This window comes from Panthera onca, chromosome B3 (genome assembly GCF_046562875.1).
Source record: "Panthera onca isolate mPanOnc1 chromosome B3, mPanOnc1 haplotype 2, whole genome shotgun sequence".
NCBI lineage: Eukaryota > Metazoa > Chordata > Mammalia > Carnivora > Felidae > Panthera > Panthera onca.
In genome coordinates this window covers 292,272-361,458 of record NC_138344.1, presented here as the reverse complement: position 1 = coordinate 361,458, position 69,187 = coordinate 292,272, and the positions used below count along the sequence as shown (strand labels likewise).

Genomic DNA, 69,187 nt, shown 5'->3' with positions numbered 1-69,187 from the left:
AGAAGTGCCCCCTCCGGATGGAGGAAGGTGCGAAAGCGATGTGTGTCTGGGGGCGGCCCCTGAAAGCCCAGCCCTGAGACAGATGCAGTCTCTCCTGATTAAAACTGGGGTTGTAACCAAAAAAGATTCTAGTAGGTGATGATAGTGAAGTGCGGTCACAGTGAGTGCATGCCCCTGAAGTCTCCCTGGAAGTTAGAGCTTCACGGGATCTAGGTTATCAGGACTGCAATTCTATGATTGATTTCAGAAAACTGTTAGACTGCACAATTGTTTATTCTTACAATGGCATGAAGTTCATCTTTGGGGACTTTTGGAGGAGGCTGTGTTGCCCTGAAATTGCTTAATAGACACACAAGCCTCCCAGGGCCCATTGTCTGATCCTCAGTAATTCCTTCAGTGACACCTCCGCCATGGAAACCATCCAGCCCCAGTGGATCCCCTGCATGTCACTGGTTTGGAAAGCTTGGGTCAAAGCCAGCAGGCTTCCAGACATCCCGGATTGTTAAAATTCTTATTCGGTGCCTCTTAAAAACCAAGCTATTCCTGTAACCATTCTGGATATGTTTGATCACAGGACATTTGCCCCTAAGGCTAAGAGAGAATGTACAAATTACATCTTCAGGCCAGCGGAGTGTGTCTTTGAATTGGAGGCAATTCCCATGACCTCGACCAAATGCTGAGTGGACCCTGTTCAGACACATCCCACGAAGCCAAATACACAGAAACTGGCCCTGCAATGGCTGGGACCCAGGCTCTGAAAGTGCAGAGAGGACTTAACATCAGTCCCCCAAAGCACTGGTGGTTAGCCGTGAAATGAATAATCCTCTGGCCTTCTGGACAACCAGTTGCCTTAGTTTTGGCCAATCTGCGTGTTTGTTTTTGTCGGCAAAATTTGTGGGTTTCTCTGGTTTTTGAAAATAGACTGATTATTATGTGACCACTCCCAAACCAGGATAATGGGATCACCTTTACTTTGACTTTTAGCTTTTAAATATAAAGAAGTATCTTTGAAGACTTCCACTTTAAGAATGGTAAAATTGTGGCTATCAAAAGTGCCTCTAACTATATAAGTAAGTGAACTTTAATCTGTATGATTTGGGCTTAGGTGGATATTTCTTCTTTTTCTGTGCATTGACTATAAATCCCCCACTTCAAGATTATCCTAAAAGTACACTGATCACTTTTGCGCGTCTTAATTTTATCTGTTGTCGGATTCCTAAGGCTTTCACTTATCTATTTGCTTGCTTCCAAATCTGCCAGTCTTCAGTTCCAATGGAAGTAAATTGGGTATCAACTCAAATTTTGTCAGGCATTATAGTTGTTCTAAATAAAAATTCAATTCATCATCTTCTAAAAATGAAATAGAATAGATTAAAAAGAAATAACATAGAAGATATAAGAGTGCATCATGCATAGTAAAGTTACGTCATGTAAAAAAGAACCAAAACGTGTTTCATATATTCAGATAATGGAAAGGAAATATGCAAAGGAAATGCAAAGGAAAATGTTTCTTGCTATGAGTTGTGCTAAGAAGTTTGAAAACGATTGCAGTAAAGGCTTTCTAAAGACCTTCCAGCTCTATAATTCTATAATTGTGTTGGAATTCCAAATCATTCATTTAAAAAAGATATATTGTGTACCAGCTTTCACCCCTGTGACCCCAGAGCACCTCCATGGGTCATTGGCATGGCCTTAGCATTGGGATGGTCAGACAGGGATAACTGGCTTTTATGGCACCAGGGATACCTTTGGCATCTCATGAAGTCCAAGAATCCTGTCTTACTACGATGTATTTAAGTGCATAAGGGACTCCTGAGTGGCTCGGTCGGTTGAGCATCCGACTTCGGCTCAGGTCATGATCTCATGGTTCGTGGGTTCGAGCCCCATGTCAGGCTCTGTGCTGACAGCTCAGAGCCTGGAGCCTGCTTCAGATTTTGTGTCTCCCTCTCTGTCTCTGTCCCTCCCCTACTTGCGCTCTGTCTCTCTCTCAAAAATAAACATTAATAAAAAAAAATTTTAAGTGAAATGCATTGGTTTACAAAAGAAACCAATTATATAAAAAAAAGTTATCAAAAATTTGTAGGGGCGCCTGGGTGGCTCAGTCGGTTGAGCGTCCAACTTTGGCTCAGGTCACGATCTCGCAGTCCATGGGTTCGGGCCCCGCATCGGGTTCTGTGCTGACAGCTCGGAGCCTGGAGCCTGCTTTGGATTCTGTGTCTCCCTCTCTCTCTCTGCCCCTCCCCTACTCGCACTGTCTCTCTCTATCTCCCTCAAAAATAAATAAAAATTTAAAAAATTTAGAAAAATTGTGAAATAGTAATGTAGGTGCTGCTTTATTAATGCAGCAGGTCTGAGAACTTCTGTAATTTCAAAGTAGCAATGAACATAAGTAATATTTCAAATTATCTACAACAGCTACAACGTGATAGGAAAACATCTGTGATTTATATTGGTGACAAAGTCACTGGTACTGCTAATACTGCTGGGGTTTATTGCTTTTACATTCATAATTAAAGGAAGTATTAAATTCTAGTTAGAGGTTAAGGAAAATAAAGATGTAATTATTTTCCACCAATTTTCACAGATCCCCTGATGCCCGTTGCAGAGCAAATCTGGAGAGAATTGCCAGTGTGACTGCATACCATTTAAATACCTATTACAAGGGGCGCCTGGGTGGCGCAGTCGGTTAAGCGTCCGACTTCAGCCAGGTCACGATCTCGCGGTCTGTGAGTTCGAGCCCCACATCAGGCTCTGGGCTGATGGCTCGGAGCCTGGAGCCTGTTTCCGATTCTGTGTCTCCCTCTCTCTCTGCCCCTCCCCCGTTCATGTTCTGTCTCTCTCTGTCCCAAAAATAAAAAAAAAAAAATAAATAAATAAATAAATAAATAAATACCTATTACAAGTTGTGGTCTTGCAGTCTGGAGGGGATGAAGGGATTTCAGCATAAAATCAAGCGAAAACTCCAAGCTACTTGGGAAATAACTCAGGTGTATGGCCTACCTGGAAAAGCTCTGCAGATCATACGGAGGCCAAGGTTGGGAGGCCAGTCCCGTAGGGCTGCGGCTGGAATACAGCCGTCCCCAGAGAGTGGCTGCCTGCCTCCCTACCCAGCCCTGGACCCAGAGAGAGGCTGAGGCAGGAAGAATGATACAAGGCCACAGTGTCCCAGGACTTAGGCTCTATACCTCTCCTCTCCACTCAGAGCCACACGTCTGAGCATTTCGGAAGGAGAAGGAAGAGACTTATAGATCTATCCCACGTCTATCTCCCTCTGCACAACACCATCACAGGATCATCCAGCTTTTGCTTGCATACCTCCAAAGACAGGAAGCCCACCACCTCATTAGGAGGAAGAGCTGTCTCTGTTCCAGTTCCAAAAAGCCTTAGTTGACTTCCTAGAAAACAAGTCCATCAGTGGGTGTAGAGTGCGGCACAGGTGAAGGTCCTACTTTCTGCTTCGAACAGGCAGAGGGAGAGGGGCTCCATGGGCTGTGTGTCTGCCCTTCCTGGGGCTCTCAGGGACTCCAGATGGGCTCTCTGTGGTCCTCCCCAGAGCCCTATCTGGCAAAGTCTGATGTCAGGAACCCCACCTCCCTTTCTAATGTTCGTCCCAGGCTCCCCCTGGCCCACAGCTGATCTCCTGCCCTCCCTTCCCCGGGCTGCAGGATCTCTCTGGGGCTCCTCCTTCCTCACTCTGCCCAAGGACTCCCACTCTTGGATGGGCCTGTGCTTCCTTCTGTCCTCCTTGCCCCCACGGACAGGCACCAGGCCCTTCTGGTTTTCAGGGTGGGTGCATAGGGGTTAAACAACCTGGGCTCCAGTGCCAGGGCTCCTGGGTTCGGTCCTGGCTGCTGCACTCTGCAGCCTAACCTCTCTGGGCCTCATTTCCTCATCCCTGAAATGGGGATAATGTCACATAGTACCTTCCTTGTAGGGCCGATGTGGGGAAATAAATGTCTGTTCTTGTTTTTCTTACTAAACACACAGCCTACCTTTGGGGAAGGCCCTGAAAGCCCAGGGTTCCCCTCTTTCACTGGCTCCCTGAACACCTACAGGTATTTGCATCGGAAGCTAATAACCAGGGAGACTCCGGGGCATTACCTGGAAATGACCTACTCTGGGCATTTCCTCACAAGGAAACTTCTAGAAAGTTATGGAGACTCTCTCTCCTTTAAAGTACTTAGCCCCATGTACCTATCATTAAAAATTCTTTACCATGCGCCCTGATATGTGTATATCATTTATGAATGATGTGTAGGTACTATTCTGTTAATATACTCATGTGTGCTATAAAACAAATACAAAAATAGGATTTTAAAAGGATGAGATAAAAGTAAAAGTTATCTGAAGGTCTAGTATTTTCTTCCCGACCACGGTGGACGGTCTTGCTGACCATTGGGGTATACGAATCCTACTTTGGAGACCCCAGCACCTCCAAAATTTTGTTTTGGTTTTAAACATTCGGAGAGCTATAGTGGCAGTGATATGGACTGAGTGAGCCCAGTGCTGAGAAGCAATACTGTGCAGAGTACTTGTGATGATTAACCCTAAGCCTGAAACCACAGGGATTAATCCCTACAGGGATGGGCAGAGGAGGAGATGGACCTCGGCCCAGGGTCATGCGGCCAGCACAGTGAGGCTGAAACCCAGGCCACTGGGGATGGCTCCTTCCTGGTTCACTCCCAACCCCACAGTGTTTGCAGAGGTGAAAGGGGAACAGGAGGTCACAGGAAGGGGGGGCATGACCGGGGAGGAGCAGGACTATTATGGCGCCAATGGCAGGAGTCTGGGTTCATATCCAAACTCACAGGGGCCCCGGTCGCTCCTTCTCCAGCTGGTCCCTGGAGGCTGAGCCAGGAGACCCCCTGGGACTGGCTTCCTACCTGCAGCCAAGTTCTTGGGCAGGCCCCAGTCTGGGGGATGCGGGCCCAGGTGGCTGAGCCAGCAGCCCGAGGCTTTCCTGCTGCTGCTGCTGCTGCTGACCAGAGGGTGGCAGTCGCTGTCCACCCACGGCCACTTGGCGTCCCTGCCCTCCTCTGTTCCTCCAGACCCCGGAGGCAGCAGTTGCTCCTCTGAGTCATTATGGGACCCCAAGCAGGGGCCTCTCAGGGCTAACATTCCTCAGAACACAAACACGGCCTCACGTTTGTACGCCCCCTAACAAACGGGGTGGGGGTGGGGGTCAAAATACCATGACTTCTGGTTCCCAGCATCACCTGGAAACTTGTTCAGACAGAAAACTTCTCGGGCTCCACCCCAGACCTGGGGTGTTTCAACCAGCCCTGCAGGGTGACTGTGATGCAGGCCAGCGTGCGAGAGCCACTGCTCTCCACCGAGTGAGAGGACAGAGAAGGAAAGCCACGGCAGTTCCCACAAAGCCCGGGGTGCGGAGCGTGCGGACCCCACATCTGTTGGGCCCCCGGAGACCCAGCTGTGGGACTGCCAACTGTGAGCCCTGCAAGTGCGGGCAGGGAGATCCCCCAAGAGTTGGGTCGGGGTGGGGGGCGGCTGAGGCCCTCCCATCCCCTCCGCACACCTGGCCAAAGGTCGGTGGCCTGCGGCACGGCCTGGGCGTCTGGCTTTCCTGCACTTAACTATTCACGGTGGTTCCCCGGTGGCTCCTTGACTTGATTCCTCCGCTGCTGGCCACGGTTTGGCTGTCACCTCCTGCCTCAGCGTCCGCCACTCGTTCCGTGTGGAGCCGGGCTGGGGCTCACAAAGGGTCCCGTGGAATCCCTGCCCCCAAGGAGCCAGGGCTCCAGACCCTCCTCAGCAGGGCTCAGCCTTCTAGTCAGAAGTCTAGAAATTTTGTCCCCATTTTGTGGAAGAGAGACGTTGGCCCCGAGAAAGCGCAGGGTGAATCCAGAGCACCCAATAAAGCCGTGGCCGAGTGGGGACCAGAACCCAGGCCCCTGAGGACACATGCAGCCTGCCTCCCTGACCCGAGGACAAGGACGAGGACAGAGCCCTGCCTCCAGCAGCCTCCAAGAGCAGAGGGAGGAGGAGCAGAGCACTTGCTTCGTGCTGGTAAGTGTTTAATAACAGGGTCTGGGGTGGAGAGGGGGGAGAGTCAAAGCCGGTTTACAGCAGATGTGGATTCCTGTGGTGGGTGGTTTCCAGTTCCTGCCCTGGTGTCACTGAGCACACGTCCACATGTTGGAGTGAGGACACGAGGACTGGCTGCGTGCCGGTCCAGAGCCCCCAGCTCTGAAGCACTCCAGGGCTGTCGCCCTTCCCCGCCCCCCCGCCCCAGTGTTTGGGGTGAATGCGCCCTGTGGTGTCCCCCTTGGAGGCTCTGCCGGGAGGGGTGTCCTCTAGGGACAGCTGGGAGGGTGTCACGGACTGTGAAGGAGCTGGGGGATACAGGCTCTTCATCAGGTTGGGGGAGTCAGGGGGCTGACAGCGGGCTGGGCTGTGGGGAAAACCCGGGGCTCCAAGAGGAGCACTCACTGCCTTGCGCTTTCCAGGGGATGCCGCACACCCTTCCCTGCGGGTCTGGGAGGTCCTTGCAGCCCAAGCAGGTGCTAGCTCCAAGCCAGAGGCGCCGGGAGTCCTGTACCGGATGCACTCATGAAGGACCATGGGGACAGCCTGGCTGCCTGAAACCCAGCCCTCCCACACCCCGAAATCAGTGGGGTCGCCGAGGTCCAGGCCACGTGCTGGACGAGAGCCTGAACTGCATGCTGGTGACTGAGCTAGGGTCTGCTTTCCTCCTCACTTGCCCCTGAACCAGGAGAGACAGAGACAGAGACAGAGACAGAGACAGAGACAAGAGAGGGAAGAGAGCAGAAGAGTTAAAGCACATGGCGAACTTCCTGCGTGGTTACAGGTGACAGGTGACAGGTGACAGGTCGGTCTGTTGGCAGCTTCCCCACTGAGTGGAGCCCCGCCCCAGGGTCCCATTCAGCCAGGGCTTCAACCAGCTTGGCCCAGTGACAGCCCCCCCCACCCCAAATCTCTGCCTCTGTCTTCCCTCCTGGGGAGCCACTGCACACTCACCCCCAAGGGTGGCAGATTAGGGCCTGTTGGGGGGGGGGAGGGGCTGGACAAGGGAGGATGGGAGCCATGGGAAGTGGCTTTTGTCCCTGAGGGACAGTCCTGAGACACCCATCATCAGGCTCTACAGAAGGTCCCACAGTGCTAGGCCCTGCTCAGCCCTGGGGACCAGGTGCTGGAAGGTCTGGGGCCAGGGTGCCTGCCGGGAGTTGGGGGGTCTGTGGGGAGGCAGTGCTCGGTGAGCGGGGGTGCCCGTGAACACTCATCGTGTGGGTGTTAGGGGCTGGTTGCTACTGGGGGTGTCCTGTGCCAGCAGAACTGCGTTCTTCTCCAGACACAGGTGTAGGTGGAAAGAAACTCACCCAGGCCCTCCAACTGGAGAATCAGGGAGGGCAGGTCAAGGGGGAGCTATGTACCCCGAGCACTCAGTCATGAGGCGGGACCTGCCCAACGAAGACCTCCAGAGGACAAGGGTGAGGAGGCTGTGTCCACGGAGCAGCTCAAGGGTGACAGCATCTTTGAGCCAGGGTGTGGGGGGGAGTCAGGGCTGGGGTCGGGGAGGTGCTGAGCAGTGCTGGCCCGAGGGCTGGATGTGGGCTCTGACTTGGGGATGGGTCACAGGTGTCTGGACATATGGGGGGGGGTCTGTCTCACAGTCAGGACTGTTCTGCAGGACAGGGGCTGCTTCAGTGGGGTGAGCCCCCTCCCAGGGGACGCACAAGCCAAGGCCGAGCAGCGGGATGCAGGGGCAGAGTGCACCCCCTACCACAGTGCTGCCTCCCAGGCCCTCCCCCACCCTCCCTCCCCCACCCTTCCCTTCCAGTCCCGATGCCCCCGTTGCCGAGCCCCCAGCAAACAGATCCTGGGGACTTTGCTGGCAGAATCCTAAGACCCAGGCAAAGTCACCCCCTTCCCAGCATGCATTCAGGGCCCGGCATCTGGGTGCGGCCCTGCATCTCTGGCCTGCAGGCAGTCCCTACAACCAGGCACATCTCCCTTCAGCACTGTCTGCTAATCCCTGTGCAGCACGGGGCCCTCTGGGGCCCAGAAGGTTCCTTTGCACCTTTCCTGCAGGTCCTGGAGTAGAGAGACAAAGCCGTTCCACAGGGAAGGAGGAAGGGGGTGCAGCGCTAGGGTTAGACGTGTCCAGTGATGAGCCAGTGCGGCTCCTGGGCTGTAGGGATCGTGCCCAACAAGGGACCGGAGCTCCATAACCTAGGCCTAGGGCCTGTTGCCAGAAGGGACAGAGTGGGGGCAGGGCCAGTGCTTTGAAATGTCCATGACAGCCAGGCTGACAGTGGGGTGGAGGGTGAGGATTGCAGGAGGGGCAATCGAGGGGAGCCGATTGCTAGGAGGGGCTACAGGCAGAGACGTAGCAGCCACATGCAGGGGCGTTCAGTGAGGCCTGCTGGCAGGTGGCCTGGGCAGCTGAGGACAGGAAGCCACACTGTTCCTTTGCACAGTGCCTCTCTCAGGGGCCTGGGGCTGGCGGCCGCTGGGTCTGCCCATTCTGGAGCCCACCCTGACCTGCCCTCCTGCCCCTCCTGGTTCCCCAGCCCCCTCCACCCGCGTGCCTGAGCCAGAGCAGGGCCCAGAGGCAGCGCAGGGTAGGGACACACACTCAGTGTAGGGCTGGGTCCTAACCCGGGCTTGGCCACTTCTCAGAGACTTCCGTGGTCTCATGGGTCCCAGGTTGTTACGAAGGTTAATAAGGTGGCTGTGTCACACCCGGCACCGTCGTGGCCTCCGAGAGTCCCTATAAACAGGAGCTGCTGGTGGCTGACTCTTCAGTTCTTGTCTCAATCTTCCATGTTGCTGAAAGGCAAACCGAGGTCTACAGAGAGGGCGTGGCTGACGGAGGACCCCGCAGGGGCGGCAGAGGCGGGCGTGAGCTGGGCCCCGATGCCCCTTGTGCAGCCCTCTGCCCCCTCCAGTGCAGGTCGCGGGGCCAGCTCTGGCCGCCCCCCCCCCCCCCACTCCGTATTTGCTGCCCCAAGAGGGGATTCCGGGCCCTGGCTGGCTGGTGGGGGGTGGGGGGGTGGGGGAGGGGGGTGGTGGGGGAGGGGGGTGGTGGGGGAGGGGGATGGTGGAGGAGGGAGGGCTGCCACCTTGCTGTGTGCGTGTCACAGCTGTCCCTGGGACCCCGTGTCCTTGGCCACACGTCCGCAGACTCTCTGCTCTGACCCAGAGGGCACTGAGCCCTGGCTGGCGAGAGATCATTCTGCCCTCACGTGGCTCCCTGGGCCTCTGGGGACCGCGTTGCCACTCAGCAGCGGACGCCTCAGTAGACCCCTTGTCAGTTAATTTGGCAGCTCGGTGTCCGGGGCAAGTGGTCTTTGAGAGGCATAATATGTCCACGTCAGAAATGAGTTATGGGATTCTCCACGGGGCTGCGGCCATGCCTCCCTCTCCAGTCCCTCCCCGAGAGGTTTGCTTTGTCATTAGCCCCTGTGTTTGCGTGTGTCATTGCCCCCCCCCCCCCCAGTCAGCGGGTGCCCACAGGGGACTCATTGGAGGCCCATTATCGGTGTGGGTTGGGAGGGATGATGCGGGGGTGATGGGGGTCGGCCCATCTGCACACACATGAGGCCCTTTGTCTCGGGCATGGTGGGGAAGATGAATGAGGCCTGTCTAGGCCTCTGCCGCCTGGGGGACATCAGGGGCCGGGGACAGACCTCGGGCTGGGTGTCGAGTAGAAAGTGGCCTGCGCTCACTTCTGTGGACAGAACCAGATCAAACAGGTTTGAGCAGAGATAGCTGAAGGGGGCGGGAATGAAGAGGAAGCCAGCAAAGCTGGACGAGTCAGGAGGGGCTTCTGCCCACCTGTGCCGGGATTCCCCCCGAAGCTGATGGAACCTGTGGAGCCGGGGGTCCCCTCTGTCTTGTGCTCAGTCCAGGCCGACGTAGATGCCTCACGGTGGGGTGGGGAAACCGAGGCCTGAGAAGGCCAGGGGCAGGCCCGAGATCTTTTCAGGAATCAGCAGCAGGGCCAGGACATGCAGACACCTCCCCCACCGGGTGACGGCTCGAAGAGAAGCTTCTGGGAGCAAGAATGGGGCTCCTGCCCATCGCTGAGGTGTTAGGGGCTGAGCCTGAAGGTGGGCTGGCCTGTGGATGCAGGGAGCTGTCTTGTTTCACAGATTTGGGCGGAGCTGGCCGCACGACAGTGAGGGGACGTGGAGGCCCAAAACCGGGGAGCTGCTACAACATGGGTGGAGACCTACTCGGTGGTCACCAACCTTCCATGCCTCCCCATGGTCGCAGGGCACAGTCCCGACCCCTTGGCCTGGCTCCTGAGGCCCACTGTGACCGTCCTCTGCCCCCCTCCCATACCCACCTTGCGAGGGCAGCTGGTCCAGCCGCTGGAGACCATTCCTCTGGACTCACGCACACTGTTCCCAACGCTGACCCCTGGTGACTTCACTCCCCGGGTTCTGAGAGCCCCCCTTCCATGTCTCTCCTCCCACTGGATCACACACCCACACCTCACCGGCTCCCCGGTCCCCACGCCAGTGGAGGTGCCCAGTGAACAAAGGGAGGGAGGAATCGAACCGCCAAGGGCCCAACGCTTTGGGGACGCACTTCTGGCGTGCTTGCAGAGGACCTTCACGGGGTGCTTCCCTCCGTCCTAGCGATCTCCGTCCTGGGACAGTTTCTTAAGGAAACAACCCAAATCGCAGAAGGAAAAACCCTCTGAGACACGGATGTGCCACCCAGCGCCCCTCATGCCGTTAGCAGTGGGCGAGCGCTAAGTGTCCAATGGAAGGTCTCACTGTAAGTAAACAGATATGCGTCCTGCTGGCGTTCACGCGGGGGACCCCAAGCCGGCGGGGACAGCGGCAGGGACGTGTTGGCTCTAGAGTGGTCGGTGTTACGGCTGCACTGGGCCTGAAGCGCCAGGTTGCTCGTGCTGTGGTTGCACAGCTGCAGGGGCGAGGCCGACCTGCTGGCTCCTCCCCCGTCAGGTTCCGTGGTCTCAGGAGGCCGCCTTACGCTCACCTTTTGCACCTGGCGGGACAGCCCCTCCTCTCTGCCCTTCCTTTTCGAAGCCGTCTCGCTCATCCTGGTATTTCATTCTTCCATATGAGTTGTAGAGCCAACCTGCCAAAGATCCTGTTAGTATTTGGGTTGGGCTCCAGTTGAATTTACAGCGTATTGTTGCGAGAGAACCAATCTATGGTATTGAGTCATCGTAGTATTAGTTCTGAAAATCAACAACAAAGTGACGAGGACACCATATGGCATAACTGCTTACGCTATAACGAAGGGGAAAATAGAATATTTTAGTGTTTAAAATATGTAGACATATTTGTTAAAAGGGGGACACTGACAAACCTTGGCATATCCCCCAAAGGGAGAGCAGGCTGAGGAAGGATGCTGGCAGCCGGCGCGCCTGGTGGGTCCGGTCCAGCCTGGAACCCTGTGGCTCTGAGGTTCCAGCACGGAGCTGAGAAGCCCCTCTGTTCCTGTGTGACGCGGAGCCCGTGGGACTTGCCCCCGAGGGCTGCCTTGGGGGATGGGGCCAGGCCGAGTGGACTCAGAGAGCGGCCACAGCTCCCTGAGAGCAGAGCCCCGTCCAGGGAGGGGGACGACAGACCACAGGGGATATGAAGTCGCTTGTGGACTCCTGACCTCCTCCCACCCCTTCACAAATCGCACACAAGACCTCGTGGCCTGCGATGTGAACCTCCAGGTCAGGCTGGCCCCTTGCGTGGCTGTTTCCAGGTTAACAGTGCTGGTGACCATCCTGGTCTCACAGACTGCAAACACCTGATCGGGGGAGGGGCTGGTCGCCAAGCTGCACAGAGGGGACCCTGGGGCAGCTCGAGGCGGGGTGGTGACCTGCTCAAAGCCACGTGGCAGGAGAGCCACGCAACCTGCGTCCAACCAGGCCTCCCCCAGGCTTCATCCCCGACCCCACGGCGTTCTGCAGTTTTGAAGTGCTTGGAACAATAAAGACGTTTCCCAGGCGGACACGGTTCTCCCACCACAACCCCCACCCCACACACAAGGTAAAGCCTCCAGGACCGCTGTGTCAGCCCTCAGGGGCGATGGATGTGTCAGGGCAGAGACAAGATGGATGGGTCGTCCTTAATGAGCCGGTCAGAGTCCCCATCATGGGCTGGGGGGCGGGTGGCTCTAATGACCGCTGGGCCCGGCCTCCCTGAAGATGGACAGTCCAACCACACCATCCTTCATCTGTGCCCCCAAAATGACTGTGGCAGGGACACCCACCCCATCTCCTAAGGTCCACTCTCCCCGTCTCTGAGGCATGCATGCTGGGGGAGAACAGAAATATCAGAGCCTCATTAGGAACAAGCCAAAGGCAGAATCAATCACTTCAAGAGGGGAAGGAGGCAGGCAAGGGCCCCTCTTTGGGTGGAGGCAGGAACCCCACCCTGAGTGCCTCCCTCACCTTGCAAAGCCAGGCACTTCCCCGCAGAACTTCCTGGGACTATGAGTTTGCTTCTTTCCACCACGGAAAGGCAGGACGCACAGACTGATCCAAAGCCTCAGACAAAGGCCCCCTGACCATCATTACCACCTGCCCATCCCAGGAAGGGGACAGATGAGGCCTCTGCTAGGCTGTTCAGACCCCAAGGCCTCCCACGGGGCCCGGGCTCCCGAGAAGCTGCGTGGATTGGGACCAGGCTGCAGACGCACAGCATCCAGGCCTCCACTTCCCCTTCTCCCTCCTCTACCCACCCCCCGCCCCCACCCCGGTGAGGAACAGGGCAGACAAAGGCCTGGGGAGGGAGGGAAGTACGCAGCCCCCAGAACAGCTGCTATAGAGGCGAGCGAGCGTGTGCAGCCAGCCTGAGAACCGCATCGCTGGCCGTCACTGAGGTCCCTTCTGTAGCAGGCCCGGCTGGGCTCTGGGCCCAGAGACTGCTCGCAGACTGCGGGCAAGGTGGACGTATAAATAAATAGGGCGAGCGCTCGGGTCTGCCAGGGGCTGTGGGGAGGGCCAGAGGCAAGTGTCGGGAAGCTTCCGGAGTTGGGGGCCTGTGAGCCGGGTCTGAACCATGAGGGGTTTGCCAGGCAGACAGAAGGGAGATCAGCACAAAGCATGGAAGGGGCACGTGGTTTCAGGGGGCGGCCGTGGGGGACCTGAGGCCAGGCGGGATGCAGGGTCACGAAGGCCCTTGGGGCCAGGGCCAGGGCAGACTCTGAGGCTGGGGCACTGAGGAGCGGTTTCAGGGTGCGGAGGCTGCTTGCTGAGAATGAGGATGAGGCCACCGGGGCAGCAGCTGAGGGGACACGGGTGCCAGTCCCGTGAGGGCAGGGAAGGCCCGTCCTCTCCCCGGAGCCCGTGTCTGTGTGTCGGGTGGTGCCCCACAAGGTCAGCCTGGGCCCTGGTGAGGGTGCAGGGGCAGCTTCTGACGGTGCTCCAGGTAGACCCCCGGACTGAGGATGTGCTGGAGAGCTGTCCCCGCTCCCCACCACGTGGCCAGCAGCCATGGCTGCAGCATCCCGGCAGCCAGTGGTGGGGGCGGGGCGGGGGGGGGAGGGGGGCTACGGAGAAGTGCCCTCCCTTCGTTCCCACACTAATAATCCCCTCAAGCAAACCAGGGAACGGAGCTGAACGAGTCAAGTGGTTCGTTTCCAAACCCTGCGGCAGAAAAAGGCCGTAGCTCAGGGTCGGCAGGTGCACCGTACCTGCCAGCCTCCACTGCTGCTGGGCAAGTCCCTTTCCCTCGGGGTGTTGGTTCCCCACCTGCGCAGGGACAGAGTTCCCAGCTCTGACCGCGTCCCACCTCCCCCTGCGCATACAACCACATTCAAGCTGTGAGCAATTACCGTGTGCACAAGACGGACGCTAAAACTGACCAATGACCCGGCCAAGGTCAGCGAGCACACGTCAGAGCCTGGAAAAGGACCCCGGTCTCCTGTTCCCACATCTGCCCCTGTCAGAGCGATGGTATCCGCCTCGTTCACCCTGGTGGGAAGGTGCCCAGCAGTTGTCCGGTTTTCGTGTGCGTATTTGTTTCCAAGTGGGGGGTGGGGCGGAGTCATGCCTTCCCTTGGGGTCCTTCCCTGCTCCCTGGAACAGCCAGCCTGGTCAGGCCTCTGCCCCTGGGGGGGCCAATCCTCAGAGGCCCCTCAACTAACTGCGGGTCCAAACAACGTGGCCTGTGATTTCTGGCCTGGGCTCCGGGGAAGGGGAGGTGGGCTGTGCCCAGGGCCCCCTGGGATGATGCCCCGTCCTGCGTGGGCACCGGGGCATGGGCGGCGCTGGGAGGGGTCGAGCTGCCAGGCGGCTGGCTCTGCCCGGGAGATGCTGGCAGGCCGAGGGGGGCTGGGAATGCTCAGCTGAGGTAACAATACAGCCCATGAATCATATTTACAAACACTCCAGTGAGCAGGGGAGGGACGTTAATTAAATATTCACATCCTGCAGGGCCTCAGGGAGCCCTGAGGATGAGGACATGATTGTGCCCGGCAGGAAGTGTGGTGCTGCCGGAATGCAGGCTGTCCTGGGGCTCCTTCAGCAGCCTGGCGGGTCTTATTACAGTGATTAATTTCGAGTTATCAGCAGTAATGCAATCACCATCACAGGCCAGGAAAGCCCTCTTCATCACTCACAGCCCAGGCTGGGGCGGCCTCGGAGGAAGAGGGGCCTTGTCGCTGGGGGGGAGGGGAGAAGGAAGCCAGCGCCCCAGCGCCCGCCTTCCCCAGAGGGGCCATCGGGCCTGCAGACCTAGGCTGGCAGAGGCCGGAGGCCGCGGCCCCTCAGGTGGGGCTCGCGGAGCGCACCCAGCTGCCTCATTGATTGGACAGAAGCCCCCGGACATGTGGGGAGGCTGAGGCAGCTGCAGGAGCCCGGGGGCTTCTGAGGACCCACACGCCCCACATCCGTCAGTCTCGATTAAGGAGGGCCGCGGGAATGGGGGAGGCTCTCCAGCCACGGCAGCATTGTCCCGGAGACCCGGGGGAGGAGGAGGTGGGCGTCGCTCTCGTCTGAAAAACCATTAATCCCGAGCCGGTGATTGAGCCCCCGTGAGGAGCAGGCATTGTGCTGTGCTTGCACGTGCCGCACGAGGGGCAGCGAGAGGTGATTGATCAGGGACGAATGGGTGTCTCTTTCTTTATGGACTTTCAAAGGCACCATTTGGCATCCTGAGCGGGCGATCGATGAGAGGCAGCTGACCGCCCTGTGGCCACCTCCAGGCAGCAGGTGGATGGGCCCACGTGGCGGACGATCGGAGGGCCTCTCTGTCGCCTGCTCTACCCTGTTAGCAAGGCCGGGGCCCTCGCCGGTGCGGGGCTGCTGGCCATCAATTTACCCTCTCCTTTTGCACTGAACGGGAGGCTGGGACCGTTGCCGTGTTTCCTGATAAATTATAGCCACCGGCCCCCGGCCCTGCAGCCCGGAGGATCCCAGCACTCGTATAAATCAGACTGGTGAAAGCTGAGGCTGTCATTTTCAAGAGCAGGGCATTCATTCATTCAGCAAACCTTCACGGAGTGCCCGCTAGGTGCCCGGGCCTGTGCTGACTGTAAGACCGGCGTGGTCTCGGCCTGCAAGCGGGCTGGACAGACACACCAGCACGCATGACAGGTGCCAAGGGGGCCTGCTGGAAGGAGCCTGGACTCTGGACCCAGCTCCGTCACCTCCTGTGTGATTTGGGCCGGGGGCTCAGCCCCTCTGAGTCTTGGTTCCTTTACCTGAAAAGGAGCCACGAGGACACCTAGCTCCCAGGACGGTGGTAGGAATTACGTGTCCACGTAGCACAGGGCCAAGCCCGGTGCCTGGCACCTGGGGGCCCAGTAGATGGTGAGTTCCCTCTTTCTCCTCTGCCCCCGCTGCCTGTGGCGAGCCCACCCTGGACCGTGGGAGGCAGAGGAGGGATGCTGGACTCCACCTGGGGTGGACAGGGAAGGAAGTACCAGCGGGAGACGAGGGGTACGACTTCAAGAATAGGGGCTGAGGGGGGCGCTTGGGTGGCTCAGCCAGTTGAACGTCTGACTCTGGCTCAGGTCAGGATCTCGCTGTTTGTGGGTTCAGGCCCACATCGTGGGTTCTGTGCTGACAGCTCAGAGCCTGGAGCCTGCTTCAGATTCTGTGTCTCCCTGTCTCTCTGCCCCTTGGCTCCTCGCACTCTGTCTCTCAAAAATAAATAAAAACATTTAAAAATTTTTAAAAAGAATACGGTCTGGGGAAGAGCGGGGGTTGTAAGGGCATGGGGTGTAGGGGAGAAACAGGGGCACCTGGAAGGCAAGGAGACAGAGGAAGGGCTCATGGAGGGTGCAGGGTGCTGAGAGAAGAGCTGGGAACTGTACCAGCCACGAGGAGCTCAGAGGGCTGGTCCCAGCACCGCCTGCAGGACCAGGGGCTGGGACGCTAAACTGTCTGTTGCGGTGGCTCAGGCCTGGGGCCTAGCCTGGGAAGAAGCATCAGTGGGCTTTGGGGCTGGAGAGAAGGCAGCTGAGCCACAGGAGGGGCCGGCTGGGCAGCAGGCCCACAGCAGAGACACACACGGCCGGGTGGGTCACCTGGAAAGGGCCCAGTGTCCACCCCGGAGCGCAGCATCCCCCTCAGACACAGGCTCACAGGTGGAGGGAGGATTCGGGGACCCGAGCAGACATGGCCCACGCAGAGAGAACTCCCCAGAGCACACAGGTGCCAAGAGTACAGATCGGAACACGCCGTGGACACACACAGTCTGCAGCTGGGGAAACACAGCATACGAAGCGCAGAAAACACAGTCACGGAGCCGGTGCATCCGGACAGACCACAGCAGGGTGACCCGTTCATCCCGGTCTGTCCACGACTTTCTCACTTCACCTCCGAAGCTCCCGGGTCCCGGGAACCCCTCGGTCCCAGGCAAACCAGGACCGCTGGTGACCCCAAATCGGAGACACGCAGACACACGTGGCCTGACACACTGAGTCGCACACAGAACAGAGACCAAGCTCACACCCGCACACACCCAGGGACGGGCACGTAAAGGCTGGGACGCACACACGTGCACATACACACGTGCACACACCTACACCTACACCACTGAAACAAAAGCCAAGCACATCTTAGAAAGGGGGAAATCAGCCGTCGCATCAGTGGCCAGTGGGACGTGGTCCCTGCTCTGATGTCACGGACACGCTTCGGGGCTGGAGGAACAGGAGCGAGCAACCGCGGCGGGCCCCACACCACGCTGTAGACACCCGACACCTGCATGTAGTGCTTGTCCTTCAGTGGTGTCCCCGACAGGCAGTCAGTGTCCCTCTCAGGCGGTGTCCCCGACAGGCGGTGTCCCCGACAGGCAGTCAGTGTCCCTCTCAGGCGGTGTCCCCGACAGGCGGTGTCCCCGACAGGCAGTGTCCCTCTCAGGCGGTGTCCCCGACAGGCAGTCAGTGTTCCTCTCAGGCGGTGTCCCCGACAGGCAGTCAGTGTTCCTCTCAGGCGGTGTCCCCGACAGGCGGTGTCCCTGACAGCTGTGTCCCCGACAGGGTGTCCTCCAGCAGGAGAGGCAGCCTTCCCAGCTCCTCCGTGACACCCTCAGGCTGGCTCCCAGCTCTCAGACCCCTGCTCTCCTGCTGCAGCCTACGGGACATCCCCTTACCTTTCCCTGCCTTTCGAGCCATCAGGCTGTGCTCTTGCTGCTGCCTCGGTCCGAGATGTTCACCCGGCAAACTCAGAGCCCTCCAGCTTCCCTAGGTGTCTCCTTCCCTGAAGGCTCCCGGCCTGACCCTGGCACAGTCCTTCCTTCCTGCTCCTGCATCACGTGGATGCTCCCGTGTCCCTCTGTCCCTGGGCCTGTCCCTCTTACTAGGGGCTGGCTTGCTACTCGACTTCCCTCTTCCCCTCCACCTCATGGAATTTGGGGACCAACCTCACCCCTCAGCTTTTAGGAGCCTCAGACCCTGGATGGCACACCCTGACTTCTTTGACCTTGAGCGAGTCACTTAACCTCTAACCCCCAGTTTCCACATCTATAAAGTGGGTGTAATAACAACCCCCTTGGGTTAGTTTGAGAATTGCAGGCCCTTGGACAAAGTAGGTGTTTCATAAATATTTGATGGATGAGTGAAACCATCGCTCCAAGGACAAGCCAGAGCTCCAATGGGGGCTGGTGGACGAGCCAGGACTGAGAGGGGTGCACCGCCCTTGGTTTTCATGAGTTCCTTTTACCTCTTAGGGCAGACATGGCTGGGATTTTCATTTCCACGTCACAGAGGAGGACACTGAGGCTCACCGTGCTTTGACTTGCTCCACAGGGAATGGGCTCTCGATGGCAGTCTGGGACTAATGCCCAGGTTGACAGAGTTGGACCTGCCACACCCCTTCCTCCGGCTCCGGGTTTTAAGCAGAGTTGTTCTCTGTAGGTTCAAAGGTCAGAAATCCCATGTCCTGGAGATCGCCACAAGCCTGATGCCTGGGGCCGGCAGCCAGGGATGAGGGCCCCACTCCACTTCATCGCTTGGCCCGGGCCCAGAAGCCCCCTCCATGTGCATGATGAGCCAGCAGAGTGGGGTGGTAAGAGCTCACATCTGGGGCCAGCCCTCCTGGGCTCACTGCCCAGATCTGTCCCAACCAGCTGATGACCTCCTGTGCTGCAGTCTCCTCACCAATGACTGAGTGCCACTCACGGGACAGCGGGATAGGATGAATGAATGCACATGTACGCGTGTGAGTACTCACGGGACAGCGGTGTAGGAGGGATGAACCCATAGCTGCGTGTGTGAGTATTCATGGAGCACTTGCTCCCATGCCTGATACTTAGTAAAAGCCAAGAACTGTTAAGGACTTGTGCTTGTTCCTCTGTGGGACTCCGTGGTCGCCAGGACCAGCGCCGGCCTGGTGACGCCCGCCATCCAGTGCTCCTTGCACTCCATTAACCTGGAAGAAGCTCGCCCAGAAGGGCAGGTGGGCGCCTACCCCGGCCTTGCCCCACAATCCAGGTCTTCTTTGTCCTGTTCTGCTGACTCCCAGATTGTCCCAGCAGTGTCCCCAGCCCTCCCCCCCCCCCCCCCACACACACAGAGAGCTGTCCTGAAGACCCCCACTGGGACCCTCTCCAGAGCCCCCAGCTTTCAGGGACTGAACTCTGACCCCCATTCTTCCGGCATGAATTCGTTCTGCCTGAGGGCATGGGGCCAGGCCAACGGGCCCCTGGGAGGCTGGGGCTCTGGCCTGCCTCCAGGCAAAAGTAGCAAAGCTCAGCAAAAAGGCCAGGATGGAGGCAGGTCAGTGGCCTGGGGGGAGCTGGAAACAAGGGGTCTGCAAAGGCAGAGAACAAAGGGGTCTTGGAGAGAGGGCCCAGGCCCCAGCTCCTGCGTCTGAGAAATCTGCCTCAGGGGAGGAAACTCCAGGAATTGGCCTTACCCCAGAGGCAACAGCGGCCAGCTGAAGACAGCCGCCTTGGCCTGGACTCTGGGGTCCCTGGATCCCAAGGTGCCTGACCCTGAGGTGTCCGCAGAGAGCTCACGGACTTGCCCCCGTGGGAGCCATGAGGGGCCCTGCCAATTTCCCGATCTCCCGATTTCCCGACTAGGCACTGCTCGAGCCGGCCCTCCCCGAGCTCAGCCCATTTATCTTCGGCCTGGACCTGCATCCAGCTCCTCACAGGCCAGCGCCTGGGCTCTCCGCCAGCCTCTGTCCGTCCTCCTTACAGGCCGCCAGAGGGACGGGTGCAAGACGCAATCTGACCAAGTCGCTTCTTACAATACCTCCTGTGGAATCGACCAAAGCGGCTTCTGCAGGAGGCTCCACGGATGCGGGCTTCAAGCACCCGAGGCAGATGCGCACCCCGAGGGCCCCTCGGAGATTCCTGATGTGTATCAGCACCTGCAGGGCTCCCTCATTCTCCTCAATGGCAGTCTTCATCTCTGCCTGCCTCCCTGCCGCCCCAGCAGCCCCAGGGCACACGCTCTCCAACCTCACAGGATGCGCAGGCCCCAGACCCTGGCCCCCACTGTCTGTTGTCCTCTCTGTCTCCCTGCGTCCGTCTGTTGGCTCGCACATCTGCCACCGTGCCCTCCCACCTCCCCTCTGCGTGCTGGGGTCCGGGAGCTGTGGCGTGGGCTTCCTCCCGGCGCCCTGGCAGTGTTACCCTCCCATGCGTTCCTGACACTGAGGCTGGGGCAGCTTCGCAAACGGACAACAGGACCACAGCTCACCTCTGCTCAAAACCCTTCCACGGGCCTCCACTCCGGGAACACTGCTTCGTGGCCCCGTGTGCTTCTGCTCACCTCCCGTCACCCCCTGTGAACCCCCTTCAGGCTGTGCACTCCAGCCACGCAGGAAGACATGTGGTCCCCCAAACACAGGCACTGTTTCACAGCTCCCATCTCAACACACGTGGTTCTTTCTGATCACGCCCCTCTGGATGGGCTCTGCATCCTGACCCAAGTCAGGCCAACCGCCTGCCTCTTGGGCGCCAGCAGCCCGATCAGCAGTGATCACAGATGGCTTAGGATCCCCCTCCCTGGTTAAACATTTGGACCCTCGAGACGGGACCTGGACCTTCAGTGGTCACTGCTCCCGGATCTGAGCCCAGTTCCCAGCTCAGAAAGGTGGTTGGCAGGAGTTGGTGAACAGAAGAGTCAAACTGGAGAAGGAATGAGGGATGGCAGGAAGGCTCAGAGGGGTAGGGCGATTCTGCCAACCTGTTTGAGGCCCAGGCCTGAGCTGGATCCCTACCCAGCAGGGACCGTGCAATGGATCCTGAGGCTAGGTCCACAGAGGCACCACGGTGGCAGCGTTTTCTCTGCCCTCTTCACTCTGGGCCCCCCAGGCCCAGTGACAGGAGCCTGCCCTCCCCTCCCTTTGCCCCCTGATGAGATTTGGGGCTCCTAAGAAGCCCTAGCCCCTTTTGTGTGGCCGGGCCACCTTCAAACGTCATGACTAAGCACCATAGGCTCACAAGGACCCAGGCCCACTTCTCCCAGAAATGCCGAACTGGCTGTGCCCTCCCCATTCCTGGACCCTGATCCCACCCTTGGTGCTTGGACAATGCACCAACCACTGTCTTCCCGTCACGGCAGCCCCAGCTGGAGGGTGGACGACTTCACGGGGTCCCTCTCGCCCCATCCCTCCATTCTATTACCACGACCTCCTCCCTCCTCTTCTCCTCTCCCCCTCTGCCTACCCACTGCCTCTGCTTCAAGACCTGCCAGTCACGTGCACGCTTCACCCACAGCCTTGACTGTCCTCAGGGGCTTTCCCTATGGTCCTGACTCCCAACTCTGCTGCCCTCCAGCCCCTCCAGCTCCTCCCCAGCCCCTCCCCAGCCCTGGTCTTAAGATGGCAAAAGCCTAGGGGCGCCTGGGTGGCTCAGTCGGTTGAGCGTCCAACTGTTGATCTTGGCTCAGGTCACGATCTCACAGCCTGTGCGTTTGAGCCCCACATCAGGCTCTGTGTTGACAGCACAGAGCCTGCTTGGGATTCTCTCTCTCTCTTTTCTCTCTCTGCCCCTCCACTGCTCACGTTCTCTCTCAAAACAAATAAACTTTAAAAACATATTTGAAAAAACTTGCTGGGGAGCAGTGTCGGGTGGGGGTGGAGGTTTGCATTAGCTGGATGGCACCCCCGTTTTTCTCCCTCACTGTAGAGACAGCAGAGACTCTGTGAAGTGAGTTTGAGTGTGTAGCAAGCCTATCCTCTGCCTCCCACACTCAGGATCAGCTACATAATTTGTGGATCCCATTGCAAAATAAAAATGCAGGACACATTGTTCAAAAATGATTAAGGATTTCAAGATGGCAATTGCAGAGCATTGAACCAACCACCAAGCCCCCCTGAGGACAGGGGCCTGTGTGACTGCACATGCCTCACACTGGTAAGGCCAGCCCTGCCCACATCTCTTGCCAGCGGGGATGGTCTCTTTCCCCTGTCCTACCCTCAGTGGGTTTCTAGGACAGCTCCTCAAGGCCTCAGGGCCTCAGGGGCTCAGGGCCTCAGGGCCTCAGGGCCTCAGGGCAGGAGCCCAACCCTAGCCACCTCCAGAGGTCCAGAGCCTGTTCAAGCAGGGAGTGGGCACAGATTCCTGCAGCCCTCTGGGGGCCCCCTCCCCACTTCCTCAGGGCTATACAACACTTACACCCTCTTCCAACCAATGCTTATTTATGGAGCCCCACCTGGCTGAGCTTGAGCGAGAGAGGACAGGTTGATGAACGAACACTCGGTCACTGCACCGCACGAGCTCAGTTTATGGCGGGATGAACCTGAACAAGAGCAAAGCCAAACGAGGATCCTGTGGGTTGAGAGAAAAATCATCACATCTGATTGGGAACGTGAATATCACAAAAGAGACGGCACGAGGATGGATTTTAGTGACCTGGAGAGGAGAGGAGAGGAGAAGGGCATTTCCGGGACAGGGTTCAGGAGCAGAGGCATGGCGGCTTCTAGAACCCCGAGTCGTGCAGGCTGGCTGAGGCACAGGCACCAAGGAACAGCGGACAGAGACCGGAAGGAAACCTCGGCGTCTGGCGTGGAGGCTCACAGGGCTGGTGGAGTGTCTGTGCCCCTTGCTGGAGACACTACGGGGACTTAGACGTGGTTGGTGTGTATTTGGGAGCAAAGGGAGAAGGGGGACTTCCTTTGTACTGTGCAGAGCCACACTTCTGGGCAGAACAGCCTGCTCCTGCCTAGGGCTCCGGGGTCATTGTGTCCAGCCCTGGCGACCGCAGTCCGGTGGCGCTGCGGCCTGAGCCGCCTCCTGCCCTGGGCACGCTGACGGTGAGGGCCAGCAACCCCGCGGGACCCCGGATTCCGCGCAGGGCCTGGGCCGCGCGGGGCCGGGCCTTTCCCGCCACTCGCTCCCATTGGTCCTGCGCCAGTGTTGTGTGGGGGTGGGGTGGGGGTGGGAGGGGTGCGGAATAGGACCCCGCACTGGAGCGGTGGGAAACCGGCTGCGCACACCCCGAAGGCACGACCGGGAGTGGGGAGGGCGCGGCTCCCAACCCAGACAGCCCTACCACGCACTTTATTTCAACTTTATATCATAGTTACTCTCAAGCATGCACACAAGTACAGAGGCTGATGCAATGCTTCCCCCACGTCCCCACCGCCCCGCTGCGGCAACTGTCCGCTCCGGGGCCAGTGCTGTAGCGTCCGACGCGCCCCCAGGGCCCACCCCCGGCTGCAGGAGAGCGGGCTCCGGGGGCGCAGCACCGAGACCGGGGTGCCGACCGCGGCGCGAGGCCCCGCGGGCTGGGAGCGGGGTAGCGGGTAGGGCGGCGGGGGGCGGGGGCGGGGCGGGGGGCGGGGCGGGGGCGGGGCGGGGGGGCGCCCTCCCCGGGACTTCGGGCGCGCGGGCTGGGCGCAGAGCGTCAGTCTCCGCCCTGCAGCCGGAGCGAGCCCGCCGCGCCGTCGCCGCCCGCCGCCGCCCGCAGCCGTCCGCAGCCGCCCGCAGCCCGCGCCATGCCCAACTTCGCCGGCACCTGGAAGATGCGCAGCAGCGAGAATTTCGACGAGCTCCTCAAGGCGCTGGGTAAGCCGCCGCGGTCGGTGCGCGCCTGCGAGGGCGAGCGGCCCCGAGGCGCCCCGGACCCGCGGGGGTGGGCTCCGGGACCGGCCCGGGCAGCGGGGAGTCCCCGGGGCGAGGGCGAGGGCGAGGGGAGCGTCCCAGGGCCACCCCGTGGGAGCTCTGGCGAGGGCAGCCCGGGAGCCGCGCGCCCCGCGGACGAGCGCTGGAGGCTGGGCGCCTTCCCCGACGGTTCGGCCTCGTCTCGTGCTGGAGCCGCGCAAGGGGGGGATCCTCGCCGGAGTCCGGGACGGGTCAGGGCCTTTACACTGGGAGACTCGAGTTCACCGTGCTGCTCGGGAAAAGCCGCTTACCCCACCCCAACCCCCACCCCGAGCCTCAGAGTCTCATCTCGGAAATCCGGGCGAGGGTCGGGAGAGGAGTGGGTCCGTCCTGAGGTCCCTGTCTGCGGTCGGAGGGTTTGGAGAGTGCCGGGCCGGCCCTGGGACCTGAGCCCGCGGCGCGGCCCTCCGGTCCCGCGCAGGTGTGAACGCCATGCTGCGGAAAGTGGCGGTGGCGGCCGCGTCCAAGCCGCACGTGGAGATCCGCCAGGACGGGGATCAGTTCTACATCAAGACTTCCACCACGGTGCGCACCACCGAGATCAACTTCAAGGTCGGAGAAGGCTTCGAGGAGGAGACTGTGGACGGACGCAAGTGCAGGGTGAGGCCCCGCAGCCGGGCGGCGTTCCGGATCCCCCCATCCCCACCCCCACCCCTACCCCCACCCCCGGGCCGCCGCAGCCTGTGGCGCGCTTTCCTTGCAGCGCGCGCACAGGCTGTTTGCAGGGAGGATTTGTGTGAGTGGGTTGCCCTGGGCTGGGGAGAGGGTCTGCCCTCACCCCGCCACGCCACGCCACGCCACGCCACCCCACCCCACCCCCGATCCGCCCCGCCCCGCCGCGCTCGCAGCCGCGCGGGAGCTGCCGGAGACCCCGGGCGGCGGCGCCCGCAGCGGGTGCGTGTGCGGGTGCGTGCCCAGGCGCTGGCGCTGCGGTGCGGAGGTAGCTGCAGGGGCCGCAGGGCCGGGTTGCGCCGCCGCCACGTCTCCTGTCGCAGGTGGAGCTGCAGCGCTCGCCTCCCGCCCCCCCCCCCCCCCCCCGGGTCCCCGGGCCCCCCGGGGACGCTCCGGATCCAGCTTAGGCAGCCTTTTGGGCAGGCACCTCTCCCTCCGGCCCTCAGCTTGCTGTCTTAAAGGAAAGGCGGAATCCTTCCAAAAGCAAGGCAGATTCTGGCGGGGAGAAGGGCTTTCTTAATCCTCAAGAGCAAGACTTTTGTATTTCTACGTATATCGGCCCCAGGGATGAACCAGCGGACTGAAGCTAGCGGTTGTACATTCCTTTTTTAGATGGGCAAAAATTGCGTATCATTAATCTCTGGAATAGAGTGGGGGGACAGATGGAAAAAAAAAATCGCTGCTGCTACCTTTTCTTTAAAAAGTCTCCCTCCTATTACAGTGTTAACAACAAAAAAAAAGTTGGGAGAAAGTGAGAAATTGATTTTCACCTTTCCTGAGTGTTGCCTATTTCATCTGCAGAGTGGGACTCTCTGGGCACTGGGTTTGAGAGAAGGACACAGAGACGCAGCCCCCAGGAGGTGACCCACGTGACAATATTTGGCCCACAGAATTGGCGCGGCCAGAAAACGATGTCCGGGGTTGGAGCTGCCAGGATCTGAGCCTCTAGTCACTGTACCGTTTGTAAAAAACAAAAGAGTGGGTAGAGGTAGTAACAGTGAAGGTCTGGGAGTCACTGGGAGACAGCCTGGCAGTCAGCAGGGCTCAGCTGGGGACATCGGTGGTGGCTACTGCCAGCGACAGTGATTCCTATAAAAACTCAAAGGCTCACGCAACAGCCTGGGAAGTTGGGGCTTTTTGTTCCCCAGATGCTAGTTAGAAAGTGAGTATGTGAAAGTGTATAGAAAGTATGTGAAAGAGTATAGAAAGTGAGCACGTTCCATATCCCCCTCCCCCTACCCCCCCCCCCCCCACCCCTGCCCTACCCGGCTGTAGAGCATTTTGCTTTGTGCAGATACTGGGGAAACTGCAGGGCATGCCCCTTTCACCTCCCACCTCCAACATGATTCCATGTTCCTAGAGGGATGTAACCTGGAAAGTGGCAGCGTTTTACCCTCAGAGCCGGAGATCCCCGGGTTTATCAGAGCGATCTGAGGGCAAACAGAAAAGAAGATGTTATCCCAGAACCGTGCAGGGAGGAGCACCTGGCCTGTTCGTTCTGGGTGTGGTTATAAATATGGTGTCTCGGCAGTTCTAAAATTGTATAGTTCGGATGTGAAGGTTCTTGTCCTTAATATCCCAATTGCTTGAAGGGCTAGTCCATTTTGACACAAATGAAACCCTGCATCCTCTAATTTTATTCCTGGAGATGTAAAGCATGGGTCAGTGGCGTGTGAGTGTGAGTGCAGGGGTGGGATACAAGGTATATTTATACCCCATAAAATCCGTGACCAGCCCTCTGGATCTGGACTCCACAGGGTGCAGCACAGGGCTGTGTGCCCCGCTGACAGGGACCATGTGTTGCTTTTCTCCACAGCAGTGACTCTGGTGTTCATTGTTGTCTCTGCTCCCGCTGCCAAGACCGTAATTAATGTCACTAATGGTTTTCCCACCCGCAGAGTTTGGCCACTTGGGAGAATGAAAACAAGATCCACTGCACGCAAACTCTCCTCGAGGGCGACGGCCCGAAAACCTACTGGACCCGCGAGCTGGCCAACGACGAGCTCATCCTGGTGAGGCGCTTGGGCCCTAGATCGAGCCCGCAGTCCCCAGATGACGCCCACAGCGGGCCGTGAGAACGCGGTCCTCCCTCACCCAGAGGGACTCCGTTTGCCCTGGGTTAACATTGGAGCGGAAGGCTTGAGGTGACAGTTTAAGTCAGAGGAAATCATTGTTACGTGTGGGAGGCGCACGGTGCAGAGGCAGAGCAGGGCCAGAGGCGGGCTGCAGTGGCCGCACTGTGCATCCCCATGGCGACGCGGTGGCTCGCTCTGAGCCAGAGTGCTTGGGCTCTGGGAGGTCGCAGGGTGTTTCACTCTGCAGAAGAGTTGTTTTTTTTTTCTTTCCTTCCCCCTCCTCATCCCCCATTTTGCTGCCGGAGAAAGATTTCAGGAATTTTAATACGTCAGCACTGGGAGCCTTTGAGAGCATTTTTACCCCTAGACTTACTCACAAACTGCATTGGCCTTAGGGAGCCCCCGCACGTAATGCTAATTCGGGGAGTGTCCGAGTGTAAGTGTGACACAGTGTGGCGGTGGGTCTTTAGAACTGGAAAAGGTGGGCTCAACTTAAAGATATTCAGATTAAAACAATTTAAACACTCCTGGCCACACAAAATGTACCTGGTGAGGCCAAGTTAGAAACCCCTGTAGTTTAATCACATACCTCCTTCTCCTTAACTTTCGGTGTTGGGGGCAAAGGAAGACAGGGAGGACAGGGCAATGCTCATGTCACTGTCTCTTTATGTTTCAGAAGAGACCAAGCTTTCCCTGAAATAACTCCACCCCCCACTACCTCACACCCCCCCTCCTTTGTTCTCTATCATGCATATTGTTACCATCTCCCCTCTAAGACGGCTCGGCTCCTCGGCCCGTCTTAGCAAATGTCACCCTGTAGTCTTGGGTAGGGAGCCAGCAGAGTGGGACAGCCACCCTGTGTGACCTGGGCGTGGTCCTTCCCTTCCCAAGCTGTAGAATGAGGCCTTACACTAACACGTGACCCCGGTGTCGCCCTCAGCCCTGAAATTGCATGTTGATCTTGTCTCTGCTACTTTCATTGAGGCTGCTTGAGCTGGCTTCTCCTGTCCTTCCCCCGCAATGATCCAAGTACTTTCTGCTTTTATGGAGAAGGCACTGGCTTCCTTTGCAACCTGGTTAATGCTGTTTCCAGGGAAGGAATACTTGATGGGGTTGGGGGAGCAATCTGAGGCTGACACATGGGAGTTTAGGAGAAGAAACAAAAGCGTCACCGGTACCAGAGCCAGCAAAGACCTCCAGAGTTCTGGAGCATGGCTGAGGGCCGGCCGGTTTGCTGTACAAGAAAGTGTGATTTTATTAACCTTGTAACATCCCAGCGGCCAGAGCACGGTCTGCTGGAAGGACTCCAGCACTCCCACCCCCACCCCGTTCCGCTGTGCGTCCTTCTCTGGCTCAGCTGACGACCATGAGCCTCAGAGGGAGCATGAATTCTTGGCATCTGAGACCTGAAATACGGGCTTTTGTTTCAAGGCTTGTTATCATTAATAAACCAAAATGCAGGGAGATGCTGTCTCTTTAACAAGAGGCAAATTATCCTAGTTAAGTTGAAATAAGCTTTTCCAGTGCCAACAGCAAATTGTCCCCTGGGGCTGTAAGCCGCCTTCTGTGAAACAGTATCTTCCCTCAGACCACTCCGGAACATTCTAGAGTTTCTTTCAGGAACCTTTCAGCATGGCTGCAGGCTGAGAAAGACATCCCAGATGTGATTGGAAATGTAATTTGCTTCTTGAATCATGAAGCCACTTGTTGGCCTGGGTGAGGAGTCAGATGCTAGGGTGGTCACAGCACGCGGAAAGAGTCAAACCCCCAACCACTCCGTGGCCGTAGAGCTGAAAGGTCGGCACATGTAGAGGTGAATTTCGGTGGGCCCCCTGCCCTCCTTCCCCGGACAGAGAATTGTCTGCAGACAGAGGAGGTGTCCAGAGCAGGGAGCACAGGACAGCTGTGCCCGTGTGACCCGGAGCCCCTACTTGGAAAAGAAGTTGGTGATGGGCATTTGCTTCCTTAGTGTCACTCATAACTGGTATTTCCCTGAAACGGACATCAAGATAATGTCCTAGCACATGTTCCCTGAGAGCCATCTCACGGTCAGCTGATGGGCCCAGACCTGAAGGCCCAGGTTTATCCAGGCTCTCAGCCTCTCTGGGGCCTCAGGCCCCTCTGAGAATCTGAGAGATAGGAGCCCCCCCCCCCCCCAAAAGAGTATGTCTGCAGACATGCCCACATCAGGTCTTCAGACTGGAGAATTTTGTTTTTTGGTTTTCTTTGTTAAAACATACTGCTTTCCCTGTTCTGACCGCTTGTGAGAGCCCAGGAGGCAGGCCTGTGAGTAACTGCTACTTTGGGGGAGAGTTAAGATAAACTTAACTTATGGGTGATACCATCTCGGGGCCCAGAAGGAAATCTCTGTCTGTGGAGCGATTTGTGCCCTCCCCATAGCAAACAGATAAACAAAGAGCCATAGAATTTTAGCTGGAAAGAGCCTCTGGGGTCGTCTTGTTCTATTCCACCCCTCCCACTCCAAACCAGCAAGGGAGGCAGGGACGTGCGTGCCCGGCTTTCCCAGCCATGTGCTGCAGAGCGGGGTCTGGAATCCGCTGCTGCTCAGACCAGTTCTCTAGCTTGCAGGTGACTGAGTGTGGGCAGCCACTTCCTGGAAGCTTCTTTATACCCTCCAATGCTGTCCTGCCCGGCTGTCCCCCGTCTCCCCCCGCCCCCCCACTGGCTACAGCTGTCCTGGCCCCTTGCTCTCCTGAGAAGACGGAACCACCCCTGAAACGTCCAATATGACTTCTCCCCGCTTTCAGTTTAATTTTTAAAACCAAAACATTTCTTAAGTCAGCATTCACAGGCTTCAGAAACAAAGGAAAACTGCGCACAATTCTGCTCCCCAGCTGCCTCTCTGCCAGCATGGAGCTTAAGAGAGAAAAACAGAAGAAAAAAAAGACCTTGGCCGTTAGCATGAGCACATGGCACAGGAAATTGAATGTCTGTTACCAAGAGTTTTTAACAGGGCAGTAAGTGGCCTTATTAGCGATATGCTTTAAACAGTTTTTCACAGGCATCTGTTCTGATGGTTTTTCCTTTTCTGCAGACTTTTGGCGCCGATGACGTGGTCTGCACGAGGATTTACGTTCGGGAGTGAAGGTGGCCGGCTTCCTGCGGCTTTGGGGGTGGGGTGCATGTTCCCTGAGAAATGTCATAGGTCTGAGCTGCCAGTGGACCTTCCCTTACCCCATATCAACGTTAGGTGACCCCATGTTCCCTGCGACAGTGTGGTAGTGTTCCCCCCCCCCCCCCCGAGGCCTCTGTACCTCTGAGTCCCTGGCGCTCCGTAGTCTGGCATCGCATGGTTTGTCAGTCATTAAACTGGTTGGCCACATTTCAAGGCTTTTCCTGTCTCTGAACTGCCTCTTCAGTTTCAGCACGGGGTTACCGTGTACCTGCTGTCTTAGCACTACGTGTTCTGTGTCGTGGTTGCAGCCTCGGCCTGCCACCTAGTCCCGTGCCGGGTGCATACGGCAGGGGTGGAAGCTGGGCCCCCTCCACCTGGGTCCGGACTACAGGTCCAGGTGTGCTGGGACCTCATGGCATTGTTTTCTAATTGGATTAGTCTGTATACTGGTGGTTCCCAGCAGGAAAGGGGGAGCACATTCAAAAGGTTAATTGAGGGGAGCTCAGAATAAAGGGACTGTTTACACAGGCATCTACAAGGACAGGATGAAGGGAATCGACAAAGGACAGGGCAGCACTGAGATTGGAACTGGGGGAGCCATTACTCCCTTGCGCCTGGGACAGAGGGGTCCCAGACCAGAAGAGCTATAGCCTGGAAGGGAGACCACCATGTGGGAGCTGTGGCAGTGCACAGAAGAATGTAGTCACTGCCCAACCATGGCCCCCATGTATGGGGGTGGGGGATGGAGGGTGGAGGGTTCAGCTTGGCTTGGAGCTAGGGGGTTAAGTATCCTGACCTCCCAGCTTTCAGTCTCTGATCTGCCTATGCTACCCACTGGCCAAACACAAGTGGAGCCTAGGGGTGCTGAGGGGCTGTTCCCCCCTCCCAGGACAGAGTCAGGATATGTAGGTGGACAGCACTCCACAGTTGCCAACTCTTACATTGTAAAATCAGATTTCACATAACACTCTGGATTTCTATTTCCTGAAGAGAAATTTGGGAAAGCCTGACATTCCGGAACCAACATTCCCGCAGGGTCACAGCTGACAACTTCCCCCCCCCTTTTAAGTGGAACTTGTACAGTCCACCACTCCGCGGACCCTGCCATCGTCGTCCCTGCCCTCAGTTACTTTGTTTTCCTGGCTTCTTGGGCATCTCTCCTTGCTGTCCTAGGTATGTGGGTCTTGGTGGAGCCAGGCTAGAGTTAGCTGACCAACAGGGCACAGGTACGGACGAGGCCAGAAGGTGACCCCCAAAGAGCTCACGTTCTCATGAGGCAGACCCTGAGGCCCAGGGGCCACTACCTGAGTGTAAATGAGGACAAATTTACCTAAAACCTCACACCTCCGAAGTCCAGGGCCCCACTTTGCAACAGGGGAGCTTAGCCCCTCCCTAATACTCTGCTGCTGACACGGAACTGTGTCGGGAGGGCTCGATGGAGCTCACATCCACAGCCTGCCTGTTGGCCCTCTGTGGACTTCCTCTGTCGTGCTGCCCTCCACGAAAGCACCAGTGGCTCCATTAACAGCCCTGCTTCCCAGGCCCTGAAGTATCAGAGCAAGGGCTGGGCTGGGGTCAGAGGAGAAAGACTGACACTGGGCCGTACACACTCCTGGGACCCGAAGCCACCTCTGCATGTCCCCAGAACTTCTCAAAGCCCTTCATGAAAACAGCCCCAGTGCCCCCTCGACAGTGGATACAGACGTCAGGACACTCCTTCCATTTTGCTCTTTGGGGCTTAAGCACTTGCTAGAGACAGCCAAGCGCACACTCAGTACCCTGCACAACACAGTGTCCTGTGGCAGAGAGCAAGCACTAGAGACGTTGCTCGATGGCTTCTTGTGGAAAGAGGTCTGGGGTGGGGCCTGTGAGGGTGGGGAGGGTGCCGGAATTGGTAAGCAGTGGAGAGGAAGGCCACGTGGAGGGCCAACCCGCCTGCGAGGGTGCTAGACTCCAGGGAAGTGAGGGGACCAAGCTGGCGGCGCGGACAAGGGCTGGCCCGTCTGGACTCCACCGGCGGGTACTGAGTGCTCCTCCCTACGGGCGGACTGAGCAAGGCCTGACATCCTGGTACACACACTTCCTGGCTCCTGCTGCAGCACCGGCTTCTCCAGACCTGGATTTGCTGCATGAGGGACACTGCCCCCGCCGTTCGGTGCCCGTCCCGCGTCCTGGTTGACGGGAGCATCCATTTCCATCCTGTTCTTTAGGACACGTCCCATAGGGCACGTGTGTTTCCTTCTGATTTGTCTTTTCGGGAGATGAAGCACAGGTACAGTGACGGAGGCTACCAGCTGTAACCCCCCACGTCAGCCCACAGGCACGAGGGCACGTCCGTCCGGGTGACGACGTGCGGTCACAGCACCAGTGGTTCACTCAGAACATCGCTGTAGCCTCTTTCTCCTAAGTCCTGTTCCTTTCTCATTTTCCAGGAAAAAAAGGCACAGCGTTTCTCATTCCCTCTTGGCACACCCTGAGGGGACACTGGTGTTCCAGGGAACGCAATCCGGGAATTGTTGCTGCAGTCTTAAGCGTGTGCACACCTTGCGTAGGATACAGAGTTTACACACGTGTAGGATGAAAACCCACACAAAGATCACTGTCAGCGGACTCATCTCACTAAAAAAAAAACACTGCACGTGACACTCCGCTGCTCGGCAATCCCCAGGTCAAATAGCTGCCCGGCATTCAAGGCCTTCCCCGATTTGGCCTCACCCGGTAAAATAGAAAACACAAGGGCCGCCTCCTGGGCACACCTTCAGTTCGCAAGTGCCAGAAACCCCCCTGCAGCCAGGCTCAGCAGAAAGGAACGTGCTCTGCCCAGACGTCGAAGACGCCGAGCAGGCGGGGCACACCGCGAAGCCAGCTCCCTTTTGGCTTTCTGCTAGCGGTTCCGGTCACATGACCGCGTGGACCAATCACCGCTGGAGGCGGGGCGGGGCGATTGGCCAGGCCGCGTCATGTGACCGCGCCAGGCGGGGCCGAGTCTGTCGGGGAGGCCGGAAGGCAGCGGCAAGTGGGCCGAAGTTGGCCCGACCTTGGGTAGGTTCTCCCCTGGGGCGGACGGGAAACCTGCCTGGGCTGGTTGGGGTGAAGGTTAGGTCAGTGGAGGTTCGCGGGGGGCCGAGGGCTTTACCTACACCAGTGAGCCTAGCCCTGCAGCCGCCAGGGTCCCAACCCCCTCCCGCGCCTGGGCCTCTCGCACCGTTCCGGTTTTAGTGTCCGCGATGGCCGCCCTCGGGGCCTCACCTCGCTGTCCCGGCCCCGCGCCGGCCTCGCCGTTATGGCCCGCCTGGTGCTCACAGGGCTCCTGCGGTGGTCCTGTGCCGTCACTGCACATTGCCGGGGTCTCTGTCCTGTTCTGCCCGCCTGTGTGGTCCCCGAGGCCAGGACGGCTGCTGAACCATCTCTCCGTTCCTGCAGCGCTTGGCGATGGGGGTGCTCTGTAAACACGTGCTGATTATCTGACTGATGGGAAGTCGGAATTTTCTGCAACATCCAGGCCTCCCTGAACGGATGTCCTCAAGGCAAGGCAGACGTGGGGGAGCACGTCTTTGACAACAAGGCTAGCCCTTCAGGTGGGCACGGCGCGCCGTTAGTATTTGGTCTCCAAGGCAGTCGGGCAGGGATTCCAAGCCCCATTTAAAAGAAAAGTGAAAATGTTGCCTGCCGGGTCTCTTCCTAGCCCCTCTCCCTTGCCCGCCTCCCCCAGGAGAGGCCCCAGAAAGTCCAGGCTTGTTTTTCCAAGCTGCTCTGTAACTAGAGTTGACCATGCCACAGTATTTCGGCCAGTGAGATTTTCTGGGAAAACTGTTTTCTTCCTGATAAGAGAGGAGAGCCCGAGAAGCTACCTGCTGCTTACTGCCTCTGAGCCTGGTGTGAGATCTCAATGCCTGGAGCTGATGCAGCCGTCTTGTACCCGTGAGGAAACGGCCAAGAGAATCTCGGAGATGCCAACCCAAAGTCGTTGGGATGATACAGTCCCTACCTCTCTGTGGAGGTATTGCTGTGATTAAAAAGAAAGAAAGGGGCGCCTGGGTGGCTCAGTCGGTTGAGCGTCCGACTTCAGCTCAGGTCATGATCTCACAGTTCCTGAGTTCGAGCCCCGCATCAGGCTCTGTGCTGACAGCTCAGAGCCTGGAGCCTGCTTCACATTCTGTGTCTCCCTCTCTCTGCCCCTTCCCTGCTCATGCTCTGCCTCTCTCTGTCTCAAAAATAAATAAACATTAAAAAAAAAATTTAAAAAGAAAGAAAGAAAAAAAGCCCTTCTTTGTTTAAGCCAGTTATGCAGTGGCTTCCATTCTTGAAAGTAAAAGTGTTCCTAACTAATAAACCGAGTCATGGAAAGAAGGACAGAGGCCTGTCTTGCTTGCAGATTTCTAGGAAACCTTGTCTTCATGATGACGACCAGTGCGACGGAACACCGGCACAATGTGCCATCCTGCTCAAAGGAAAAAGTAATGTTGAAACATTTTATGCAAGATCCACTTCATTTTGTGACCTCTTTCTCAGTCCCCTCTTACTTCAGCCTCTTATCACCATAATCGCCAGTGTGTGGGAGTAAACAAGGATGTGATCGGAGAAAATGTGGGGAAACAAGCCTGGAAATGCAGCCTTCACACTGCCAACCTAGCCCACCACACCTTTCAGAGACATCAGCCCTGTACGATTGCTCTCCAGGGATTTTCCTGCCTCCGTGGCACTGTTACCGTAACCGCGTAGACAGCAAAGCCCTCAGTTCTGTCAAAAACATCCCTTGCACCTATGTCTGCCCTCCCTACTGTCGAGGAAACACCGTGCCCCAGGGTGAAGGAAATGCAGTATGTCCTTGGTGAAAATGAGTCTTCGTGAAGTCCGCAAAGAGTTCATAACATGCAGCCCAGAGTGCGTTTGGAATCCCCTTTGACTGCAGACTCTTAAATTGGACAGACAGCTGTGCTTCTCCCCGTCCATCAGAGCCCCTCTGCGTTTAAGCATCTCAGGTGTGGAGAGAGGGAACCCAGGAATTGAATCACCCAGGGTCGTTTCGGGTGCTTATCAAGATCCGTGGTGTCCCCCCTGCACTGCCCTGTCTTTTTATTATTATTATTATTTCTTTTAACTCATAGAAAACTTCGAGCATATGTAACAGTAGAGAGAATCATAGAATGATTCCCTATGCACCCACCACTCAGCTTCAACAACCTTCAAGGCCAATCTTGTTTCACTCTTTCCTCTCTTGAGTTATTTTGAAGCAAATCCTAGACATTTTATGATTTCACCCAGAAATGTTTCAGCGTATGTCTCTAAATGTTGATGATTACCTTAAAAATAACTATAACGAGGGGCGCCTGGGTGGTTCAGTCGGTTAAGCATCCAACTTCCGCTCGGGTCGTGATCTTGCGGTCCGTGAGTTCGAGCCCTGCGTCTGGCTCTGTGCTGATAGCTCAGAGCCTGGAGCCTCTTCAGATTCTGTGTCTTTCTCTCTCTCTCTCTGACCCTCCCCCATTCATGCTCTGTCTCTCTCTGTCTCAAAAATAAATAAACGTTAAAAAATTTTTTTAAAAATTACAATGATCACACCTTAAAGATTAAAAATAATTCCTAATGTCATCAAATATCCTGTCAATATTCAAATCTTCCTGATTGTCTCATAACTTCCTTTGCCTGATTATTCAAATCAAGATTGGAAATAACCATATTTTGTGATCAGTTGATTTTCCTTTTAAGTCTCTTTTGGTGTATAAGTCCCCCTCTCCCTCATTTTGTTTTTTATGTATATTTTTAGAGAGACTGGTTGTCCCATAGAGTTGCTTGTAGTCGGATCTTGATGATTACATTTCCACAGTGTTGTTCACTGTATTTTTGTAAATTGATAGTTAGGTCTAGGAGTCCAGTCAGATTCAGGTTGGATTTTTCCGGCAAGAGTATAGCAGGGCTGGTGTGCTATATTTCCTTGGAGGACCATATGTCCAGCTCCTCTCTTTCTATGATGTTAGCAGCCGCTGGAGAGTAGATCCATGTGCTTGCTAGAGGTTAAAACATGGGGATATTCTATCATTTCTTCATTTATGAGCTAGAATACTTCCATAAGAAGTTACTCACCCTCATCTACTGTGTGGTAATCCTGAAGTGTAGTTTAATAAGAAAAGCACAATAGATGTTTGATTCTTTCCTGTATCGACTGGTTTTCAAAGTAATAAGTTGGTTCTCCTGGCATTCTTCACAGGTGACCAATGTGTTTTGGGTTTTATTTTTAATCTTTTTCTTTGGATATCACTATGAATTTGTAGGTTGAAACCTACCTGACACAATTCACTTCACTACAGTTATTATCCTAGTGGGTGTGAGAGGTGGTCCGTATTGGCCAGTGGGAGCCTCTTCGAATTCACTCTTCAGCCTTCTGGTAGGACCGTAGTTGTCTTTGATGACTTCCTTGCCACTTGAGTGACAAGATGCCCCGAGTTCATCTGGTACGTTTCCTGCTTCGGACCTGGTACCAGCCATTTGTCCTAGGAGCCCTGCTTTTAGGAGGCACAATTGAGGGACCAGGAGAGGGGTCTACTTTTGATTCTAAGATAGAAGCCAGAGTTTTAGGACCCAAGAGGCAGCTCACCAACAAAAGAGCCACTCCATAGTCCTCTGTTCCCTTTGTCTTTTGCCCAGGACGATGCTAAACAACATTCAGATGTTACCAACACTGGCCGGCCAGCTCCTTTCCTTTTTACTCAGAAATCTGAGCGGTTTCTGAGCAGCCCCTCTGTGACGGGATGGGGTGGAGGCAGGAGACTTGGACACATTTGCAGGCGGCTCAGCACCGAGCTCTGAGGGCAGTTGCGTCAGAGGGTGTGACTTGACGGACAGTGGTCGCTTCCAATCAAACTCTCCCTCATGGGAGGTGGGCTTACTGTTCCATTTCTTGCTGGGAATATTAAGCACAATTTCTGGGCAAAGAGCAAATTCGCACAAGAATTCTGCGAACATTATGTGTTCTATCTCTGCCAACTGGGTAATTTATCTTTCTGGAAAAGATACCGACAGGACTTGGAGAAATTTACATAATGAAAAAATAGATGACAGTCACAACTTTTTAATTCCATTTGTTCCACAAGAGAGGAAACTCCTCACTTACGGTGAATGAAGGGCAGGGACTTGGGGTGTTCCTGAAGTGGACTTTGGCTCGGTCTCAGAACAGTCACACTCAGCGGAAGGGGGATTTCGGGATGCCAGCATAAAAAAAAAATTAGCTTCAGAAACAATGTCTGGGAAATATTTATTGACTCACGAACCCTTGCAAGGAATATAATGAAAAATGAAAACTCTGAGAAAGTTCGAGCAAAAATTCAATTCTCAAAGATACATGGAATAATGTTAACATTGGTTGTTGTTTTTTTTCTCTTCCCTAGTATCAGGAGTAGGTTCAGAAAAATATTAAGTTCCCTGTGACCATTTTTAAAAAAAATAAACCAGTGGTGTGATTCAATGCCAAGAGCACATCAGGGACCAGAGCTGTAAACCTGGCTCACTGACCTGCTGCGTGATCCTGGCCGGTCCACATCCCTCCTTGGGCCTCCGACTGCCCCTCTGTGCCATACAGAGGACAGAGGCTGGACTGGCCGCGTGGGATCCGCCAACGAGAGCCCGCGGTGTCCACCCATAAGGAAATGGTTAAGTCGACCACGATAAGCCCAATCATGGAATTCTCTCCAGCTGTTAAACAGAATGAGGTAGTCATATGTGTGCTGGTGTGGAAAGATGTCCAAGCTATGTTAAGTTTAAGAAGAAAATGAGTGATGATCTAGCTTTATGCGAAAAAATAAAAACTATATGCTTAGCCCTTTCCAGGAAAAACAAAACCCTAGATGAGACACACCAAACCGTTAATAGCAGTTACCTCGGAGGACTGGCCTTTTTTACTCATTATTTCTGTATCATTGGAATTCATTTAGAATGGGCATGTATCACTTTTGAAATTTTAAACACATTTTTCATTTAAAAAGTGAGAGAGTCGGACCCTCTACGTGTGGGTTGGAACCCGTGAATCTGAATTTTTATGAATTTTTTGTTTTCTAAGTGATTTCAGATAGAACGACTGAACCAATGTCCTGGAGTTCTCTTGCAGCTCCAAGACTTGACCCCCGCCCCCCCAAGTTCATTTGACTTGTGACCTTGGAAATAGGAAGAGAAGGACCAAACAAGAAAAGGAGACAGCAAGACAGAAGGCATAGTATTGGAAGCACGAACAATGACAGCACTGTTTCGACTCCCCGTTTCCAGCGCCCCCTTCACACAGGTGCCCCGTGTGACACACACAGCAGTCCTGGGGCAGGACAGGCATTACCGGTGTCCCCGTTTGCATGAAGACACTCAGGCTCAGAGTGGTTAAGTCGCCCAGCTGATAAATGGCGATCATTTACAACCTCAGGCTGTCTGGCCCCGGAGCCAGTGCGTTTTCCACTGCATCCGCCATCAGGGACGTGAAATATTTTCCTTACTATGGTCATCGAGGATTGCGTTTGTGGTTTAATGGTATCGATGGGAAAAGGGGGGAAAGGAGGGAGGAAGAAGGCATAGCATAACTGACGTTTACTGAGGGCTCTCTGTGTTCCAGGTCCTGTGCTAAGCGCTTTTCATAGCATCCCTTTTAATCCTACAGTAGGCAGCCAGGAAGGTACCGTTTTCACCCCCATTTTACAGACGGCCAAACTGAGGCTCAGATTAAATAACTTTGCCCTAACTGAATAAAAGTTGGTTAGTGGGACTGAACCCAGGTCTATCAGCTGAAGGCAAGCCAAGAGCAGGGAGGTGGGGAGAAGGAAAAGTGGAAACGTTCCTCAGGCTCCACGGGGGCGCCTGTGTCTCGGGGCTGTCATCGCCCCACACAGCAAGGAGTCCCGGGGGCCTTCGTGCAGGAAAGCGCAGCCTTACCGCCCGGCTCAGCCGTGCCGGGACGCGAGCCAGCCTCCCTCCCTCCCTCTCGTGGTGGATTTCCTTTGCCTACGATGATAGGTATCCAGTTTCTCCAAAGGCCCCCAGCTCCGGGATCTGGTTTTAATCAGGAGCCGCAGCCGAGCCCTAGCGCGGTTGTCCTCGGTGAGGCCCAGATGGAGCCCAGCCACCTCCTCGTCCCCAGAGGTCTCCTGGGGAAAGAGCTTTGGCCTCGGGTAGTGGCCCTCTGGAGGCGCCGTTCAAGGCCCCTTCCTCTGGGCAGTGTCTCCAGCGGCTGGGCAAAGGGACGCGGACAGAAGATCCAGGGGATCCGGCCGACAGCCTCCCGTGACCGAAACGGAGGGCTCACACTCCTCTGGGATCGTCGCACTGTTGTGCTCTCCCCTGCACGTCCTCCGCCAGCCTGGAAGGGCAGCTTGGCCAGACCTGCTGCTCTGGTGGAGTCCGTCTCGGGCCGGATGACACAGACGAGGAATCACATCGGGACAGCTGTGTGGCCGTGTCTGAGGCAGAAGCCGTGAACCTGTGGGCACACGAATAACTTCTGACGTATGGCCGCCAGTTCACGGAGAAGTAGGCGTTTGAACTAGGAGATAAAGGGTAAGGAGGGTTCACGCAGTACTGGAGCGCCAGGTCAAGGGAAGTGTGGTAGACTTGGTGGCACCCCAGCAGTAGTCCACACGGCCGCCTCCACTTGAATTAGATAGAGGGGCCCCTTCTGGGCAGACACAGAAGGCATCCCGTCCCCTGACTGTGCGGTGTGCGAAGTGTGCAACTGGGCCATGACAGCTAAATTTTGTCTTCCTCTCACGTTTTCTTTTCCCCTTCTGGTTGTGGAATCCCCCCCCCTTTTTTTTAAATGAAGTGATTCTGTGTGGCTACAGTGAGGCTAACTCTTAACCCCGACCTGGGGTCAGCATTTGATCCCGTCAAAGTCAGTCAGAATACCGCATCTTCATGGGCGGGGTGACTGGTTCTGGGAAGGGCATGTGATCTAAGTTAGGCCAATTAGAACCCTCTTTGGGGCTGCAGTCCAAGCCTTCAGGAAAGAGATGCCCTCTTTTGACTTTTTTGGTTTGCCGGCTCTGCGTGTTAGTTAAGCCTGGAGCTTTCGAGCCGTCGGGTGTTACTTTTGGGGAGACGCTGTCTGAGAATGAAGCCAACACAGAAAAATACACAGCTGAGAAACTGAGAGAAAGAGAGAATTCTGGTATTGTTTGATACTCTTTAAACTAGCTCCTAGAACATTCCAGTTACAAGAACCAGTAATTTCTCTTTTTTGTTTAATCTAGTTTGAGTTTTTATGCCTACAATCAGAAGAACTAACCATTATGGAAAGAATTGCTGGGATTCAAGCCAGTGGACCCAGAGCCTTTAGTGCTTTGAAAACCCAAACCAAGAAAGCTCTGGCTGGGGGCCTCGAGGCTTTCTACGTTGAGAGCCGGGGATGAGAACATAGGGGTGGGGACCGGATGGGGCTCCACTCACAGCCCTGCCCAGGTGGCGACTCCCTGTGCGCTCACTGCCGCCCCAGAGCCAGGGGAGGGGGGCAGGCAGCTGGGACGTGGGCTGGTTTCTCCACCCACGATGGGGCTGACCCTCAGCTGAGGGGCTGGTGTCTGAGCTTGGGGCGCAGCAGGGCCCCGGTGTCTGGGGAGGACCAGGGGCAGACAGCTGCCTAGTGAGTCAGCAGGAAGACGGTGTTTGGTGAGCTCCTGGGAAATCTGATGCTCTCGTTTCGTGTAAGGCAGTCCACTCTCATGCCCCGGGGCCTTTGTATGTGCCCATCCCTCCGCCTGGGACACCTTCCCCGCTTTGTCATCTGACAGACCTCTAGTCTGCCTTCAAAATTCAGCTTGAGGGACACCTGGGGCAGTGTGAAACCGCGGGTGCAAACTGCCAGCCTCCTCCCGTCAGGAGGCGTGCGTATGTCCTCATGCCTTGGTCGGGTTGGTCTTCTGACACTGACTTTGACCACTCCTAAGTGTGCGAGGTGATGCTGTGTCTCCTGAGGCTAAGTCCGTAGAGGCCATGCGGCAACCACCGTGCTCACTCGGGGCACTTGTTCTGGAGTCCCGGAGACGCCATGTCCGAAGCCTGAGACCATGCTGAGGAGCCCACACGGGGCCCTGTGGTTGACACTTGCAGCCGGGCCCACTCTTCACACAGCCTCATCTTGCCCAGACATCACAGAGCAGGGTGGGCACAGCCCCACGGCGCCCGGTCCGGATTCCTAAGCCACAGAATCTGCAAGCACACGGAGGCTGCTCTGGAGCAAGAGGTGACTGGAACTTGAGCCTTGACTCGTCCAGGAAAACTTCAGTGTGTTTTCCTCGGTTTTTCTTCCCTCCCCGGAGTTCCTCACGCGTTGCTCTGGCAGAGCCTTGACCACATCAGCTGCAATTGTTTCATTACGTGCCTGTCTCTTCTGCTGGACCGCGAAGTCCCAGGGAGGTCAGGGACCAGGGGATAGGAGGTAGGCACGTGTGTCCGTCTCCATGCCCGGGGGCTGCACTTAGGAAGCACTAGCAGAGGGAGAGGGAGACAGGGTGGCTTGGGGAAGCTCTGTGCAGGCCCCGCCGACCCAGGCAGCAGGACACACGCAGGCAGGGGAGCGCTACGGGACCCTACCGGCACCTAGAGGTGACACTCTGTACTGGGGGTCACGGTGAGGCCCACGGCAGGATAACCTGAAGCCAGCGAGGTAAGCGCCAGCCGCAGGCTCCCGTCTGCACGACCGTGGGCGGCATCAGCCCCACGGGGGTGGAGTGGCCTCCGGCATGTGGTGAGGAGAGATCTGGGGCCAGGAGCCCTGCCTGGGTCATCTCCTGGACTCCCCTTAGAAACAAAGGCATGAGGGGCACCATTCGGTCGTGGATCTGGTTGTCGTGATCCTGCAGGGCACCCAGTGACTGGACTGCTGAGCAGAGGCTGTGCCAACAGCTCATCTGCCGACAGACTGGAGAGCCCCGCCTCGAAGGAGCTGCAGGCTCAGGCCCAGGGAGCTTGTCAGTTTCTTCTCTCCGGACGCGCACTCGGAATTTAGCCGGAAAGGAGTCCCGTGAACGTGGTAGCGGACGGTTCACCCCACTGCGCACCTGCCTTGAGTTCGGAGGCAGCTGGCCAGGCAGGTCTCCACCCCGATCTCGAGACAGAAGGGCTGGCCCCGCGGAGCCCACGTCCCAGGCCGGCCCTGGCCAGACACGTGGGCGCCCTCATTGGAGCCTTGAGTGGCCGGTGAGGTTTCAGGACGGGGACACTTGAAGACGAGGAAGAGGGGACTCGTATTTGAGCCAGAAGCTGTTTTACAGTTGTCGGCACTTAACCCTCATTGCAACTGATGAGATATTCGCGGTCCTGCCTTGTAGCCAACCAAGCTGCGGTGGACGGGGTTTCAGTAAGGGGTGCTGCAGTCCATTTGGGGTCCCCTGCGGGGCAGGGGGGGTGGGCAGTGTGGATGGGCAGAGACCCCTGGGCCGGTGGCCCCGCTGCTCCTGTCCCCCAGTGAGAGACCTGGGTGAGCCTGACTCTGTGGCGCTCCCAGAGCCCATCCGGTAAACAAGGGTTTCAGGTGGACCTTCCACTGCCCCCCATGCGGAGTGGTGAATACAGAGCGTGTCTGCGGGCCACCCGAGGCTCTGGGCTGCGAGCAGGTCTCTGTGAAACGGGCTGTGAGATGGTGGGGCAGGATGCGTCCCCTCCAGCTCGTGCTCCCCGCTCTGCCCTCACCCAGCCCGGCGGGGAGAGGGGCGGTTTGAGGAGGACACTGGCGGAAGAGGCCACAAGAACTGCTGCGCTGTCCCCCGGGGGCCGTTACGGGAAGTGTGGGGGGAGATTTAGCGGGCGGGATATTTTCCAGTGAGAAAATACAACAGCCTTGCCCTTTCCAGTGGACCCACTGTGAATGTCAGGCAAGCATCTTGCTTCAAATAGGCCGTATGTGCTCACGGTGCAAAATTTAAAAGCCCCAAGGGGTCCCTAACATAAACTAGGTCTCCCTCCAGATCCCTGACTCCTGGAAGCAAGCCCTGTTAGCACCTCTTATGTGGCCCCGGGGAGGTTCTTTGCATTTCCTGAAGACACTTGTCATGCCGCAAGGTCGGTCGTGCTGCCTCCCAGCTGCACTCCGTGCCCCCTCCTGCTCTTCTCCATACCCCAAGAGGCCGATCCTTACAGGCCCCTGTTTCCCAGGGTCCTGGGGCAGCCGCTTGGGCTTGGGCTCGGGCTCAGCGGAGGCAAGGCACAGCGGGAGGTCTGGGGTAGGGGGGAAAAGCCCTCACTTCCCCTTCTCTCTGCGTTGGGTGGCCTCTCCAGCCGCAGCTGTGTGTCCTCCAGGGATGGGGGACGGCTCTGCAGCCCCTCAGCTCTGCCAGCAGCCTCGTTCTGCTTTGTCCTCCGTTTAGGGTACAGCGGCTTCCTCTGTGGCCCGTGCCGGGGCTGCCCCTCACCCCCGGCTTGCCTCCTCAACTCTGGTACCACTTGCCCAACCCAGTTTCCTGAATTAAATTCTCTCAGCCCGAAAAACCTTGAATGGAATCTGTTTTTCTAATCAGACCGATTCCCCCTTTCTTAAAGCTCCCGGTTAACTGCGAACTCTCACAGATTCACCTAAGTATTTCCCTTTTTTTCCACCCAAATTGTGACTTTTAAACATGGTTCTGCATCTTCCTTCTGTGCTTACTGATGCACCTTGTGGGGTTGTTGTTACTTTTTTGTATCAACATAGACAGAGCTCCCTGTGTTTTTTAATGGCCACATAGGGTTCCTTTTGTTTGAGCAGTCCCCATGATGAACATGGAGACTTTTTCTAGGTGTTACTATTAAAAATAACTTCTGGGTGAACATCCTTGGGCACAAGTCATGTCATCCGTGCGGAGGTCTCTCCTCAGGACACATATCTAGGAGTAGAAGTGCTGAGTGGGCACATTTGGGATTTTGACAGATGCCAGCTTAGCTTGCCCCGCAGAAAAACCGTGTGCACGCACAGCCCCCCCAGGCGACGTGCCAGCCCGAGCAGGCCCTGCGTTGAGAGATTTGTGAGCCCCTGGTGTGTAAGTGTCTCGAATACTTGTCACGTGAAATCAGTACATGGAGAAGTGCCACGGGCGGCTCTGCCACCGACAGCCTGGATAGCCTCGACCAAAGTCCCTTGGATTCCATGATCTTGGAGACCCTCCCCCTCCTACCACCTGGGATCACGGCTTCCACGCCTGGCAGAGCATCAGAATCATTGGGAGAGCTTTAAAGATGACGGACCCTGGACTCCATCCAGGGATTCAGCTGCAGTAGGCCCAGGGTGGGAGCTGTGGTGACTGTGAGCCACCACCCTGAGCCACGGCAGGGACAAGTGACTCTCCCCCAGCTGCTGGGAGGTGCGGTGCGCCGCCGTTGGCCCAATATGGGAAATAGCTCTGCTGGAGAGAGCAGCCCTGCCCAAGGTCATGTCCCTTTCCTGGGCTGATTGCACCCACTAACCAGCCCACATGGGGTGGACCCCATTACGCCAAGGGGACCTGGCCCCCCTATGCCAACTCGGGACAGCTCAGAATGGCACATGGGGTCAGGGAGGCCTCCGCGGAGCTCAGTCTTCGCCCTCTGCCCAACCCTGATTCCCTCCTGGCTCTTCCACGAGTACTGATCCCAAAGGCACTTCCCTGCACTCCATCGTAGAGCAGGCTACCCTGTGACGAGGCCCCCGGAACCTGAAGTTCAAAACTACAAAGCCCTCTGCGCCCGCCCGGGGGGCATGACCTGTCACTTCCGCCCGCTGTGAAGGTTACTGTGGGTGTCTGAGATCTTCACGTTGTTACTTTCTTGGTGCTATAGACACCTTCTCAGAATGTTCGTAAATATGTGAAATATATGGGTTATGGACGAAATCATTATTTTGAAATACGGTTATCGGCATTATTTTTTTAATTGCAATGTGGTATCTCTTTATTAGCCCATCAGCTGAGGTCCGGCAGCGCGTCTGACAGCTACCATCGTGGTGAAGCCGCAAAGAGCAGAAGCCGTATCTTAAGGTACCTACAGCAACTGTAGCATGATACGAACCCTCAGTGATTTCTGTGGGGACAGAACCCAGGGCTGCTAGTGCGGCTGGCTTGTTGGCCGCGTTCATAATGAAGGGAAATGCTCAATTCGTCTAGAGGTTCAGGGAGATAAAGGCGTCCTTGTTTGTTGTGATCTAAGTCCACACCCCCACCCCAAAATTCTGTCTGCGAATCCCTGCTCCTGTCAGTGACCTCCAGGAAGCCAGTGGGTCCCTTGGCCTTGTGGATCCCTTGATCCAGTGGGTCCCTTGGCCTTGTGGGTCCCTTGGCCTTGTGGGTCCCTTGGTCTAGCATGTGTCTTTCCGTAAATCTCCAGGTGGGTTCTGCTGCCGGCCTGAGGGCAGGTTTACAAACAAGGAGTGGGCGGGATGTCCAGGGGCCTCTGGGGAGCAAGTGGAGCCTAGGGCACCGCTGAGCAGCACAGACGGAGCCCATGTTTCCCAGTTACACCCAAGTGAGGCACCGTATTGTTTTCCAGATCATCCAGAGGGAATGCCTGTTCCTCCTGCTGGGGGTTGAGCCTCCTGTACTTCTGGCTCTGATGCTCCATGAAAGGCCGGCTATTTCCCGCCCTGGGGGGACGGCCCTCAGTCTAGGCCCACAGCAAAGGCACTGGCTGTAAATTAAGGGCAGAATCCATTCAGGGTGTGCTAACTCCTTCACTCCTCTAAGTACTTGATCCTGATCGTGGCCTATCTGCCCTGAGCTGTAACTCAGAGGCTGTGTAATTAGGGGGTGGGAGTATTTGCTGAGTGTCTTCACAAGGGACAGAAGAGGCAGAGTCCTGAGGGTGGCTGCAGGTGCCCTTGCTGGCTGAAGCGCATGCCCATCCCCCCAGGGCCACCTTGCTCTGAGCAGTGTCATGAGAAGGACATGGCTCCCTCCAGCCCCGTCACCTACTAGGCAGTGACACTAGGAAATCATTCACGTCTTTCAGCCTCGGTGTTCTCACTTTAAAAAAAATTTTTTTACCCTTTATTTACTTTTGAGAGAGACACAGACAGAGTGTGAGTGGGGGAGGGGCAGAGAGAGAGGCAGACACAGAATCCGAAGCAGGCTCCAGGCTCCCAGCTGTCAGCACAGAGCCTGACATGGGGTCCAAACCCACGAACTGTGAGATCATGACCTGAGCCGAAGTCGGAGGCTCAACTGACTGAGCCCTTCAGGCGCCCCCTCAGTGTTCTCACTTCCACAACAGGACAACGGTGCGCTGTGGCCCGTCTCACAGGGTTGTTGTGGGGCCTGAGTGAGAGCAGGTGAACACTGGCCTCTCGTGAAGTGAATTCACACAGACGGGAGGATACAGATGCTTCTGGGAAAGCAGGGCCACGGTGTACGGATGCGCATGTTGTCAGCGTTCAAAGGGATCTGGCCCCCCGACCCCACTCGCCGGTGTCCAGCCTCCGTCGAGCCATTCCGCTTGGCACAGGGCTGCGGAAAGCGTGCCTTTTTATAGTGTGCACGGTGTCCCTGCCTGCCCTTGCAAACAGGCCACGTTCAGCCGGAGGGTGGGAAATGAGCCTTCTGTTCTGTAATGGGCTCTCATAGCTCTTAGACCATAATGGGGACATGACTGCGACCATCTCATTCCTATTATCCACAGAGATGACTTTTCAAAAACAGCAGATGGGTATTTTTTCTTTCTAACAGCTTACTACACGGTGAGTGCAGCTGCAGCCCAGAGGGCAGACTGTCTGCCAGTGAAGCGGCCGTGGCCTGGCTGCGTGGCAGAGGGATGTCCACACTTGCCCTGTGGTACGCTTCCAGGCTTGAAGTCTTTCTCCTGACTCCGTGGGTCCTGAATATCCTGCTATTTTCAGCACAAAAACCCTGGTCTGACACCCGACACGGAGGACAGTCACCCAGCGTAGTTACTGGGACGTGGGGGTTGGGGTAGATAGCGGTAAGCTCTCCGCAGGGGCCGATGCCTCGGAGCCCACGTCTTCTGCGCCAAATGGGCGTCCTTCAGACTCAACCCCCTTGAAATCCACCGCAGTTTGGAGACCAGCAGAGGCAGGGCTGGAGAAGGCGTCAGCAGGGGAGGCCCCTTCTTCAGCTCCACCCCCGGAGCCAGAGGCCAGGCCGGGGCCTAGAGGGGGCCTTCTCCCCAACGTGGGACACACAGCTCAGCCCCCCACCCCCACCAGGCACTCCTTTCCAAGCCATCCTGGTGCAGGGCATGTGGTTCAGAGTACCAGTGCTGGGGTCAGGGTGGATCAGGGTTCGCCACCCCGTCCCTCCAGGAGCTCTGGTCCCATCTCATCGGCTGTAAGATGAGGTGACAACCACGCCTCCTTCCAGGGCTGGCATAGGACTGCCTGGCTGGGTGCAGGAGAACCCACAGCGCCCAGCTGCCACACCGCGCGTGCTCAGGCTGGGGTGGCGTTAGTGACAAGCCCACCTGCTCCTGGAGGCCTTTGCCTTTGTGGGTTTTGGATGGAGACCCAGCGGGGACACCTGGTTACTAGTCTTTGTGGGTTTTGGGATCCAGTGGGGACACCTGGTTACTAGTCTTTGTGGGTTTTGGGACCCAGCGGGGACACCTGGTTACTAGTCTTTGTGGGTTTTGGGACCCAGCGGGGACACCTGGTTAACAGTCTTTGTGGGTTTTGGGACCCAGCGGGGACACCTGGTTAACAGTCTTTGTGGGTTTTGGGACCCAGCGGGGACACCTGGTTACTAGTCTTTGTGGGTTTTGGGACCCAGCGGGGACACCTGGTTAATAGTCTTTGTGGGTAAGAGTCTGCAGTTTCTCCTTGGGGTCAGCCTCTTCCTTTGTGAGTTGCTGGGGCACATGTGGGTGGCCTGGGTTGGGCCCTGCTATCCCTGGGCCTCTTCTGCCTCTGGGTTCATTTTTTCACACCTGCACTTCTCTGGCCCCTCAGCAAGTACTTACTGAGCCCCTACCAGACCAGGCCCTGCGCTGGGCAAGGAGACAGCACAGAACAAGAGGATATGGTCTGTGCCCACAAGGGCCCGGTCAGGGCCCCCTCGAAGGCCACACGTCCTCTCTCAATCGAGCCTCTGGGCAGGCCCAGCTGTGGACACCCCAGGCAGGTTGCCAACAAGTAGGAGTTCAGCTCTGTGCCAGGCCCAGTGCTGGGTGCTGGGGCTGCACAGGCAGGGCCCCCGCCCGGGAGATGGGGGGTGGGGTAGGTACACCCTGCTGAGGGAGCCCCGAGGAATCATGCCTCACCCAGGTGGGCTGAGCCCTGAAGAAGGGGTGGTTTTCCAGGGGAAGCCTGAGGGCGGTCCAGGCAGAAGGAACAGCAGACCCAAGGGGCTGGAGGTGTCCAGGCTGCGTGCGGGGGGATCCAGAGAGCAGTGAACAGAGATGGGCGGAGAACCTTCAAGGGCCTGTGCTGCGAATTTGGACTTTATCCTGGAAACTGTGAGGCTCAGAGACATTGAAGGAGTGTCAGGTGACCAGTGTTACATTTTGGGATGGTCACTCTGGCTGCAGCGTGGAGGGGGTGGAGGCAGGGTTAGGGGAAGGGCGGAGACGGGGAGCCACAGACCAAGGAGGGTGGTGGGGGGGGGGGGGAGGAAGAGGAGGTCAGGACCTGGGGGTGGGTGGATGCAGTGGGGGGGGGGGGGCGGGGTGCCCCCAGGATGCTGGCTGGACCACAGGGCGGTCGGGGCCCCTGGCAGGTGATGGGGGCACAGGACCCCAGGCCGGGGGACCAGAGGGCCGCAGAGGAGCTGGCTGTGTGGCGTTGGCAGCCGACTGGTAAAGTGGAAACATCAGGTTTAGGAAAGATACTGGGAATGACAAGGACAGAGGACTGAGGCAGGACACCACTTCGGAAGCCTGTGTTCTTCCCGTTGGAGGGTGGTGCATGCTCATGGTACAAACCGTGCCTGGTGTTTCAGGGCCCGCCTGGTTGGCAAGGAGACTATTCACTTACCAATTATTTATTGAGGATTTGCTATGTGCCGGGCCTGACGCTAGGTCATTCTTTCACTTTCCCCGCAATTTTATTGAGGCATAATTTCCATATCATAAGATTTGTCCACTTCAGGAATACAATTCAGTGGTTTTTAATATAGTGAGTTATAGAACCATCGCCTTTGGGGACACTTCTGTGATCCCAAAGGGCGAGGTTGCTCCTAATCCCCAGTCCCACCGCTAGCCCGGGCAAGCACTGGTCTGTCGTGTCTCTGCGGTGAAGCCCGGCTTCACTGTGCCCCTCTAATCACCCAGTCTGGGTGGTTCCTCACAGTGCGAGCCCTCTTGTCCCTCAGGGCCACTCACGCTCTGCGCACCCCTAGCAACCCCTGGCCCTTCAACAGCCCGGTGCCAACGCCCAACACCCACCTGCTATCACTGCCAACCAGTGCCAACGTCTGAAGCCAGCACCCCAAATCCACATCCGTCCCATCACCCCATCACCAGCAGCTCCTCCGAGAACCAGCCAGGCCTTTGCTACCAGGCGCTGCTCTAAATGCCTGGTAGTTGCAGCTCTGTCCCACCCACACGTCTCCGTCCTCCCAACCCTCACCACCACCAGCACCCAGGAGCCAAAGGAGCACGGGTCACGCGCTCTCTCTGCTGAAGAAGAATCGGGGCAGACCCCCACGTGCAGGCGGGCCCAAGAGAGAGAAGCGACCACCTCCCTTTCTCCCAGAGCCGCCCTCTCCCCCAGTAATCACACTTCAGTCTTGTGACCCCAGATGTCCAGCGGGCCCTCAGTGTCACCAAGTAAACGTTTCCCTGCGGCCCTAGGACATCTGCAGCTCCCTGGACGCCCGTCACACGTTCCTTCCTCCCGACCCCCCCCCAGCGTCTTCTCCCACAGGCGCTCCTGCCCCCGAGACGAGCCGCCTCCTGGCTCCCGTCCCGCCGTCCCGCAACTGTCCGCTCTCATCCTGCACTACCATTTCCCATCTCGGCCAGGCTGCTCTCCTCGACGCCACATCAAGCCATTTGTCTCCCCTCTCCCAGCAAAACGTCCCCAGAGCTCATCTAGATTTGATGTCCCCGCTCTTGTGTTTTACCGCCCACCCCGTCCTGGACCAGCTGCAGCGTTCTGAATCGGTGCCGTAACCAGATGCCCAAACTGTGGCCTCCGTGGGGCCGAAGGCCAGCTTTCTCAAAGACTCAGCAGTGGCTGTGCCACCGCCGTCGTCAGTCTTATCCCTGCAGCCCCCAAACACCCTCCGTGTGCCGATGTGCTGATGACCACCTTTGCAGAACTCCAGTCTGAGAGCTCCGGACCCTACCCACCTTCCTAAATGACGTTCGTCTTGCCTACTGAAGCGGCATCTCCAACTTGCAGAAATACCGATTACAGAAATACTGCTAAATCTCCTTCAGCCTGCCCGGCCCTGACCCTCCTCCTTCACGGGTCACCGGTGGCTCCAACAACAGAGCTCCGCTTCTGCCCGCGCATTCGTGTCCGCTCCCTCTCTTACCTCCCCTCTGACCCCCTCCCTGCCTCCATCGTCCGGCCTCTGGGAGACCACAGCCTCCTCCCCAAAGCTGCTGTCCTTCCTCCGCGTGGCGGCCAGAGTGAGCCTTGGAAAAGACCCCTCTTCAGGAGACACGAGCGTTCACTGGTTTCCTGCTTCGCTTGGAATAAAACCCCACCACCCCACCACGCCAGCCCCCTGCTTCTCCTTGGAATTCCTTCCTGGGGCCTTCAGGACCTGCCTCCTCACTCACTCATCTCACTCCTCCAGGAAGCCCTCTCTGACCACTGCCACACCTCTCTGCTCACTCTGGAAGTTCCTAGTGTGCAGTTTTAAGCCCCGCTGGGACCCAGGCTCCTTGAGGGCAAGCCCTCCGATTTGGTTTGTACTTTTCAATCCCCAGCACCTAGAACAATGCCCAGCACACAGAGCTCAACCGTTGTTTGCCGACGGGCTCCTGAATTAATGGAGCAAGTTTATCAGTGAAGGATACGTTTGTGAGCACTGGGCACCCTCCCCAGCACAGCCAGACCTGCCCGTGGTCTCTTGACAGTTTCAAAAAAAATTCTCGAATGCTGCCCTCCCCATCAGTCAACCTCAGGAGCTGGTCCTGTTTAACTCCCTTCTCTGCTAGCCTGCCACAGGCTGAGAGACGAACACCTCCCTGGTCCCCATTCGTCCCCTGCGATGTCAGACCTGCAGGAGTGGGAAGGGCTTGTGTGCTAACTCATCTCTGCAGGGAGACGTAAAATTTGCCCATAAATAAAACCTTCTATCGTTCAGCTCGAACGTTAAATTTCATCGGTCTGTAGCATGTGTTTCATTATAGCAGACACCGACGCGTCCTTAAAATCGGAATTCTGGAACGCTGCCCTGGCTTGCAGAATTCCCACAAGGAGACTCCAGCGCGGCCTTGGAGACAGGCTCTGGACCTCACCTTCCAAAGTGGTCCTGGCAGCCACGTTTTTACTTCACGTGGCACTTCGTGCTGATTGAATAAGTGCCATCAGACGCTCTCATCTGCATCCAGCTGCTTCCAGTCTGCAGGCTGGAAGCCAGTCCCGCAGCCAAAGCAGCTGGAATTGGGTCCACAGTAAGTACCTGCAAGCCCGACAGACCTCCTCCGTGAGGTTGGAGGGCTCAGGAGAGCTGTTTCCCACAACCCCCCCCCCCCCACCAGCTGGCTCCTTGCCTCCCTTCCCTCCCTTCCCTCCCTCCTTTGCTCTTGGCTGTACTCCAGAGATCACTTCTCAAAGGTTAAAATCTGCATAGCAATCACCTGGGACCTTGTTAAACTGCACTTCTAATTCAATAGGTCTGGGGTTCTGGGGGCGGGGGGAATGCTGATTTGTGGTCCCGGGACCACACCTCGAGTAACTGCAGAACTGCCCTGTCCCAACACGACAGCCACTAGCTACTGGTGGGTATTTAAATTAAATTAGGGGCACCAGGATGGCTCAGCCAAGTTAAGCGTCTGACTCTCGATTTGGGCTCCTGTCCTGATCTCTGAGTGAGTTCGAGCCGCACATCGGGCTCTGCGCTGACAGCTCAGAGCCTGGAGCCTGCTTCGGATTCTGTGTCTCCCTCTCTGCCCCTCCCCTGCTCTCGCTCGGTCTCTCTCAAAATAATTAAGTAAACTTAACATTTTTAAATACATTAAATGAAATAAAAAATTCCGTTCCTCAGTCGCACTGGCCACATTTCCAGGGCTCAGCAGCCACGTGTGGCCAGGGTCTGTGGCAGAGGGAACATGGGTCCAGACCATCATCCCAGGAAGCTTCGTGGACCGCTGCTGCCCAGGGCGAAGGTGTGGGAATCTAACCCCCGAAGTGTGGTGTGTTCGGTCCCAGCTCCCCTGCAGTGGTCGAGGGCAGACAAAACTCTGCGAGGCAGCAAATGCTTGAGGACCACGTGTGTTCTGTGCAGGTGGAGTCCTCGGTCTTGCGCGGGTTTCTTCCTCTTCCGCGAGGCCAGGCTCACTGCTGTATGTGCATCTTGCTGAGTTGTGCCGGTGGGAAGTGTGGGAGGCAAGGGGGGGGAAGCAGTGCGTGGGGATGCGACCGCCTTCCCCTCCCCCTCTCTTTTGCTAGGGGGTCTGGAATATGGAGGGGAGCTCGCAGGCCCTTTGTCTGCTGCTTCCACTGCTCTGACCATCTTAATTCCCGAGGAGGTGGGGAGAAGGGAAATTCTTCTTCAGAGTTGATTCTGCACACATTGGACAAATAAAGCAGAGAACCCCGGCCCCCTCCTCCCCACGCACCCTGCACAGCACAAAGAGCTCCGGCAGGGGAAGGAGGGAGGGTGGGGAGGTTTTCCAAGAATGCCTTTCATGTGGACCCGGAGCTGTCGTTTTCCCGGCAGTTCTGTGAACCAGGACCCGGGGCGATTTCCCAACGTGCAGTTGGCGATCGTGGGGCCAGCTGTAGCAATCACGGGGAGAGGCACGGAACCCGCACGGAGCCCAGGGCCCAGGAAGCTCCCTCCTGGCCGCCTCAGAGCTCAGGGCCCCTCCCTGTCCGGCTGAGCAGTGAGGGGCTGGCCTGAGGCTGCAGACTGGCAGCCTCCTTTCTCGGGCGGGCGGAGACTCTGCAGACACATTGGCACGAGAGCCTGATGTCTGTGGATTCCCGTGCAAGGTCCATGCCGTCTGTTCCCCACAGTAAGGTTAACCCTTCCGCTAACCAGTAGGTATGCAGCTGGTGCCCACGTCAGAAGAGCCTGACTCTGGCCCTTACCACTCTCAAAGCCCTGTGGCTTTGAGCAAGGCTCCTCTCCTCTCTGGGCCTCAGTTGACTGCCAAAGGAGGATCATGCCTATTTTTCAGGGTGGTTCAGCGTTTGGTACACAGTAGCAGGTGCCCGATGAACGTCAGTCCCCCGGCTCCATACTTGTAAGGCAGTGGTGCTGACAGTGTGCAGAGGGGGACAGACATTCACATGAAAAAGTATGAAATGACCACTGTGACAGAGGAAACAAGGAGAGCTTTGGAGAATAATGAGAATCTGTCCTGGGGCTGATGAGTCAGGGAGGGCCCACTTCCCCAAGGGATGTGCTGACTGGGCTGAGAAGTTAACCAGGCAAACGCAGGAGGAGGGAAGACCAGCTAAGCTGAGGGAACAGCGTGTGCAAAGATCCTGTGGCAGGACAGTACTTGGCAGTCCACGGGGGCAGAGGAAGGACCAGGGTGGCTGAATGGCAGAGTCAGGGGCACAGAGAAGGAAGGGAGATGAGGGGAGACTGTGTGTCTGCCCCCGATGCCCCTGTGCTACATGGTGGAGGCCAACGCTCAATGCCCCACACCTACTGAAACAGGGTGGTAACTGTCAAAGTTCCCTTCCAATATTCCTTGATGTGTCACATGTGTCCTTGCGTCTGTGGCCGTGCCCTGTAAGAAATAAATATGGCTGGGGCTCCTGGGGGGCTCAGTCGGTTAAGCGTCCAACCTCAGCTCAGGTCATGATCTCACAGTTCTTGGGTTCAAGCCCCGCGTCAGGCTCTGCACTGACGGCTTGGAGCCTGGAGCCTGCTTCCAATTCTGTGTCTCCCTGTCTCTGCCCCTCCCCTGCTCACGCTCTCTCCCTCTCAAACATAAACATTAAAAAAAGAAAAAGAAAAAAGGAATGAAGGTGGCATCCAAGTCATCCCGTTGGAATTTCTAAAACCACTGAGCTGACACACACAGCCCATCTGCAGGGAGCTGAGGGTCCCGGGGAGGTCCAGGGATGGTGATGGGAGAATGAATGAATCCCGCCTGCGCGGAAATGCCCCTTTTCTGCAAATGATCTGCTCTCTCCAGACTGGCCACTGGCCTCTTGCACGAGAAGTGGAATGTCCATAAAAGTCATGCCCGTTTCCTTCTGACTGCACAAAGGGTTTGCATCAGGCGACCTGAGTTCTCTGCTGCCTTCATTCCTTCCAGATGAGAGCGTACGACAGGCCGGGCTGGGTCAGCGAGCAGGGTGTTGATGCCCGCAGCTGTTCTGACGGGGCCTTACCCACGGGAATGGCTCAATCCAGGAACTGGAAACCCTTGACTGGGGAAGAGGAAGCCACGTGCCCAGTCGCGGGTCCATCTTTGTTCTTCACCCCTGGACGGTGATGCACTTTCCTGGCACGTCTCATGGCCAGGATGAGTGGCCCGATGGTGGTGACTGTGGTGGGAGCAGCAGCATAGCAGGAAGTAGCACGTAAGTACTGGGTGGCTGTTTCAACACGAATGACCCTTAGTGTACCAACTCTTCATTAATCTACAGCCGAACTAAATTTCACTGAGGAGCCTCCTTCTGGCAGGCGATGGAAGCGTAATCTCGGTCAGTTTGGGATCTCCCGTCCCTGTGTTGTCCGACCGCACCGAAGCAGAGGAAGCGTCTGGAGAGCCACGGGGCTGGGGTGCAACACGCAGTGTGGCCCTCAGGGCGGTCGAGGGTCCGCGTGGGCATCATCTCCGTGGCAGCCTGGCCTTGGCAACACGGCGGGAAGCAGGGTGGGGAGGAGAGCGGGTCCTGAAGCCAGGCTGCCTGGGTTCGGCTCCCAGCGTCCCCTTCCTGGCCCTGGGACCTTGAGCGAGTAAGTTAGCCTCCTACAGGCTCAGTTTCCTCGTCTGTAAGAGGGTTAGCAGTCGCGTCTGCCCGACCGGGCTGCTGCGAGGGCTCGACGAGCCGCTGCGCGTGCAGTGCTTCGGGACAAATGCTGCGTGTGACCCGCACTCACTCCTCTGTGTGCCCGGGTTTGATGGGGTCACCCCCACCTGCACCCTTTCCCAGTGGCCTGGCCTTTCGGTTCCCAGACGCCAGGTCCTGTTCAGGTCACCTGTAGGCACGCGGGACAGTGGGGCGGTGGCCGCAGAGAGTGTGGGGAAGGCTCTCCTGGACCCCAGTCGGGACGCACCCAGTCCCCGCTGGGCACTTGACCTGGAAGGGGCAGAGCACGGGCTCCCGTCCGTGGGCCCCCAGTGCCCAGTTTTCATTTCCCTCTGCCTCCCACCCACCCCGCTGCTGTGATGTCTTTTCTCCTCGGGGGAGCTGAGACCACCCCTCAGTCACCCCCCGGGGTCTCGCCCTCTTTGTCCCCAGGGCTCTGGTGCGTCATCTCTCCCCTGGAGCAGCACAGGACACATCCTGTCCGCGGTGGAACGGAGTGGGGGTCGAGGGGCAGAAGGAAATGTCGGGAACGGGGGACACGGGGACCCAGTTAAGATGTCTGATGTTCTCCCCGCACACTGTCGCGCCACCTTGCTGAGGATTCGACCCCAGGGTGGGGGCCTGGTCACGGGAATAGAGGTATGAGGGCTATAGCCCCCACCCACCCCGCCCACCCCAGAGACACCGGCAGAGCCCTCTGGGTCAGAGGCAGGGGCACCTGAGAACCCCCACGGTGTGTCAGGAAGCATGCTCTCAGGCTTAGCCAGCTGGTCCAGCCAAGCACTGCCCGCAGGTGCACCCGGCACCCTAGGCCCTCGGCCAGATGCTGATGGCGGCATTGAATGTGCTTCCTGCTAAGCAGCCTAATCAAGCTGTTTCTGGTCACACAATGGGACTCAACCCTGGCGGAAAGGCCAGCTTCATATATCCTTCTGGAGCCAGTTTCCATGGAGACCCCCTGCTCTTCCTTTCCATTCCAGCCATGTGGTTCTCCTCACTGGGCCTTGAACACACCATGCTCGCAAGCACCCCGGGGCCTTTGCACTCCCTAGTCCTTCTGTGCAGACAGCCCTTCCCCCAGGTACCTGCATGGCTCCACATCTACCTCCTTCAGGTCTTGGCTCACTTGTCATCTTAGCAGTGAGGCCTTCCCCGATCTCCTGTTTTAAACTGTCTCCTCTCCCTTCCTTAGGGTGAGGGTTGAGGTCCCCCAAGAGCAGGGACTTTGTCTTGTTCACTGCTCTACAAATGCAGGACCTCGCAGGGGCTTTCTGCCTTCTTTGCGTTGTAAACCCGAAGCAAGAAAGCCCAGAGAACTTAAGCGACTTGCCCAAGACCACACAGCTATTAAGAAAAGGAGAATCTGTCCTGGTTAATTCGTATTGAACTTGTTCCTTGATCACATCCTGTTCCCTCGCATTGTCACTACCTATCCTTCCCTCCTTTTGATCTCCAGCTGCAGAAACCTCCACCCTTCCAGGCACCCTGGGGCTTCTGGGGAGGACCCTTGGTACCCTCACCGGGAGGGACGAGCCCCTGCTTGGTGCTCTGTACCTTGGGGGGGCACTTAGCAAAGACCCTCACAGTTGTGTGCTGGGCCTTGTGTGGCCCCAGGGCGGAGGCTGTGTTTCCCACCCGTGAGCACCAGCCTGCAGGAGGGAGTAGGAGCACGACAGCCCTCCTCAGCCTCAGCCCTCCCACGTGCCCCCCCCCCCCCCCCACCAGATACCCATTTCTATCCAGAACTTGAGGGCAGGCGGAGGCGCTCGGAGCCAGGACAGAGGGAACAGAGGGAAGGAACAGAGGATGACATTTGCCAACCTCTCTAGGTTGTCTTTCTTTATGGGCGGGATTCTTTGAACCCCCCACAGACCTCTTCTGTGTTTGCAGGAGCTGTTTGGTGTTTCTTTCTAGAAGGGATGGTGGGATGCTGTCTACACCCATTTCAAGTTCATTTCTGGTCCTGTGAGCAAGCTGTTAACTAGTCCTCCCCGGATGGATCCCCTCTTCTGCCCCACAGTCCCCACCTACAATGGGAGGGTCAGGCCCAAGTCAAACTCTCCACCCTGTAGCCGGGACGCTGGCAGGTGCACCAGAGGGCAGACCCCAGCGGGGCAGGATGGGGAGAGGCCTCAGGCCTCCCAGCCCCAGAACAATTCAAGCCCCCGCTGACAGCCCAGATAGGGGAAGAAAACCCGCTGGGCCCTCCAGCTTGGATTTCACATAATGAGCCTTTGGAATCCGGGAAGTGATTAAAAGCCCACTGGGGAGGGACCACCTACCGGTTCTGGAAGGCGTGGCTGCTCTGACTTCGTGGGACTCACCAGGAAGCTGCACTTAGACGAGAAAGAGGAAAAGCACAGATTCCGAAATAGCCCAGTTCAGAAGTGTAGGGCCAGAGAGTTGTGTGATGGAGACGGGGCAGGAACAGTGGCCCTGGGGTGAGATGGGTCAGGCCGGGGAGTCGTGTGATGGAGACTCGGTGGCCCTGGGGTGAGACCTGTTGGGCCCTTACGGGGGCAGGCGGGAAGGGGGGCGGGGAGGGCAGGGACTCAGGGGCCTTCACAGGCCGCAGCAGCCCCGCAGTGCTTACTGAGTCAATCAGGTGTCTGCTCTAAAACCAGAGGGCTGTAGAGAACCTGAGCGTCACAGTCAAGCTGTCTCTTACTGGTGCGACCACCAGGGCAGAGAAAGGGAGGGTGGGCTGCCTGGTGTCACACAGGCTGGGGGGGACTCGGCCAGGCCTAGGTCTCAGGCCCCCTGCCACCCCCTCAGATTAGAGTGACGAGTGAACTAAGCCAGCCTGGAACCCCACGCGCTCACTCCCCATCTCAAGAGCTGAGCCATTCGAAGCCCCTTGCTGGGTGTTGGGTCAGGTGGGGGTAACCAGTAAGAGCCCTAAGTGCGGTCACTGTCCTGGGGCCATTACCTCTCACCCCCTAGACTAGTCCTAGGAACCGTGTTCTTTATTTTGCAGGTGAGGCAACTGTGGCTCAGAGACGTTAAGTCACTTGCCCAAAGTAACAAAGCTAGAAAGCAGTGGAGCTGTGATCTGTACCCAGGCCAGCCAGACACCAAGCCTCAGCCCTCCCAGCGTGCGGGGCTCGGGGAAGGTGATGCGGGACAGTTGAGGCAGGAGTTGTCGTACAAGGTTAGGAGGAACTTTGGGAACTCTAGCAAGGATGGGAGAATATTGCGTCTTTGAGGCAAAGCTTCCTCTTAGTCACAGAAGTATGGCCACCAGGCCCTCAGGTGGTCCCTTCATCTTGCTGGGCAGGGCCCTGAAAAGCCTGCTCCTTTCTGCTCAAACTATACAAACAGAGTCTCCGGGTAGGAAGACCCAGTTTGTAAAACAGAAAGCTTCTCAGAGATGGGGCTCCAGAGGAAGGTCCGAGGGATTGCCCCTGGGTTTGTCAGGGGAGGCGAAGGAGTTCGGGGCAGCTGGCGACAAGGTGCCAGCCTGGGGCGTCCAGGGGGCCCTGGCCAGCGTGAGGCTCAAGGAACGGGCGGGCTGGGGCCGGAGTCCAGCGGGGCCTTGGGCCGGGGCCAGAAGCCAATCGTGCTAAACAAAGCATTACACAACCGGCTCACTAACTGCCTCAGTCGAGTAGGTCAAACTAATTCCTTCCAGCTCGGGAGCTCTACTTGGGGGCGGCAGGAGCGGGCAGGCCCCTGAGTTCCGGGACCCTGTGTCCATGTGGGTTTAATTAGTTCCATGGCCACTGCCTCCCTCGGGTATAGCCGTGCATGCCAGGCCCCCGGCAGCTGCCTGGTGCCCTTAGAGGAACCAGGAAAAGAGGAGGGTCCCCCAGGGCAGTGGGCCAGCATGCAGGCAGGACTGGACTGCTCGCCCAGGGCAGCCACGGCCGGGAGTCTGGGGCCAGCAGAGCGGTGACACAGATCCGAAGACCCGAGCGGGAGGTGTGTGGTGGGCCCGGGTCAGGACCAGGAGAGGCTGCGCGTGGGAAAAGGAGGCCAGCAACTTTCAGGGTGTGAGGCAAGTCAAGCCAGAGTGTAAGGGACACAAGGGTGTGTTTGGCCAAATTTGGGGCCCTGCCAGCATCACAGACGACGGAACAGAGGCTCCCGGCAGGACTGAACTATGGCAGGCAGTTGGGACTGGAGGCCTCTGGGAAAAGTCACAGAGCTCGGAGAATCCCAGTACCGGCTCCGCAGCATTAGTAAAAATGCAGATTCCCTGGCCCCACCTGAGGCTTACAGAATGAGAAATTCTGAGGGTGGGACCCAGCGATACGTGTTTCACACAGACCAGCAGGTGATGCTGACATGCGATAACGGAGAACCGAGGGACGATTCACAGTGTGGGCCACAGACCAGCAACGTCAGACCACCCGAGAGCTTGTTGGAAATGCAGGATCCCAGGCCTGGCCCCAGACCTACTGAATCAGACTCTGCAGTTTGACAAGACCTCAGGGCGTTTGCATGTGCCTTCTGGTCGGACAAGGCCCGCCCCTGAGCTCCGGCCCTGGGCTTCCTTGGTCTGAGCGTGACTGGGTCTGAGAGACAGGAACACGAGGATGAACGAGAAGGAGACCATGCCTCTCCAGACGCAGGCGAGAGCTGTCCTCGGATCTTCATGAATCCAGTTCACTCCCAGAAAGGGTCACCAAACCCCCCCCCCCCCCACCACCACCACCAACAACCAAAAACCCTGATGGCTTCTGAGCCTGCAAAGATGCCCAACGCAGACGCTGTGCAGAAAGCAGGTCGCGGTAAGACAAACAGCCCAACGGGTGCTACTCCCCTTCCACGGGGCCAGCTGGGCCGGCTGGGGGGGCTGCTCTCAGCCCTCACCATGGGGTGATTTAAGGGGGCGCTGGGCAGGCCGGAGTGCCCCCTGCGGAGACGCTCATGAGGAGACAAAGCTGCAGAGACGGGCGGCCCGACCCGTCGTCAGGTGTGCCCAGGGTGACCCAGGGTCCCATTCAGCAGAACAGCGGAGATGAATTACAGGAGAGGTGTCCCGGCAGATAGGAACGTCTCACCCTCACGACACCAGAGGGAATCTCTTTCGTCCCCATCCCCCTCCGAGCTGGGGATTCCACCAGACTGGCCTTTCCACCCCCTTTCACAGGGGCCGCGGATTGGTATTTGTCTGTGAGGGCTGATATGTGCTGGGCTCCGGGCTGAGTGCCCCGTATGTGCGTTTTCATTGAATTCGTCCCACAATTCCCTTAGGTAGGTACCGCCGTTTTAGGTTTCCACTAATATTTTGGTATTTACTGAACACTGATAGATATTTACTATTCTACAGGTGGAAAAAGTAAGGCTAGAAGCGGGTGGCTCTCCAAAGTCAGCTGAGGGGAAGGAAGAGGCCGCCATCGACGCCAGGCTCTCCGGCCGGCGTTACACCTTTGCTACTCAGAGTACGGGACCAGCCGCCTCAGCATCATTTGAGAGCTTGCTGTGCAGAAATCTCTGGCTTCACCCAGATTTACAAACTCAGACTCTGCATCTTAACAAGGCCTGCAGGATTGGTACGCACACCACGGGCCGCGGGTTCCCCCTCACGTGAGGAACACAGCTGATCTGAGTCGGAGGCCCTTCTCGGGTCCTTTCCGGGAAGCAGGGTGTGAGGACCCCAGTGGCAGTCACCAGCTTCCACCGCGACACAAGAGAGCGAGAGAGAGAGAGAGGAAGGGAAGCGTGTGCCCTTGCAATGGCCGTCTTCACGGACGGGTCGGCCCTGTCTTCCCAAGGTGAAGTACCACCCGCGCTTTCTCTGCAGACTCCGGAGAACAGGGTCCCCCAGGCGCCCCTGGACTACAGTGGCAAGAAGGTACTTCTGAGTTTCTGTCTCCCTGGGGCCCAGCAACCTCTCGTGGGTGACGGTAATCCTGCCCGCTCCCTCGTGGGCGTGCGTTTAGGACCATCAGGGCGGGAAGCAGTTTGCCGGCTCAGAGCGGGACACAGCGTAGGATGCGATCCTCGCGTCACGTAGGCCAGGTGCCTGATGCCTCCGCCCTGCGAGGTCACCTCATGTCGCCCCTCGCTGGGAGGCCCCATCGGGGTCCCCCCCGCCACCGCCATGTTTTCTGCTCCCTCTACTCCCACACTAACCTGAGGGCCTCATGGGCCTGCTGTCCTGCCTTGCGATACAAGTACCCGCATACGGTTCTGCCCTTTCTAATAGGACAGGGTACTTCCCAGGCCTTATGTCCCTCGTGGGCACTGAATCACAGCCTGATTCTAAAGGGACCTGAGAGGGCAGGGTTACCTGAGTTTAAGTGTTCAGGGTCCCCAGGGCTGAGGCCCAACTCCACGATTTATTAGCTACGTGGTTCTGCGTGAGCCGCTTAACTGTGACTCCGTTTCCCCGTTTGCAAAGCGGGGATAACGGTAGTCCCTAACTGACAGGATCCCTGGGAATAGTAAATAAAAACATGTTAAATATTTTGTACCAGCATCTACATTAGCTGACATACGTTAGCTGTTATTAAACCGTGTTTCAAAGCCGCTAAGATACATCAATTGTGAGACGTATCCTTGATTTCGGAGATGTTAAAATGGTATTCATTCCACAGAAAAAGGGTTCCAAAGCCAAAGATGTTTGGGAAATACCGAGGGTCTTTCCTGCAAGGTGGCTCAGAACCCTTAAATGCTACCTTTGATGGGGCCTCCAGGGCCATATGGGTGTCCATGTTCAGGGTCTCCCGGGCGTGGGCAACGGAGCCCTTTTGCCGTGGAGCACGCTGAGCATCTGTGGACACGGTTTAGGAATGCCAGTCAAGTCCAAAGCTCCAATTCACAGATGGCGAGACTGAGGCCCAGAGCCGGAGGAGACTTCCTGAAGTTACCCGGCTGGTTAAGTGGGGGAGACTAGGCCACTGAACAGCCAGACTGGAGCCTCCCCCACTGAGCCACACTGCCCCCCACCTAACCTGCCGCCTACAGCACTTGATAGTTTGCAAGGTCCTGCCCCGACACCAACCTCAGGAGGCATCTGGCCCCCAGCCAGATCCTGGACCAGGGGTGGAACCAGCCCCAACCTTTGTGACTCTGGGGTGGGGGGCAGTGAGCCAGGAAGGTCTGAAAGACCCAGGGCAGGAGGCTGTCCCGAAACAGGGCCAAGCCTGGCTTCTTCCCAGTGCGCTGGGACGCAGGCCGTCGCCCACCTGCCCTCCCCCATAGGCAGCGCCGCGTAGAGGACGACAGACCCCCGGGTTCACTGTTACTCCATCGCCAAGGCAACCCGCAGGGACCTGCTGGGCAGGCTGCGGACCACAGTTATGGAATCCGCTGGAAACTGCTTTCATCGCAGCTGTCGATGTGACCGCTTGCTTTAAGAGCACTTTGTGTTTCACTGGCTAAGGTGAATTACTATGAGGGCTCGTTAAACAATTCGTCGACTTTTAACCTGAGTGTGATGTTCGAGGTCACACGTGGCTGTTCTCGTGGACCCATTGACTCTCAGCCTCTTCCTCTCTGAGACGTGCGATGCGCGATGCCTGTCCCCATGCTTGGCCTGCCCCCAGTGGGAACAGCCCCCCTCCCAGGGGGGCAAGAACGGTGGAGGCTGGCAGGATGACGGTTGGTAAGGACGCGGAGAAGGCTGACTGGCCGTGTGTTGATGGGCCCGTAAAGGGCTATGGACCCAACAGAGATGGGCTTGGCGGCACCTGGGCAGCCGGAGCACGTGGTCCCCGTGGCCTTCCCAGTGGGCCTGCGGGTCCATCCGTGCGGTGAGCTAAGAGCTCAGCTCGCACACAGCAAACCTCTGTGCGCAGGGTCCCCACCGAGGGTTGGTCATCACACAAAACTGGAAATGAACCAACAGGAAAATGGCCAAGTGGGATAAAGCCATACAATAGAATACGTCATAGCAGTTAAAAGGAATGAATTAAAGCCATCTGTATCTTTATGGAGGGATCTCTAGAACATACCGAGTGAAAACAAAATTGCTGTAGGACACAAAATTAAAATCCTATTTGTATAGGTTTACAAGTAGAGAAAGCCGTACTACATACTTACCATAGTTGCATATAGATTTTTTAAGGTTTATTTATTTATTTTGAGAGAGAGAACGTGCCCGTGAGTGGGGCAGAGAGGGAGAGAAAGAATCCCAAGCAGGCTCCGTGCTGTCGGCACAGAGCCCGACACGGGTTTGATCTCACAAACCGTGAGATCGTGACCTGAGCCGATATCAAGAGTCGGACGCTTAACCGACCGAGCCACCCAGGCGCCCCTGGTGCGTGTAAATTTATGAATGCAAGAGGGTAAAAAGCCGATGAAAGGATTGTGCCTCCCTGCCCACCGTCGTCCCTGAGAAGGAGGAGGGGTCGGAAGGACGAGGGGGTCACCTTCTCCAGAAGGCTGCTGACTCACCTGCATCCAGTGCACCCTCGGATTCTCTGGGCTCCCCTTGTCCCGAATGCTGACCATTTGCTCTGCCTCAGACACCGCGGCACCTGGCCGTCTGCAGGCCTGTGCTCTGTGCGGTGCACGGGAGACTGAGCAGAGTGTGCCCGGAATCTCGGGCTCTCCGGGTGTCTCAGGACTTGAGGGGAAGGCCCTGCAGCGGCCTGGGGTCTGGCTTCCTCAGTGGCCGCCGGAAAGGGCCGGCTGTAATGCGGTGCTTCTCCACTGGGACGATTTTGCCCCCAAGAGACACTCGGCAGCATCTAAGACACGGCTGCTTCTATACCTGGGTGGACGCGGGGTGCCACCGGCATCCAGAGCCTAAGCAGCCTGCGATACACAGACAGCTCCCCCGCCCCCCGCAATATTCGTCTGGTCCAGTGTCAGTAGGGCCCAAATGGAGAAACCCTGGTGTAGTTGCTAAGAATGAAGACTCCAGGGGCGCCTGAGTGGCCCAGTCGGTCGGGCGTCCAACTTCGGCTCAGGTGGTGATCTCACGGTTCGTGGGTTCAAGCCCCGCGTTGGGCTCTGTGCTGACAGCTCAGAGCCTGGAGCCTGCTTCTGATTCTGTGTCTCCCTCTCTCTCTGGCCCTCCCCTGCTCACACTCTGTCTCTCTCTGCCTCTCAAAAATAAATAAAAATGTAAAAAAAAAATTTTTTTTAATAAAAAATAAATTAAAAAAAAGAACGAAGACTCCAGAAACAGACTAGCCGTGTGACCTCAAGCAAATGACTTCGCCTCTCTGTGCTTCAGCCTCCTCATCTGCGAAATGAGCATAATAATTACATCTACCTCATTTGGTTGTCGTGAGGAGTAAACGTGTTGGTAATTTACACCAGTGAAGGTCACCTAGAGACTGTGTCCCGGTAGGAACAGTAACTCTGAAGAAGAGGAACGTCATACCCAGAGCAGGGAGGCCGTTCACGGAGTCCAAAGCCCTAATTATTGCTAGTTACAAATGTCTCCCAATGCACTTCACGACTGATTGTAACACACTGGTAAGGCCACGTGTTGTGGATTCTCAATGCACACTTTCCCCACTTTGAACCTGTGGACTCAGGCTGCCCCTTGAAGTCACGATTGGCGGGTGGCCCCCAGACTCGGCCTTGGGGGTGGCAACTGGTGGCTGGGAAGGAGATTCTGGGTACGGTAGAGAAGACCCCTTTTGCGACGGGGCATGTCAGGGCTCCTGGCTGGCTCGGGGGGGAGCGTGTGACTCTTGATCTCAGAGTTGCGAGTTTGAGCCCATGTTGGGTGTAGAGATTACTTAAAAGTTAAAATCTTGGGGCGCCTGGGTGGCTCAGTCGGTTGAGCGTCCGACTTCGGCTCAGGTCATGATCTCACAGGTCATGGGTTTGAGCCCCGCGTCGGGCTCTGCGCTGACAGCTTGGAGCCTGGAGCCTGCTTCCGATTCTGTGTCTCCCTCTTTCTCTGCTCTTCCCCTGCTCACACTCTGTCTCTCTCTCTCAAAAAGAAATAAAGATTTAGAAAAATTAAAAAAAAAAAGTTAAAATCTTAAAAAAAAAAAAGGAAGCACGTGATACTCATACCGTTATGTGAAAATATGGTCGTTAGTCCTGCTGAATGGAAAACTGACTCTGGAGAATTGTACCCTTCTGAAGTGAATTCGTTATGCTTACATTTGTTTATATGTGTATAAAAGTGATATATCGTCAGACACTGATGTCTGCATAACTGTGACTGGTTTTTCACGAGTACACGATAAAAATTCCTCATGAGAAAGCCTTGTGCCATAGTTAAATTCGTAATTTCTTGTGTGTGGTATATAAAATGACAGTGCCTCTCACAACTGATTGCATCATAGATCTGGTGAACGTGTGTAATAACCGCACTGTTATGGTTCATGTTCTGCTAACCAACAAAATGAGACTCAGAAGCGAAGCGATTTGCCCAAGGTCGACAGCTGCTGGCAGAGCTGGGATTCGAACCAGGTTCACGTGGACTCCAAAGCCGTGGGACTCAGCCTCTGTGTCTGGTTCGGTCAAGGCCAAACCCTTGTTCCCGGGGTCAGCAGCCCGGGGCCCCGGAGAGGGGGGACGGGGGCGGCTGAGCCGGTGCGCAGCAGCACGTGGGCAGCGGAGCACGGCCCCGTCTGTGACCCACCAGGGGCACGCGGCCGAGAGTTTGCTGCTCGCCACGCTTCCCTAACGAGACAAAGTGCAGGTGCTGCCGCGGATGAGAGGGGCTTGAAGGGAAGGAGGGATGTTCTACAAGCTTCGGGTAAAAATCATGTGTTCCAGGCTGAACCACATCTTTGGAATTTTCCATTTTTCCCCTTTATAGCAAAGCTCTGTGTCTGCAGATTCCAGCAAATTGTGGAGCAAAACAGTCATTGTAGCTGAACGTCCAGAGTTAATGTTCGCAACGACATCTTCAATGTGCAAGTAATAAAAGGCCAGTCATGAGGCCTGGCAGAGGCATTAGCAAGACTCGAATGTCTCCTCCCCGGCGGTTTGGGCGTTCCCAAGCCTCCCTGTCTGGTGGGCTGGTGGGCAAAGCAGACTGGCCGGTTGCAGGGGCGTGGGGAGACGGGGAGCGGCGACACCGAATGGAGAGAGCTGCGTTCAAGTCTTAAAGCTTCTGTGACCTGAAGCAAGACACTCGAGTGTCCACGCCTCGTTCTCCTGCCTCTAAAATGCAACCCCCCCCCCGCCCTGGGATCTGAGACTACACAGCAGCCCGAAAGCCTGCAGAGTCTGGTTCTCATTCTCACCCCCTCGCAGGGCCTCTGAACGAGTTCCTGTGCCCCGTTTCTCTCAACAAGGATAACCACTTCCACCTGCCTTTGCAATGTGTTCCTGGGATGAGGGACGCCTCCTGACAAGGCTGGGCTGCCTTGCACCCGCTGGATGAACACTTGAAAATGGACCCACCCCCCTCACCTCCCACTCCCCGGGGCTCGGAGCTGCGCCATCTCGCGGCTGCCTCGTTCCGGGGAGGGGGGTCCTGCTTTGCCCACGTTTTGCTTCAGTCGTTCTCAAGGGCAGTGACGAGATGGGGTCTGCTCAGTCTGGGTTATTTCCTGCCCCTTCTTCCACCCAGGCCGTTGAAATTAGCAACTCCAGCCATTCATCGCACGGAGGCCCAGAGAGGGGAAGGGGTTTGCTCAATGTCTCAGAGCAACTCATGGCAGCTGGGGTGCAAATCCTGGTGGTCTGGCTCCAAGTCTGGAAAGCCAGACCTGGGAGTCAGAAGATTAGGGGCCATGGGCTCAAAAGACCAGGATTCTTTAATTATTTATTGATTTTATTTCATTTTTGAGAGAGAGAGAGACAGAGCATGAATGGGGGAGGGTCACAGAGAGAGAGGGAGACACAGAATCCGAAGCAGCTTCCAGGCTTTGAGCTGTCAGCACAGAGCCTGACGCGGAGCTCGATCCCACGAACTGCAAGACCATGACCTGAGCCGAAGTCAGATGCCCAACCAACTGAGCCACCCGTGTGCCCTGAGAGAATCTTTTTTTTTTTTTAATTTTTTTTAACGTTTATTTTTGAGACAGAGAGAGACAGAGCATGAATGGGGGAGGGTCACAGAGAGAGAGGGAGACCCAGAATCCGAAACAGGCTCCAGGCTCTGAGCTGTCAGCACAGAGCCCGACGCAGGGCTGGAACTCACGGACTGCGAGATCATGACCTGAGCTGAAGTTGGACGCTTAACCTACTGAGCCACCCAGGCGCCCCTAGAGAGACTCTTAAGCAGGCTCTATGCTCAGTGCAGAGCCCAGTGACCCTGGGATCACGACCCCGGCCAAAACCAAGAGGTGGATGCCACTGGCTCGCTGTGTCTTCTGCTTCTTTACCCCTGGAATGGAGACAGTTACGACCACCTCGTGGGACCGTGGGCACTGGACAGGATGACGGACAGGAAGCGCGTGCAGTCTCGGCCTCAGAACCAGTAAAGACCCAAGTGACAACTGCTGGGCCTTAACAGGGATAGAGAAGGAGCACAAACGCAGCACGTGTGCGACGGTCAGACATCGAGCAGGACACACAACTCTTTGAAGGACCTAACATCATCCCATCATATAAACGTATTAGGTAGAGGAGCGCCTGCGTGGCTCAGTCGGTTGAGCGTCTGACTCTTGATTTGGGCTCAGATCGTGACCCCAGGGTTGTGAGATCGGGCCCTGAGATGGGCTCCTCGCTGAGCACAGAGACCCTCCCTCCCTCTCTGCTCCTCTCACCCTAGCGTGTGCGCGCGCTCTCAAAACAACAAAGAGCAAAAACGAACAAAACATATCAAATAGGGCCCCCCTTGTTAAAGGGGAAAGTGTGACTCAAGCCACCCTAGTGTCCTATGTAAATTATACCAGCTCGATAATCAGATTTTCTAGAAACGACCCCGAGATCGCAGAACTGGGAACACCCAGTGTGCTCGCAGAGGGCCGTTTGGGCAGGATTCATCAAAATTAGTGACGCACCTGCCCCTGGGTCCAGACATGGCAGCAGCGGCCGGGCTGGGCCGGGCTGGCGGGTCCCGCGGTACAGGACGCACAGCTCACACACAGCTTGCGTAGGATGGGTGAGGTGGCCTGATGAGTGTTTCTGGGACCTTGCGGGGACACTTCGACTAGACCTGTGGGGACGGGGGCTGGAGGGGTGCGGCTCCTGGCGGCTCAGGGTCCGGGAGACCCACACGCTCACCCCAGCCCTGCCCTCCTCGCCCCCGCTTCTGAAGCTGCTCGACTCTTGCCTCAGGCCCCGGACTTCCCCCACTTCCCCGCACGGCCCCTCGTCCCCCGTGGTTCGGGTCTAACTGACACGTCTGGTGTTGGCTTCCTCCTTTCCCGCTCACTCCCCTTAGGAGGGGAGACGGGAATTCAGACCCTGACTCCTTTAGTAATAGCAACCGCAATGAGCTTTTAAAAAACAAAACAAAAAACTTTTGCTCTCTTTTTTTAACGTTTATTTATTTTTGAGACAATGCGAGAGACAGAGGGAGACGCGGAAGCAGGCTCCAGGCTCCCAGCCGTCAGCACAGAGCCCGACGCGGGGCTCGAACTCACGAGCCGCGAGATCATGACCTGACCGGAAGTCGGACGCTCAACTGACTGAGCCACTCAGGCGCCCCAAAAAACTTTTGCTTTCGAATAACTACAGATGTACAGAAGTTTGGGGAACCATACGGGGAGGTTCTACCCAGCTTCCCCCTAGGGCGACAGTGTATACCACAGCAGGACACTTTTTAAATGTGTAGCCATCGGGGCAAGGGCCTCGTATAAAAGGAAAATTTGGAGGCTCACACCTGGTCATTGCAAATCTGCTCCATTGTTCCCTGAAGGGCCTGGTCTTTCTCCGGGACTTTGCTCACTCAGAAAGTTCTCTTCATCAGCCAGAGCTCACTCAGGTGAGCTTAAGCCAAGATGGACTTTCCCAGAAGGACACGGGGCTGCCCGAGTCTGCGGGGAGGCTGGGGAGAAGAGCCAGAGCCGGCATAAGGAGCAGGGCCTCCAGGACTCCGGGCCGGTCCCTCAGGGTTGCTCCCAGGGTGAGGAATGAATGCCCACTCCTTTGTTTTGTTTTTCCTGTCCCTCAGCGCCCTGCCCTTCCAAAACGGCTCTCTCCTCCTCTGGCCCGCGCGCTCGGCCCTGCCCAGCTGGACTGTTTGGTTCTTGGGGTCAAGCTCTCAGTCGCCGTATTGTCCATAATACTTACCCGACGTAGGAAATCAAGAAGCATTATGAATAAATAAATTCTGCCAAAGGCAGTTAATCTATTTTGACCAAACTCTCTGACAGTCATACAAAACAAAAATGCGGGGAACCTGCCTCTTTTCTGACGCCCTCTCCTTAATGGCAGCGTCACAGCAGTCGGTGAGCGAGTTGGGCTTTTAGAGTCACTGACTCGGCGTCCCGGGAGCCCATGGACTTGCGGGGGGAACAGCCACAGAGGGTTTTAATTAGCGGGATGTGAAAAAAAGTCACTTGACCTCTCGGTGCCCTTCTCCGAAAGGTGGGATAACGAGCCGGGCCACCTGCTGGCTCCTGAGGCACTTGTCCTTAATGAGGCGGTGGGGGGTGGTGACGAGGGGCCTGTTGGGCTCCGGGGGAAGAGGAGGAAAAGGCCGGCGGAAGGCACTGTCGTCCTGGCGGCTCTTGTCTCCGGACTCCCCCTGGCGACCAGTTTCGTGGACCGTTTGTAGTACATTTTGAATGGATCGCTTTCCACGGCCGCCTGGGGGTTGCCTTTGCTAAGACACCGAACACGGTCCTCCAGAGGCAGGCGGTGGGTCCCTGCCGCCCCTTCGGCCCCGGCTTCTGCGGTTGTACCTCGGAGCCTGCACGTCCTCAGCAGTTTCCGTGGGGAAGCCTGGGCAACACGGCCGAGCACGGTTCTGGGGGCG

General features: G+C 56.9%; 1 protein-coding gene and 1 long non-coding RNA gene across 3 annotated transcripts; both read left to right on the top strand.

The window, feature by feature from the left end:
- Positions 1-23,280: 23,280 nt before the first annotated feature.
- On the top strand, positions 23,281-29,618 carry CRABP1 (cellular retinoic acid binding protein 1). The gene is made up of 4 exons (XM_078449133.2): positions 23,281-23,432; positions 23,950-24,128; positions 26,099-26,212; positions 29,331-29,618. The coding sequence occupies exons 1-4, from the start codon at positions 23,363-23,365 to the stop codon at positions 29,379-29,381; spliced, it is 414 nt and encodes a 137-aa protein (XP_078305259.1). The 5' UTR covers positions 23,281-23,362; the 3' UTR covers positions 29,382-29,618.
- A 2,746-nt stretch (positions 29,619-32,364) lies between these two features.
- Positions 32,365-64,024, top strand: LOC132668566 (uncharacterized). 2 transcript variants are annotated; one of them, XR_013556500.2, is made up of 4 exons: positions 32,365-32,453; positions 44,284-44,362; positions 49,338-50,897; positions 59,720-64,024. It is a non-coding gene; the product is annotated as an uncharacterized LOC132668566 (long non-coding RNA). The 2 variants fall into 2 exon arrangements; XR_009605625.3 differs by lacking the exons at positions 49,338-50,897; positions 59,720-64,024 and adding an exon at positions 46,043-47,812.
- The last annotated feature ends 5,163 nt before the right edge of the window (positions 64,025-69,187 follow it).

Bases quoted from the DNA above. Each gene is read 5' to 3' on its own strand.
- CRABP1 (XM_078449133.2), top strand. From the start codon at position 23,363: ATGCCCAACTTCGCCGGCACCTGGAAGATGCGCAGCAGCGAGAATTTC. The intron at 23,433-23,949 runs GTAAGCCGCCGC...GGTCCCGCGCAG, and splicing joins CGAGCTCCTCAAGGCGCTGG to GTGTGAACGCCATGCTGCGG. The intron at 24,129-26,098 runs GTGAGGCCCCGC...TCCCACCCGCAG, and splicing joins TGGACGGACGCAAGTGCAGG to AGTTTGGCCACTTGGGAGAA.